Source organism: Apis laboriosa, unplaced genomic scaffold, assembly GCF_014066325.1.
Source record: "Apis laboriosa isolate Shangri-la unplaced genomic scaffold, ASM1406632v1 scaffold26_cov146, whole genome shotgun sequence".
Classification (NCBI taxonomy): domain Eukaryota; kingdom Metazoa; phylum Arthropoda; class Insecta; order Hymenoptera; family Apidae; genus Apis; species Apis laboriosa.
In genome coordinates, this window is record NW_025222592.1 from 851,646 (window position 1) to 923,734 (window position 72,089).

At 19.1% G+C, this 72,089-nt stretch overlaps 3 protein-coding genes across 3 annotated transcripts in view; 1 reads left to right on the plus strand and 2 right to left on the minus strand.

Moving 5' to 3' along the window:
- Positions 1-11,249: 11,249 nt before the first annotated feature.
- LOC122713757 (ABC transporter G family member 20-like) lies at positions 11,250-58,129 on the plus strand. Its single transcript, XM_043934496.1, has 15 exons — positions 11,250-11,747; positions 47,554-47,686; positions 48,803-49,047; positions 50,102-50,279; positions 50,362-50,452; positions 50,980-51,183; positions 52,326-52,411; positions 52,515-52,746; positions 53,740-53,917; positions 54,306-54,421; positions 54,494-54,564; positions 54,641-54,729; positions 55,965-56,141; positions 57,395-57,481; positions 57,918-58,129. The coding sequence occupies exons 2-15, from the start codon at positions 47,571-47,573 to the stop codon at positions 58,127-58,129; spliced, it is 2,082 nt and encodes a 693-aa protein (XP_043790431.1). The 5' UTR covers positions 11,250-11,747; positions 47,554-47,570.
- Positions 58,130-63,076: 4,947 nt separating this feature from the next.
- Positions 63,077-70,095, minus strand: LOC122713758. The gene is made up of 2 exons (XM_043934497.1): positions 69,958-70,095; positions 63,077-63,488 (listed from the first exon to the last, which is right to left on the minus strand). Exon 2 carries the CDS (start codon positions 63,469-63,471, stop codon positions 63,214-63,216), a length of 258 nt encoding a protein of 85 aa, XP_043790432.1. The 5' UTR covers positions 63,472-63,488; positions 69,958-70,095; the 3' UTR covers positions 63,077-63,213.
- Positions 66,136-72,089, minus strand: part of LOC122713756 — a 6,908-nt gene continuing 954 nt past the window's right edge. The window contains exons 2-5 of the mRNA XM_043934495.1: positions 71,925-72,089; positions 71,709-71,810; positions 71,466-71,632; positions 66,136-70,318 (exon numbers count right to left, since the gene is read on the minus strand). The exon at positions 71,925-72,089 is cut by the window's right edge and continues 245 nt beyond it. Of these exons, the coding sequence (XP_043790430.1) occupies positions 67,540-70,318; positions 71,466-71,632; positions 71,709-71,810; positions 71,925-72,089 (3,213 nt within the window). The 3' untranslated portion in view covers positions 66,136-67,539. The remainder of the gene's footprint in view (positions 70,319-71,465; positions 71,633-71,708; positions 71,811-71,924) is intronic.

A 72,089-nucleotide genomic window follows, 5' to 3' on the forward strand; every position in this document is an offset into this window, starting at 1 on the left:
GTATTCGATAGATAGTGTTTAAATAGTGTTTAGATTATTAACTGTTTTAAGAATGCTGTTCAAAATTACAAATAAATTAATAAATACAAAATAGAAGACAGATACAATAGATACTACAGATACACAGAAAATTTCAATAGATAAAAAAAAAAAGATGATTATTGATATTTCAAAATTACTTCTTACTTCTTTTGTTGTTAGATTAAAGTTTTATTTATTTAAATTTTATCGTTATCATCGAATAATGCTTTGCATTAAAAAATTTGCATCTTATATTAGAATATATTATCATTGTCCTGATCATTGTTCCAGAGATATAAAATATAATATTTATATTTTTTTACATTAAAAAAAACAAAACACATTATGATTTTAAAAATGATAAAAGATATGATAAAAGTATATTCAAATATCAGGTATCTAATGTTTTGTCTGTAGTCATGCATCAAGAATTATACTACTATAATAATAACAACAAATAAGTAGTAAGAAAAGAATAGAGATAGGATAACAATTAGACAGTGCCATTTTTAAAAGATGAATGAAACATATAAATAAAAAAACAAAAAGATAAAAAAGCATAAGAATGTAACCATCTTTTTATTTTCTCAGCTATTTTGTCGAAAAATGTATTTCTGATAGTTAAAATCAGATTAGATGTAATAAACTAATCAACTTATGGACTTTCAAGATATAAAATATAATATTTATATTTATATTTTCAAGAATTAAATGACTGCCATATCGATTTAGAAGTTTGATATTAATTTCAATGTCTTGTGTTCATGAATGAAATAATATTTCATTATTAATATAAAGTAGTTATTAAAATATTAGTAAGAACCAAGTGAACTATAAGTACTTATGTGCTATTCATTAAATAATTACTATTCGATGCAGACAAATTATTAAATTATTCAAATTCATATTATTTTTAGATTAATGTTAAAAACAAATAGAAATACAAAAAAATGCAGGTAAAAACATTTATTGCAACTGTTGCAAATTTGTTGCAATTTTGGGCATGTTTTAAATAGAAAATATGTTGAATATTAGCTTAGAATAAGGCCTTTAGGCTTTTATTAGTTATTAACTCGATTTTAGATGGTAATTACCATAGCAAAAAAAATTGTATTATATATTATAATTATGTTTAAAATCTGAATAAGTAACATTTAATATATTAATAACGCCTCTCAACGCAGCATTCAATATATTATTAAAAATTTTTCATTAATATCTTGGAAATTAATAAATTTCTAAAATTAAAATTTTATATTTGGAATTCTTTCCTTCCTTTCCTAAATATCTCGTTAATTCGTATTGTATATATGTCATATTTATCTATATTATTATGAAATATTATAAAATAATTATTTATTATAAAAAATTTATGTTAATTAATCAAAAAAAATTATTATTAAAAAAATTCAAGAAATTTTATTAATCTGGATTTGTCTTTGTCTTTTTCATTGCTAAATAGAAATTTGACTTTTTTTTTGCAAAATAATCTTAAACAATTAATTATGTTAGATTTTTATTATTTTAAGTATCATTTATTTGGTATTATTTATAATCACTATGGTATTTATAATTCTTAGAAAAGAATAAACGCTTAGAATCAAATTCTACATATTGTTGGTAATGATGCAAGTGACATGAAAATGATAATGGGAATCTAGAGTCTTAGGAATTTGGAAACAAAAAAATATATTGTATGGTTGATCTATTCTACATTTAATCTATGCTCGTGATAAAATTTCTTAGAAATGTATAAGAATCGATTCTCTTAATATTATCTCTTAAAAATATTTTTGATATTTAAACATTATCTTTTAAAGTTATTTTTGATATTTAAACATTCAAGAGATAATGTCGGTCTTCAATTCTTATTCTATCTTACTTTTTAAAAAAATATATATGATATACGAGAGATGGCGCTGATAATCAATTCTAATCCTATTTCTATCCTTCTATTGTTCTCCTTATCTATGTTTTATATTTTCGACAATAAAATAGATACTTTAGAAATCTTGATTCTAAATTTTTATTTCTGTCCTCCTTATAATATTGCTTTTCTTTTTTAATCATATATTTATGCATTTATTCTCATCGATTAGACGAAAGGATCGATTAACTTTTGAGTAATTTTATTATCTTTTTTGCTTAATCTATTAATTAGAAATTTTAATAGATTCTATCGATCGATATTCATCTCGTAACTTACACAAAATATTTTAATTTATAAAATTTATATTTTAATTTAATTTAAATTAAAATGTTTAATTTAATCACTTGGAAGATCTCGCTTATTTTTGATAAAAAATTACTTAAAAATGTGTTAGGAATAATTATAAGGGATATAATTTAATACGATTGATTCTTTCGTAATGCATAGAAAACATATAAAGATCATCAATGCTTTTTTAAATGAAATTATATTTTTTATTTTTTAATATTATTTTTATTATTCGATTCAGTTGAACACTTCCTATAAAAGAATAGTATTTTAGCCGAAAAGTTTAAAAAATATTATATAATATAGTTGTTCTTGATAATTTATTTTGATAATTTATTAAATATTATAAAAAATTAAAGAAATTGTTCAAAATATTCACCATTAATTTGGGCACATTTCGAAAATCGCTTAATCATTAAATTTATAACACCGCAGAATATAACAATTGTATACGCACTGCAATAATTTCTTTTTTCACATTTTGCATTATCGTTTTGATTTGTAAGACTTTACATCTCAAAACATGACATCATGCATAATTGCACGATCATGACAAGCTGCAATAATTTATTTTTTCATATTTTGCATTCTTATGCAATCTTGTGTTGCATTTTAGTTTTTAATGTCAACACTTTTTTGTTTCTGTTATTTGTTGTGATTTAAAAATAAATATCAACCTTAATAAAAAATTATACGAATTGCAAATTTGTGATCAAAATACAATTATGTAATAGTACAAAAAAAGATTGATATTATAAAATATAATACTGTGTCGTAAAAATGCAATAAAAGAAACGTTTATATATATATTATTCTGAAAGATTTTCAAATAAAAATTAATTATTTTAACTGAAATTTAAAAAAGCAGAAAGTTTCAAATCGAAAAACTATTTGAATTTCATTTAGGATTCAAAATGTTAATTAATTACAACATAATTCAAAAAAATTTTTTAATTTGTGATGCAATAAATAAATCATTAATCATTAAAATTATGCAATATTTCCTCACATTAATAATGAATAATGAATAACATAACAATTTTAGAAGATGAACAAAATTTTGATCTGTTTCAAAAAAGCAACAATAAATATATATATTATTCAACAAATCTCTTCAGAATTAAAAAAATGAACAAAGTAATAAAAATAATTTGTAGAAAAATATTCGGTAAAAAAGAAATTTTTTTTTAAAATTCGAATTATAATGATTAAAGAAATAATCATTAAATTATTCTTTTTTGAAAGTATTCAAATTATTTTTGAAATATTTTTTAATATTATTAAAATATTATCAAAATTACAAGATATTCAAGATGATTAAATTAGATAAGATCTTACATGTCTATTTTATATTTATTATTTTATATATTATATATATTACATTTTATATATTATATATATTATATTTTATATATTATATATATTATATTTATTATATATTATATATATATTATATATTATATATTATATATTATTATTTATTATATATTATATATATTATATTTTATATATACTATTAATTTTATATATATATGACACTTTTGGTCGATTTTAGAAAATCGAATATCGAATGAAAATAAAATTTTAATAAAATTTATTTTTTTATATACAAAAATTGGTATATAAAAAGATTAATTGAGATTTATTTATTAAATTATAAGCAATTTAAATTTGCATTAGACGAAGTGAGATAGAACGAGAAGTAGGAAAAAATTTATTGTTTAAAATTTTGTTCTCTTATTAATTAAAATTTTGGAATTTATCACTTTCATGTATAATATAATTAATAATTCAATATAATTCAATATAATTAACAAAAATTGTACACTCTTCTATATCAAATTTTATAAAAATTTTATCCAATATTTCACTGTATATTCAATTATAATCTTTAATTGATTTATCTATTATTCTTATTTTTTGAAATAATTTTTATTTTCTAAAATGCTTTTATTAGTTTCTAGTATTCTGTTAAAGTGCATCCAATAAAGTTTATTTTGCTTGATTTAAAATTTATTAAATGGAAACAATATAACGTAATCATATAATTTATAATACATTTGAAAATTTACAATAATCTATTTAATTTGTATGTAATGTACATACTACTAATATACTTATTAATGTACTTAATTAATATAAATTTAATCATTTAAGTTTTAATATAGATAAAAATATTAAAACATAAATTATAAATAAATTTCAAATTATGTAAAAGAAAATTCAAAACTGTAAAGTTTTCTATATATTTCTATATATTTCTTTTCTATATATATTTTAATGTTTCTGTTTTTTATTGTAGCATGGAATATGAAATATTTTCCTTAAAAAAATTATTTTTAATTTCTATTTATATTTTTTTAATATGACTTGTGTATGATATTATAAATATAATAAATTTACAACAATTTATAAATATAATAAATTTACAACAATAGATATATTTGAATACTCAATTCTTTGCTTCTGTTTTTTTTTTAAAGAGAAGAACTTTTTTAAAGAGTAGAACTTATGTAAATATTATTATTAATTTTATCATCAATTTAAATTAATATAAGAATTATTTACAATNAATATTATAAATACGGTATTATTGTAATTATATATAATGTGTATTATAATATATAAGTATAAAAATTTCCGTATTATAAAATTCAAAAAATTATATTATTGTATTATTTAATTTTTCTATTTTTTATTATATTGTACATTATTATAATTGTTATTATTATAATTTTATTTGTGTATTGTGTATTATAATTGCAATAATTGTAATAATAGAATATTAATATATTTATAGAACATTATTGGAAAATTTAGTCTAGAAACCAAAACAAATTTTCTAAATAACTATTTCCGGATAAAGTTTCACAAGTTTCGACAAAGATGATTGATCGAAGGGTCAAGGTTGTTTATATATATTTATATATATATATATTTAGTTTTCAAGATATTAATGAAAAATTTTCAGTATTATATAGTGTATTTTGTCCATATAGATTTTCACTTTAAAAGTCTCATTTAAGGAAGTATGTAAAACTTTTAATTACTTTTATGAAAAATTAAATATTAGTAGCTATTTCATAGAGATTTATAATTTAATCCAATACTCATTACAAAATCGCTTTTACTAGAAACATGTCCAAAATAACATTCATAACTAATTGTTGTAAACGGCTATATTCGTATGCCAAATATTTTTATTTAAATTGGTTCTTTTTTATTATTTATGATATCTAATATCATTTAATATTTGATAATATATTTAATTTCTTAAAAAGATCAGATTTTTGGTGAATTATAGGATAGGATATCCTACTGATATGAAGCTGACGTAGCTATCGATTATTCGATATTCGAATTATTATTATAATGAAAATTGTTGCATTAATATTTAATTATTAATAGCAGTATTTAATATGTTAACATAAAAATTTTAATATAATTTGTATATATAACTTTTAATATATATCAAAAATTTTGTATTAAAATAAATTTTGTATTAAAATATTTAATATATTATAATACGATAATGATCAAAGTTAGTTTTAATTTCTTTAAAGGATTAATTCTAGAAGTTAAAATTAAAAAATTAATATATAAATGTATATAAAAAATGTATATATATAAAAAGTTAATATACAATTATTTATAAGAAATTGAATTTTATATTAAAACAGAAATGAAATTATTTTATCTCTGTTATACTGAGATTGTACTCTATTTTTTTTATAGTTCTATCTAATACAAATTTAAACTGCTTATAATTTACTAAATGAATCTTTTTACTATATTTATTTTGATCTCAGAATAAAGTTTCGAAAAGTATTATATGAATATAACCTAGAGATTGATTTGAATGTGCGTTGAAATTACATATATACATGTATACACATATATTTCACATATTTCATGTACTTCACTAATTTTGATTAATTAATTATTATTTTAAATATACATCAATATAATATACATTGTTTTTGAATTTATTAATATTTTAATTTATTTTCTTATAAACTTCGAAATTTATGACATAATTTTTAAATTAACAATAATGTTTTAAAAATTATATAAAAAAATGCACTAATGCATTAATGCAATAATGATTTTCTGAAGTATGTATGAAATACATATTTTATATAAATATAAATATTTTTTATATGATTACATTTATATTTTATATTTGCAAATAGGTAACTATTTCCTTATATATAAGTATAATATATTATTATAAAGATTTTAAGCCTCAGTCAAGGTCATACGGTATAACGCTCATTCGTTGCTATTGTTTCATATATCTTTTGAAATTATGCGCTATAATCTAAGCATTTTATATTTATTTTTACTATTGTTACTCATCGTATTTATGTCACAAATATTATTAACATACAAAAGACTTAATATAGTATTTGTTAAAAACTAAACTACTGATTTATATAGTATTTTTAAAAACTGTAAATATATAAATATATAAATAATAAAAATAAATATAAATAACTTTTGTAGTACAAGATTTAAAGTGTATTTATTTATGCACAATATGCATAGTTTTGGAATTGAGTGATTATTTTTTCATTTAATGCTTTAATTTACAATATAATATAAATTACAATTTATATTTAATACATATAAATATATTTATGATAATAAAAAATATTACAGTTTAAATTTCTTAGTATAAATTCGTTTTATTAGTAATTTTTCCTTGTTTTTTAAATATATACTATTATTTATAAACAGTTTTATGTATTGTTTTACAATAAAAATAATTTAATCCGAAAATCTTGATTTTATTGAAAACATATACATATAGGTATACTATATGTATATATATAGAACATTATAAATGATATATATAACAATTTCTTTTTCAAAGGAAAATCTTTCAATTTTCAAATTTTCTTTATTTTTTAATTTTTTTAATATAATTTCATCTAATATAATAATTTTTTACAAAGATTAATAGGACAATAAAACTTTAACAATAGTAATAAGATATTAAAATATGAATATTTTATAAAAACTTTTTTTTATTTTGTATTTATAACTTATTATAAATTTATATTAAAAAAAAAAACAAAAAAATATTTAATGATTTAACTTAATGATTTTATCTTCTTCTAAAATGATATTTTGTCAATAAAAGATTGCTCTATACACACTATATTTTTACATATTTAATGTTATATATAAAACAAAATTATTACTGATTTTTAATTTTAATTTATTATATAATTTGAATTACAAATAGTTATCTAAATTTGTATAAAATACAATATTTCTGTTTTATCTATTAATATATGTTTATTTATTAATTATTTCCATAAATATTAGAAAAAAATGTTTGAAACTTGAATGCAAATATAAGATGTATAGTCGAAATTAATATCGAGAAACGTATAATAACTTACATAGTGATCTTGTTATTTGACTTTGAAATAATCTATGATTCTATGAAAATCAGAATTATATTTTTAGATAGAAGCTTGTATTTTTTGCATATTTATTGCATATTTATTTTATATATATATATATATATTTTTTTTTCATAAGTCGTTGAGATATTTTATGTGATAATAAAAAATATTGATCTTGATTCATTGGATTTATTGGAAATCAATTATAGAGATATGATTAAATTAACAATATGATTATGAGATATGCATGAGATAACAAGATTAGGTTAACATAAGATTATCGATAATTATTAATAATATTAATGATAGTCAAAATAATTATTGATATTCAATATAATGATATATCATTAAGATATCAATAACTTATCGATAATTATAATAAATTATAAATAATTATAATTAATACGTTTATTTTTCCTTAGTCTTTTCTGTTAATATATATGTACATCAATGTGTTATTACAATTTTTGGTAATTTTGTTACATTTAATAATATAAAAATAAACGCATTAAAGCGAAAATAAGAAAGAATGAAAAACTTATTTATTTTTATATATATATAATATACTATATACAGATAATATATTTACATATATTTATTATAATTTTGTTTTATTTGCTTATTTCGAAAGTATCTCTCTTGTCAGGCTTTAAAAAAATTGAAGACTGTTTTATTTTAATTTTTAATTTCATTCTTAGATAATCTTATTTTTATTGTCTATACAATCTAATTTATATATTTAAAATGATGTAAAAGAATTTGCAATGTAAACCATACATTATAAAAATTGCTACTCAATTATTGTAATTTTATTCAAGGATTAGTTTATATTTTATTTTTGTATTTCGCAGATTTTTTGGCTTAAGCTATGAGAATTAAAATTGAAACTAATGCTCATTAAAATCGATAAGGAAGTAGATTTTTAACTAGTTCACTCGTTATATATATTTTGAATATTAAATGATTTACAAATTTATAGATATTTTATAGAAACAATAGTATTTCTATTAAAAATATCTATAAAAGATATTATTTCTCTTTATAAGAATCATTTTTAAATTTTAATCTAATATCACATGATCGCTTTTATTCGAAATATATTCAAAATTATAACAATTGCTATATCTTTATATCAAATGATTTTGTCCTAATTTTTTTCTACTTTTACTTACTACTTACTATTTGATATCGTAATATTTGATAAATCAAATATATATACTTAAAATATATATTAAATAATAAAATAATATATATTAAAAATATATATTAAAATAATGAAACATTCTAAATATGAAGCCAAAGTAGCTAGACATTATTGTTATTAATGCTCGAATATAATAACTACTATTAATAAAAATTATTGCTATAAAAATTATTAATAATATTTGCAATATTATAAGCAATATTCAATATGTTATTAATATTTGTATTCGTAATTTTCGATATATTGTATTGAAAGTTTTTTATTAATATTTCAAAAAGTAATAAATATCTAAAATTAAATTTTCATTCTTTTTCACCATTTTTCCAAATTTCAAATCGATCAGTTTGGATTTTTTCAATTTTCAAAAAACATCAAAATTGATGTTTCTGCGAATTAGTATTGTTTGCTTTCTAAATAATTATCTGTCGTTTATATGTACTGAATCTTAATGACATTTTAACGATATAGATTATCGAATTATCGATACACATTCTGATATAATTTATTAAATAAATTACAAAATAAAATTTTCCTAGATTTTTAAATATAAAGTTTTATATGAAAATAAAAATTAATTATTCGTATATATAAATATTCATATATTCATATATATATATATACAAATTATTATATCATTAAAAATATTGCATGTCATAATTTAAAAAAATTTTATATTTGATTTGAGAGATAGATTTCTCTTGTTTTGCATAACATATACTTGATGTGATGAAAAAAATTTTAATAAATTTCATAGCATAAGTTGTTTTCAAAATTATTTCGAAATTAATTTCGAAGTTCATATTAATTTATATATAAATTTTATAAAATCATTTTATTGAAAATGGAATTCTATACTTCATATTTATATTTATAAAATTTATATTAACTTTATATTTATAAAATATTTTGTCAATATTTTGTCTTATTTGTAATTTCATAATTATAGTTTTAATATTTATGTATGTAATGTATAATATATGTATATATGTAATAATTTTAATATGTAATGTAGTTATTAAAATATAATTTTAATTCTAACCATTATGTTACAATCTTATTCTTCAGAAAATCGGTAATGTTGGAAATGATACAAAAATGATAAAGGATTCTTAGAATCATAAAATTATAAAAGAAAAGTACATTCACATTTATCAAGTATGTTAATGTCTAAGGATTAATAATCTAAAAATTATTTTCATTCTTCTGTATAATATATTTTAATTCTTATTTATTTTTTCTTCCCATGCAAAGTATTAAATTATTTCAAAAACAAAAATTTCGGAAATAATTTTTAAAATATATGTATATTTTAAAAATATATATTAATAAAATATATATATTATTATAAAAATGTATATTTTTAAAATATTTTCAAAATAATTTAGAATTGGGAACATTGAAATTCAAATTCAGATTTGAATGTAAATATAAATTTATACAGCTGTAATTGATAATACAAAAGATGATTTTATAATTCTAACCTTTGTTGTTATAAATCAATTTAAAAAATTTTAGTATAGAAGTATAATATATAAGTATAAAAATATATATATAGTATATAAGTATACTTTTATAGTATAAAAATATAAATAGAATTAATTAATTTTGAATACGAATGAATTCGATAGAAGATTATTCTATATATGAAAATAGGTAAAAAATATAAAATAAAATTTTATTATTTATTCTTGTTTTTGAAAAAATCGAGATTGAATATAATATATGTACAGTCAAGAATCCATATAATAAGTGAATTTTCAAATTCGATTTTTAAATTAATTTTCAAACATATTTTTCATTTTTTGTTTATTTTTATTTTATATAAACTTTTTTTATATAATAAAGACTTTATAATAAAGATATATTTCTTTTATAATAAAGATTTGGAATAAAGATTATCAAATTTTTCATAAACTTTGAAAATAAGAATAAAATATTTTTCCTTTCTCTTAAAATATTTATAATAGATAAATATTTGAAATATTTAAAATCTCTTATATTTGAAATAATCTCAAATATTTGAAATAAATAAAAATTGAAAGGAAGATTTTCATAAAGTAATATGTGAATCTTGATCGATTATTTTTTAATAAATATTATTTAATAAATATGTTACAAAATATAATGTTACAAAATTTTCATTTATATATTCTTCTAAATAGAATAGAATATATTTAGGCTGAAGAAAAATGATGTAAACAAATTTCCTTTTATACTTGTGCTAATCCGAGTATTAACTTTCCAGTTCTGTACTTACAGGCGGCTTACCAATTCATGGACTCCCCCACTCTTCTCGGTAACTCGGATTTGATCTCTTTTCTTAAAGCGTTCAACGGCAGTCAGGTGTTCGACAGTGTGACGATCGGACGTTGGGAAGATTTTATTTCCGTGGAAATGTGTTTTAATATATTGTTAATATTTTTTGATTCTTTAAAAATTTGATAACCATCAATAATTTTGTTCATTTTAAACTATCATTATTATCGTCATCGATTATGTTTCACGAATTATTGATATATATGTTTTAATGCAATTCGCGCGCAAAAAGTTACTCGAGAGAAAAGGTTAGATTCGTGAAGCAAAGAGAAAAGTGTTCGGTGAAGAAATTCGAGAAAGTTGTACTTACAAAGAGAAATATTCGAAAAATAAGAAGCAAAGAAAAATTAATTGTGACTCTAGTGAATCTTATGATCTCTATTGTTGATTAGATATTAGATATTTTTTAATATAATTTTATTCATTATTTTTGTGTTCATAACATTGATATAATATAAACATACCAAAATAATTGATCATTTTTGATTTTTATAACAAATAATAAAACTTTAGTGTATCTAAAATAGAGAATTCAATTGTTTACGTTCGAGAATTAATCATCTTTAGTGAGGTAAGTGAATTGAAAATTCAACTTGTTTTTGGAATATCAATAAAATTGTTTTTTTTATAAATAATATGTGCAGAATGAATAGCAAAAATTTTACAATAATTTTTTTTCTTCAAGTTTTTTATTCTTTCGATTCTTATTATAATTTTAATTCTTCTCAATGTTTCAATAAAATACTTAACTTTCATGAAAAATATGAAATAATTAAAAAGTGAAATAATTATGTGACTATTATGGGAACGTTAATTAAATATATTATGCATATCATTATCATCATTTTAAATTACATTATACATTATGTACATATTATCAAAAAATAATTATCATAAAAATAAATATCATTAAATAATTTATTTTCGAGAATCATTTTGTTTGAATCAAGAAGAATAGAATTTTCCAAAGAATAAGTATTTAATATTAGATATTGATAATTTGAACTGGTACATGTTCATTTTTCTTTTAATTTAAGTTATTATGAATATCATAAGTTCATATCATAGATATAAAATACTTAAGAATAAAATAATTCTGATCTCAAAATTCGATTATAAAATATTAATCTAATAATAATGAATACTTATTTTCACATTTTCATAAAATTATTTTAATGGAATGATTTCTGGAATGTATCAAACTTTCACGAATTCAGCATGAATCTTAATAATTCTGTGATTTTAATTATTTTTCATAAGATATAAATTAATTATAATTAATTTATCTTCGAATATTGTGATTTTATCTTTAAAAAAAAGTGAGATGAAGTGCAATCAATTCAAAATAAATGATATAATTAGAACTGATAAGTAGCATTTGATTTAAAATGAAAAAGAAAAGAAAAAGAAAAATAAAAAAGACAAAAAAGGAATTTATTAATTAAAACGGTATTATTTTATTGATTATTATAATTCTAAAAATGAAATTTATTTAATTTTAAGAATTATGTCTTTTACATAAAAATAAATAAATTTTTATATAAATATCTAAAAATGATCTCAGGATTTTTTTTATTAATCTAAAAAATAATTTTACTAATCGATTAATCGTTTTAAAATATTCTTATGAAATAAAAAATATATAATACATTATTTGTAAATAATTTAAATCATTTGTAAAAATTTTTCTTATAATAAATCAATATGAAATTGTTATTATTGTAATTCATTTTGACGATTAACTTATAATAAAATAATATCTTTATAACGTTTATTATAATTTTGTTTTACAATTTTATGTTCCTTTAATAACATAATATTAAGTTTCATCAATAATGGAACCCGTAATCTTTGAAAGAATGCGCGGAAGTGTTACAAAAGAGAGAGGAAACAAGGAAGGAACCAGTTATTTAATTTCGCCATAATTACTAATTCATAATCATTAATTCATAATCAATAATTAATTTATAATCCTTAAAAAAAAATCATAAATTCCAATAAAGATGAAATTTGAATAATGAAAATAGAAAACGGGAGATTAGTTTATTATAGTATGTCCTAACAGATTGGAATATTTTTGAAATAATCTTACATGATATATATTATATAAGGAAAAGAGGAAGAGAACATTTTGTATATTAGTTAATTTACACTTAAGTCGCAATTCATAGTAATCTTTGTTAGAAAGCCGCAGTTTTGTCATCATTTTAACACCTTATATTAAAATAAACATTATTACATATTACATATATACATATATATTTTTAAAATATACATTATCAATTTTTATTTAAATCTTTCAATTAGTTCAATTTTCAATTAGATTAATAAATTTTATATGTCTTTTTTTTACAAGATATCAAATAGAAATCTATAGTTCATTATACTCGATATTTTTATTAATAAATAAATAATTTTTTTTTCGATTTTCTGATAATCTTTGTAAAATATCACTTTTTTAATATTTCATATTCTATGTTGTTCTCTTTATGAAGAATTCATGATAGCTTCAATAGAGCAGAAAAGAGAAAAATCAAAATAAAATATAGTGATATAATAATTTTTTTAAAAAATCGTAAAATTATAAACAATAATTGAATTAATTTTATTTTTCTAGTATTGCAATCTAAGAACAAAAATGATTTTTTTTTTTTTTGAGAAAAAAGATTTATAAAAGTAAGTAAAGTATAAAAATAAGATTTATAAAAAATATTATTCAACGAATTCGATTAATTAAAGATGATTAACTAATATAATTAACTAATAATTAATAAAATTAATTAACTAATTGAAATCAGGAAATAAGAAACGTATGCATTAAAATTAAAATTAAAAAAAAATTATTCAATTATCAAAATATTATTTATTTATAAAATAAAAATATATCAAAAATTATTTTTTAAATATATGACATTTCATTATTTTAATTTTATTTTGTTTTTTTTTAATAATAGCTTAAGCTTTTATTAATTAACGAAGGAAATAAAATTTATATCATAAAAGAAATTAAATTTTTTAATTAATTTCAATCTTTCAATATTATAATATAATAATCAATAATTTCTTATTAGCAAAAGAAAAAAAAATCTTTAAAAATATTAAAAGAAATAACGAAGAAAATAGTTGATTTATATATTTTATGATTGAGAAAGATAAGAGGAAAATATTATTGCAACTACCATGAAATATAAAGAGAAATTGATGATTTGATTAAAAAAAAAAAAAAATCGCGAGAAAGAGAAACCATGATTTTTTGCTTTTGCATATAGAATTGCTTTATCGAAATATTAAAAATAGAGATAATTATTAGTTTCAATATTAAATTGAACTTTCTTATAGTTAATATCTTCGATCGATTTTAATATCGAAATATTAAAAATAGAAATAATTATTAATTTCAATATTAAATTGAACTTTTTTATAGTTAATATCTTATAGTTAAAATTATATATTTTTTTTAAAGTTATTTTATTCAGAATTATTATTAAAAATTAAAGAAAACTAAAAGCAAAAGTAGAGTTTCTTTATTAATTTTTAATTTTTTAATATTATAAATTAATAAATTAAATTAATATTCATAATCAATATTTATAAATAATAATTTTTTTTCTTTTTAATATAATTTAATATAATATAACAGATTGATAAAATGACTCTAAATTTTATACGTTTTGTGAAATTTTATTTTTTGAAAAAATTTTTTTTAGATTCTTATTCAATTTTATTTAACTTATTAAAATTAATGAGTTTCAGATAATAATAGCAGTATATTTTTATTAAAAATTTTATTATATACAAAAATAATGATTATTTTATTATATACTGCAATATAATAATTAATCACAATTATTTTTATTTTATTGGTTAATTATTAATTGTATAAAATATTGTAATTAACAATTAATCTAGGTTCAATCTATTTTTGGAACTATGCTTATATATATCATATATAAAATATATGAAGATTTATGTTTATCATTGAATTTACAAGATTCTAAAATTTTGTTCGTTTGAGATAGAATGCAGATCTTGGTCATCTTATAAAAATTGTCCCATTGACCATTATTTTAATACGTTATTTATTATTTATTATACTTATTTATTTATTATAATATTATAAATTTAAATACTTTACTTTATTATAAACTTAAATATTATTTATTAAATATTTTACTTTATTATAAACTTGAATATTATTTATTATTTATTATATTATTTATTTATTATTTATTATTTTGGTGATTCTATCCCTTCCAACAGTTCCAAGTAGTCGTTATAGAAAGAAAAGATTATCCCTAATAACCATCATTGTCCCAAGTCCAAATTTACCGTTGTCGTACGTCATTTATTGCATTGTTCTAGTGATGTAGGTACTTATTCTGTCATCGCCTCCAAAAATGTTATATATTCTGCTGAATTATCTAGAATCTGTTCAATTTGCTTTTCGTTACAGGTCATTTTACAAGTCAGGTTTAAAAGCATAAAGTAAATCATTGACCAGGAAGTGATCAAGAAATTAGATCATTAGAGTCGAATAATAAGAAATTAATGATTAGAGGGAAGGAATTAATGATTGCTTCTCTTTGTATTAAGACAGTATATAGTTTCTTATATATTAATATCACGTCCTCGATACGTTCCCGAACTCGCTTCAAATATAATTTTAACGCTTTAAACCCTGTAAGTGGAGTGCACGAAGAAAGATCATATGTATTTCTTTGTGCGTGAAATTTGTACTGTCTTTGAATTTTTTCATTTTTTATACGAAATATTAGTTCTTTTTTTTTTTCAATAATTTGAAGAATTTGTAAGAATTAGTTCTGCTAAATTAAGTTCCGTTACTTAGGTTACTAGTGTGGCATTGTTTTCCTGCAATAAATTAAAAATTTCAAGATCAAAGTATGTTCGTAATTATTCCTCACGTAGTTATTCCTCAGGTAGTTTATACCGCAGGTAGCAGAGGATTACAAAAGCAACGGTCTATTGTTTGTGTCCCTATTTAGGCCTTATTCGAAAGCTCTTCTTAAAGAAATCTTTAAGTAAAATTTATGGAGAAAATTACCACTTGAAATCCGTGTAATTTAAGTTCTAAATATATTCATCTTGAAAAATCTATATATGCACGCAAATAAATATTGAGTGCAATACATTGTAATTTAATATTTCATTGTATCATATGCATAGAGATAAAGTACGATAATCCATAAAATATCCATAAAATTTAATAATAATTTCATTTTATTATCAATATTGAAAGTTGTGATTATATTATCTTTCCTCAGAAGATTTTCTTGTTCGTTGTATAAAATTCTGCAATCACAATGTTGCCATTGATCTAATTTTCATAGACTTCGAGGAATCACATCATTTGGATTTCGATAGAAAAAGTTATGATTTCTTTTATTTTTTATTCATTGTTTTTTCTATGCAATGATAATTTTCCATTGTGATAGTAATACTCTTTTGTTTAAATCCTTTGAGTTATTTATTGATTTATTAAGTAAAATTTTTTTGATAAAACATTCATGTTTGTTACATGTTAGTATTTTACAAAATGTTTCTTAGTTGAGTCCAATTTATTCAATCTAAATCTTCGATTATTCGAATTATGAGATCATCCGTTTATCATTAATACGTTACAATATGAATGTATTTTTGCTTGTATGGTAGAGTGTTAAATTTACTTATAACAATCATTTCACTTCGATTTTTTATAAAATTATTAGAACTCAATGTGTGCCTATTGATAGAATCCAAATCTAACAATGCCCCGCACTCATGTTTGAATTCGTGTTGATTTCTTATGATTGTTGTAAAATTATTGTTCTACTTGACATAAATAAAAAAATGTGAAAAATATAATAGGGCCGTAGATTTTCTCTATTGCATATCGTTCATTCCCTTGTGTATTATTGTCAAAGGCCAAGTTACAATGATTGTTACGGGTTCATTTCATCTGTTGTTATACAAAAGTATACAATATTGTGTTTCTTGTCGCAAGTTCTGCAAAAATCACGTATACATTCTTTGTTTTGATGCTTATTAGGCAATTAAAATACGCGTTTAGAAGTTTAAAATCAGTACATTTTGAAAGACTGTGCGATTTATTGCATAAAACGCAGGAAATTTGTAGAATTGCAATACATGCTATTACCTGTCCTATTTACGTTCGAATATTTGCATTTACGAGTTTGGAAATGATTTTTCTACAGTTATCGTTTCTAAATATCTACGCCGAGTTTAAAAATTTTGTTAAATCCAATAATTTAACTTCTTTAATAATACTTGATTGAATCCAACATGATGGTTTAGTAACCTCTATCCATAAGTCTCTATCTATAGAACGATTCTTTATTCAATAGATAAGTCCCAAAGTATTTGCATATAATTTTCACTAATTTTTTGTCCTTGAATTTGTTTTTAAGTGCCATTCATATAACCGCGTAATTATTCTTAACGCCGAGAGATTGTATAATTCTCGCTGCAATACCTTTGACAGAAGAGTTCAAGTAATGGATTTTTTCAATGTTTGTCACTACGTTATTGTTGTATATTAATAATTCGAATGTGTTTCTGTACTTAATTTGATGATTATAATTTCTGTTGAATGTCGGTAATTCTGTTAATAATTTGATTTTAAAATATGTCTCAATATTACTACTTGATGCCGTAAATACAATCCAGCAGGTTTGTATATTCCTGCAGGTTATCAATTAAATCATTATCATTGGGCTATAAATCCTTGGCAACATGAGTTTTCAAATTCATTTCGTGTTGCGGCACGAGTTTCTTCTAATTCCGTACTTTCTCTCTATGGCCTTTTGAATCGTATTAAAGATGAAGATTAGAATTATTTTATTTAATCGAAACGCAAAGACATCCAAAGTTCAATCATATATTTCGAAATAAGATTTGAAGCGAATCAATGTAGATTTGTATTCTCTAATGAGAGATTTCAATGCCGTATCCATATTGTCTTAGAAAAAAGGACTTACGGAAAAGTAGGTTGAAATAATCAAAGTGATGTCAGCTAGTGTGTCCTTTAAATATTGTTGTAAAGATGTTCGTTGATTTGGAATTCAGCAAAAGGCAAGCATCCTTGAAGATCGATTGCCTGCCAGGATTTCGAGCAAGATGATATACTTGACTATGTAGTCTGTTTTGATGTTTTTAAAGTTCTTGTGTTGCACTAAGATTTCATGGTACAAATTTTACATTTTACATCTTTTAAATTTTTAGTAATATTCGAATCTGGCTCGAAGGATCAAAATGTTAGTTTCAACTCGTTCTTGGAGCTATGATATATATTAAAAAAATTAATTTATTGTAAAGTTCGCTGTTAACAAAATTCTATTCTAAAACGATCAAGAGCAAAGTTCATATGTTAATAAGGGTTTATGTTTATCACTGAATTTACAAGATTTTATTCGTTCGAAAAAGTTCATGAGTTCGGGAGATTCTAAATTTCGAAGGTTTAAGAAGTTTTGAAGTTACAAAAATTCTTAGAAAGATTTTAAAAAGGTTCTATCAAAACGATTGTATCTTTTAAAACCTCTTCCATGCTCACCTCGCGATATTACACATTTTCAATGGGGCACACAAGCGGTCAACCGTGGATGAGCTGATTGAGCGACACTCCCAACCTAAGGAAAATTTCTAGAATTAGATTGAGGCTACGTCACCTACATCACTCTAATGTTGTTCGCAGAAAACTAATCCGCGAGTTTTTTATAATTTTTTTTTGTTGTTGAGATTTGTTGGAAAATATCTCAAATTCCAAGACCATGCCTAAGTGTTTCAATATATATAATTTTAAAGATCTTCTAAATTCTTCTCTTAAAAATGACATTGTCTTCGTAACATCGCTTTGTACTTTTTATTCAATATCTTGATATAATCAATATATGTTTTATAACAAATTTATAAGAATAGAAATCATTTCTTAAGCAATTTTTCAAATAATTTTCCATTTTTTTTCTTTAAAAATTTTAGAAATAAAACTTTAATCTATAAACAATAGTTAATATAAATAATCAAATAATATATAAATAATATAAACAATATTATATAAAAATAATAATAATAACATGATATAATAATAATCAAATAATATATAAATAATATATACAATAATATATAAAAATAATAGATAATAATAACATCATGTAATAATAATATATATATTATGTATTAAATAAATACAGCAAACATAAATATAGTCAAAATACAGGTATTAATATATTTATATATATATATATTATATATTATATATTATATATATATATAAATATAAAAATATTTAATATAATAAATAAATTATACTATTAAAATAATTTTAAATTATAATAAACTTATTAATAAATATGTATAAAATGCCAAAAATATTTTACTAATAAGAAATAAAGTAAAATAGTAAAAATAAAATATTAAAATAATAAAAATAAAATGTTTTAAAATTTGAATATATGAAATATGGTAGATAAGTTTACAAAATATCTATTTCTATCAAAATTTTATTATTTAATATAAATTTTACAATATAAAATTACATTTATATATATCAATTATTAATATATTAACACTTTCAAAGATAAAAATTAAAAATATCAAATTAATATCTATTTAATATCAAATAATTATAATACTATATCTATAAACTAATAATAAATCTATTCATAGAAAAATTAATATATTAAGTGATAAATAAATTATTATTATCAACATTATAATAAAATTAATAATTATTTCATTATATATAATTAAATATTTATATTTCATCAATATCGCATAAAAACGAAAGCATAACTAATCACAAAAACCATATTAATTCTGGTACGAGACAATGATCTAACTTTATGTTGTACACATTAATAATATATACAACATTATAATACCACGTGTGAAGAATCAATTTCATATATCAACGCTCAATTTACATATCGCACAAGGACATTTACTTCCATTATATGATGAAAATTACGTAAAAATTAACCAAAACATGATCGAAAATAATTGAAAAAAATAATACATGACCAATCTGTACGTAAAAAGAGAGATGTTGTCATCCTTTCAAAGTGAATTTCTCCATGGCGAATATTTACTTTCTACACTCGCTTATTTTTGTTCCCTGTTACCCATGTAAGTTTTCCTCGTGGCGTTTTATTTCCTGAAAATAAGAATAATAAGAATAATAGTCGATGTAGATTGTTGAACAATATAAATTATATTTTTTTATATATAAGATATTAAAAATACTTGCAATAATAAATAACTTACATATATTAATATATATGATCTTAAGAATAAGAAAAAAAAATTAAAATTGGCATTCGTTATATTACATATTACATATACAGTGTAAATTTAATGCTATTTTTGAATTATTGTAAAAATAATATTTAAAAATAATAATATTATAAATAGTATTTAATATTATTTAATACTATTATTATAAAGATTTGATATGCAATGTTTACATTATAAAACTGTTATATCAAAAAAATATTCTTTAATTTTTATTTCTATAAAATAAAACAAAGATTTAAAAAAAAATTTATTTAAGATTTTTTAACATATTTTATTTCATTAATATAAAAACAGTTAACATTCATTTTAATAAAAGTAAAATAAATTGATTTTATTATAAATTTATTTTTGTTGTTTTTTATAATACAAATTCATCAATTATTTTCAATAAATTTAAATTTCCAATTATTTTTTTCTATAGATAATAATACAAAATTACTTAATTTTTTCTGCATATTGACTATCTAAAATAATTTTTAATCGATTTTAATTTAAAAAAATTTCTTTCTTTTAATTCCATAACATAAGATAAAAAAACAATTTTTAAAGCTATATAAAAATTAGGAAATAAAGACATTAATTTATTATTAATGATATAATCTAAAATAATTAAAAATTTCTTTGATGGGAAATATTTTTCTGAAACTTGATATTTTATTAAATAGTTCAAGTTTTTTTTATTTTTAAAATATCTATCTTATAAAAAGAATATAAATTAAATATTTTATACATGTATATATTTATTTAATAAAATAAATTTTTTTCCACAGAAATTTTTATTCTCTTTATAATGGAAAAATAAAAATTAATTTTTAAATTTTATACAGACACATCATTTGATTTATAAAAAAAATGACAAAATATCTTTTTTATATCTTTTTTTTATATTTTTTTTTTATTCAGGTTTTTAATAGCAATAGTTTTACTATATAATATTCATTAAAACTAATATAATTTTCTCATTTAAAAATTTTTTTAAATTATCCATATGCTTTAATATATTCTGATACTTTGCTAACAATATCTATTTTTGACATTAATTAATTCTAAAATTTTGCTAATGTCCATTTTTTAAATTATATCTTGCTGATTGATCAATGAACATAAAATTTTAATTTTTTAGATAAGAAATTTATTATGTTTTATATATTTAAATCTTTTTTTAGATTATTACTTAAATAATCTTAGTTTAGATTATTACTTAAATAAATAAAGTATTATAAATTTATTTAATATTTTATTGTAAAAATCTTATAACATTGATAAAATTGATAAAACGTTGATAAAATTTGACTATGTTAATCTATTGTTAATTTAAATATTTCAAAATTAAATTTTTAATATTTTTTTTAATATAACCCATATATGAAAAAACAGAGAAAAAATTAAATCATTCTTGAAGAACATTCAATGATTGTCATTATCGAAGTAGATTTAAACTATATGCATATATTAGAAATGTTATTATGAGATTAACATTTAAAATTCTTTTTTTCTATATACTTACTCCTTATATCAATTTCGTTGTTATTGCTTTACAAATATTTTATATTAAGTTTTATAAAATTAAAGTTTAATTTATTAATTAATAAAATAAATAATATATTTAATGTTGCATCAAAAATCCCCGATTTTTGATGGATATTAATTTTCGATAAGTATAAAAAAAAAATCATAAAATGGCAAAAAATTCAATGAAATTTAAAATTTAAAATGATTGTGCATATTGATGTTTATATTTAATTTAATTTAAATAATTGTACTGAACATATATACAAAAAGAAAGCCGAAAAACTAATTTTTCCTTTTTCTTACAAAAGTTCATAACGTACTGCTAACTAATATATTAACTGCCATAGAATAAAAAACCCTTATGACGCATAAATTATGACGCATAATATGTTGCAATTGAATGTTAAGTAAATCTTTGTAGTATATTAATTATTAAAGAAAAGCTTTCTATTTTTATATATATTTATTTTTTGTTTAATTCATTTGTATAAAATCATATTTTTTAATATATACTCAAGTATATACTTTTTAATACCAAATAGACTAATATCAATTTTATATATAAATTTATAAATATTATAAAAAAAATAGATATAGTATTTAAATTTTCAATTTTGTGTACATTCACATATTGTGAATAATACATATTGTGAAATTTAAAAAAAATATTATTAAAAAATTATATAAATATTATAATTAATAAAAGAATATGAAAAATACAAATATAAATATGAAAAAAAATATAAAAACTTTTATTCGATATTTTCATTTCGATTTTTTATATAACTGATCAAGCAAAATATGATCATTTATAACATCGCACGAATATTCTATATACAAATCCAATTATGATTAATTATGATTAATAAATTAAATATCACATATTCTGGACTGGATATAAAAATATTTTATTTTTATATACGAGTAATATTAGAAATCATGTATAAAATTAATGATTGAAATTTATTTGTCTAAAAAATTGATAGTCACAATATACCTATTATATATCATTTATATATTAATAAAAATTTTATATATGTATAAGATTTACTTTTGGCTTTGATCATTTAGATACAAAAGTTATACTCTGTTATACTCTTCTAGAAATGGCATTGGTATAGATCAATATTTGATACAATTAATGATTGTAAGAGATATATAATCATACTAATATTATATAATTGATGGAATTATGCTATAATTTTACGTTATTTTAAGATCTGATATAAGTTATTTTAACATATTAATAACAATTTAAAACCATTAAAATATTAAAAATAAATATAAATATATATGATGAAAAATTATTTCTTTTTTCAGATAGATTAATTTATATTTATATAACATTTTCAAAATAATTTGTACATAACTTATACTACCATGATTCTTCCATCGTTGCAATTGCAATATTTTTAATTTTTATTAATTGCAATATTTCGATTATTGATTGCAATTAACAATTTTTATTCAATTAATTTGGAATCGTGATTAATGATTAGAATAGAAAACTTTATGGTAACATTATAAATATAAAAAAATAATAAATTTTTTTTCTATTACTATGAAAATAGTTATTTAGTGATGATTATAAAATAATATAATGATTTGTAAAAATGTGAACGATTTGATGATTAATATGTCAATTGAATTTGAAAAAAATTTTAAATTTGATAAAATGTATTATATCGAATTATAATCAACTGTTTAATATTATCTATGCAGTATATATTTTTTGTATGTAAATTATAATTTATATTTTAAAAAATTGATTTTGAGTCATATTTTATTCATATAATTATTCATATTTTCATTCATATTCATATTTTTCAAACAGCATTTTATTTTATAAGATTTATGATTATCACTATTCTAATTATTTTATTTTACTTATTTACTATACTTCTATTTACGCAACTTTTTCATTTAGTGTTAAAATTTACATCTATAATCTACTATTTCAAATTTACTTGAAATTTAAATGAAAAAAATGTTTTCCACATGAAAACATTAAAATTCACCTTGAAAAATCTTTATTTGTCTTTTTATAAATTTATTTTGTAGTAAAAATATTTTGATGTAAAAAAAATTTAAACATTTTCAGAAATTTATTTTTGAATTCTTTTTCAAATGTAAATTTTTATAAAATAATAATTATATTTTTATGATGTATTTAAAAAATTTGTTGCAATATTCTACTTCATCTTTTACTTTTCAATAGATGAATCGTTTTCAAATCACACTTCATCTTCAAATCACATCATCATTTTCAAATAAAATAATGGATAATGAAATTAAAAAACACATTATATACACAGTTTGAATAAATTTGAAAGATTTAAACAAATAAATTCATAATGTTTAATAATAAATTCATTATTTGAAAAATATAAATTAAAATTTATACTTATTAAAAAAATTAATTCATTCAGATAATAAAATGATTTTCTCATTTTTATATTATCATATTTATTTTTAAATTTTTTTTTGCGTTTTTAAATTCATTAATAAATAAATTGTTAAAAATATGAGACATGAAGAATTTTTTGAGATGAAATTTAATATAATTATAAAATACAATTGATGATTATAAATACATTCTATAGAATAATATTATTTTATCTAAAAAAATTTAAGATTTTATACTTTTTTTTGTTTCATATGATGTATATTGTTCCATAATCATGTTATTGTATGAAATGTGTAATGTAAGAAATTCCTATATTACATTATAAACATTTCTTTGAAAAATTTCATCATGAAAAATAATCGAATATGTACATGTATCATTTTCAAAATTATCTAACTCGAATAGCTTATTACATCTTTAAATGATCTTACTTACTTTATAAAAAAAAAAAAATTGAATAATTACATTAAAAATAATTAAAATTCTAATGAAGATGAAATATTTTAAATTCTCTTCATTTTATTTCCATCTGTTTAATATATAATATATATTTGTATATAATATATTATCTTATAATATCTTACAAATTTACATATATTATACATACAAGTTAGAGAAGTTCTTTTACATTGTTGCAGAATAAATTACAGAAACTTGTATTTGAAATAAAAAAAAAAATCATGTTTCTATGCTGTTTCATAATTATTAAAAGATCTCACATAAAAAAATGAATTAAAAAAAATTATAAATTTCTGATTGTATTATAGTTTTTTTAAATTATATTTTTAAAAATTTTTTTTAAATTACGACGTATTATTTTAAATATTATAATAAATTTCTTCTAACTATTATCTATTATTTTTGATTAGATTTTTTTCATTCTTTTTTTTTTAATTTTCTATTTTTTTCATTTTATTAATTATTCAAAATCAGATTAATATTATTTTTAAAATTATTATTTTTAAAAATTCGTTATATATGGAAATGAAAATAAACAATTTTACAGTAATTCTTGGTTAATTATAGAATTGCTATTTTTTAATTAATAATGGATAAATTTTCAAAGTTGATATAGTTTAAAAATAATGTAGATTTTCTATATTCGTCATTAATCCGTTCTCAAGAAACAGATATATCAATTTTTAATATAAAATCAATTTTTTAAATGAAAATCAATTAAAAATTAAATGAAAAAAGGAATAATCGATTTTCAATTTTGAAATATTAAGTAAATAAAATTTTAAATAGAAATTTAAATTTTATTTAAAATTTAAATTAAAATGGTAGAAAGGGAATTATTCAATAAGAAACTTTTAGTAACAAATATTGAATTTATGGACAAAAGTATTATTGAAGTATTTTCTTGTCAAAAAAATATATTGAATATTGAATATTGAATATTGACAAATATAAGGATAGATAAATATAAAATCTGTTTTCTACCATATTGTATTTATATTTTGACTATTTTTGTAAATTTTAATTTAGACAATTTATAATGTGAAGCATTGGATTTTATAATTTTCACATATATATTTATAATTTTGTATTTTTATCTTTTATTCGATTCTTTATCTAAATGATTGCTAGTTAGAAAATTAATTCGATCTAGGAAATATTCCACAAATGAAACAAAATATAAAATTAAAATATCTCAAATAATTTATTTTATTTTTTAACACTGAATTAACGATTATGGATTCAATGAATTTGATTAAAAATTCTAAGTCATTTAAATTATTTTTTTAAATAATAAATAAATTTTAATTAATATTCATAACATTTTAATGCCTTTAATTCTTTTTTTTTTTTATGTGTCTATACTAAATTTTATTCTTATACTGAAAAATTCATAATTCAGTTTCTCATATAATAATATCTTCATAATAGTTTTCTTATAATAATAATCTTCATAATAGTTTCTCATTCTTATATATTGACAAAAAATTAATGTCAATACATTATCATATAAATCTTTTACCGAGGTCTAATATATTCTTTTGTTTTGCTATAAGAAGATGACGTATATTCTTAGATACGAAATAATTCGCAATGAGCTTCCACATATAGGCAATCAAAAATATAGTATAATATACTTATTAAATCAAAATTATTTATATAACTTTAATGTTTATTTAATATTTTATTTATATTAATAAATATAATAAATATAATAAAATAATATTTAATTGGAAAATAAAATAAATTATATATAATTTATAATTAACATATATATAATTTAATTAAATATAATAAAATATAAAATATATATATTTTACAATTAAATAAAATAAATTATATAATAAATAAAATAATATAATATTATTATATAATATAATAAAGTAAATATAAATATTATAAATAATAATTTGATTTTTCAATAATTTGAAATTTTGTTTTATTTAAAACCATATAGCTATGTTAATAACTAAAAAATATGAAAAAAAAATCATACTATTATGAATCAAATGTTCAATTAATGGTCTAAATATAATATTTTTTTTCATTTTAAAAATACATATGAAAAAAACTTTTTAATTAGGAAACAAATTTTATTGTGGTGACATATGCCGGTCAGATTAAGAAAATTAGTTCAAATGTAATATAAAATGAAATTGGCTAATGGTTAAATAAATTTTTATTTAATTTTGAAGTGAATTAAAATTAAACTTAGAATATTAATTAGTAATATATATCAATTAATAAACATTTAAATAAAAATTTATTTAATTTCTGATTTCATAATTTAAATTTAACTAGATTAAATTAATAATGTTTTAATGAACGACCTAATTTAATTTAATCCTAAACTGTTTTTGTTAATAAATTTTTTAATAATACAACTTAAATAATATTTACATAAACTCGATTATATATATATGTAAATTCGATTTTTCTTATAAATTATAACACGCAACATTTTTTCTTATAAATACAGATTTATTTAGCGATGAATAAAATTTATTTTTAATTTTTATCCATTTATTTGAATAGACTTTTGTCGAATCTCATGAGTATAAATATGTATAATTGATATTATAAAAATCGAAAGATTATATTATATAATCTTTATTTATTTTCAATAAAAATAAATTTAAGTTTTCAAATATTTTATTATTAAAAATTTTTATTTATATGTAAATGTCTATTTTATAATGGTAAAATATTTTAAATTTTTATAAAGCATTTTCATAAAAAGAATTTAATATTTATATAAATGTATAAATATATAATATAATGTGCTAATTTATGAAATTAGCTTTTATATTTCATTCAAACAAAATTATTTTAAAATAATTTTTTATTTCAAATACTTGATATAAATAGAATAACAAATAATTTAATATAAAATATTGAATTGAATTAATTAATTAATCATTTTTTTTTGAAAATACGGTAAAATTATAAATATTTTGTATTTTTAACTACTAATATTTTTATATAGTTTTATCATATATGTTCTTAAAAAAGTTTGATGCACTTCAATTTATAATCATAGTTTCTTTTAATAATATATATCTTCAACTTATATGCGTGAGATATTATATGAAATATTATATGAAAATTTATATAGATATTGGCAATATAGAATTGGCAATATTCACATAGAATTATTATATGTACACATAGAAAATATTTGAGATTTTATTTGAAAAAGTATTTGATTAAATAAAAAATATTTTAAATAAATTCTAATCAAAATATATATATGAATCTAGAAAAAAATTATTTGTACATATTCAAATAAATTAACACATTATTTTAAATTACAAATAAAGTAATCTATGATTTCAATGATTAATTTTTAAATAATTTATTTAAATACACAAATCTGATTTTCAAATAAAATTTTCAAAATAAAAAAGATTCAATAAATAAAAATTTGACATATTTAAATACATATATATATATATATTATTAATATTTTTTCAATTATTCAAATTCCAATAAAAGAAAGAAATATTATGTATTTGGCTTTTTTTTTTGCCATTTGAAATAATTTTAATAATTAAAAGAAAAGAAATAATATGAAATGTTTATGATATAATTAGTCCAAATTATAAAAATATTGATATAGTAAAAGTTTGATTTCGCAAATAGTTTAATTTATAAAAAATTTATATATTCATAAAAATTAGAGTAGAAACAAATGAATATTATAGTATTCTTAAGATTTCTCGGTTATAAAGATTCGAATTACTAAGATTTATTTAGAAAAATAACAAAAAAATAGATTGCTGTAGATATATAAATATAATAGAGATATATAATGTAATAATCAAATATAGAGTAAGAGTAAAGAATTTTTAAATTTAAAATAAAAATCAAATGAAATAGGATTAAATATTTTATAGGATAAATATTAAAAAGTTGTAATGATATAAATTATCTAATATAATAATTATTCGTAATATAGTATAGTTTCAGATATAGAATATGTTTTAGGTATATTATCATTTAGATTATATATATAAAAAAAAGAAAAACAATTATAGATTTTATACAGTATATATAATTGGCAATATTCACATAAAAGTAAATAAAAGTATATAAAAAAATATATAAAAAAAAAGAGAATAAGATATTTTTCAATCGTTTAAACATAATGAAAAAGATGGATTTTAGTCAATTTTATGTTAAATTTCCGGTTCTAATAAGCAATTCTAGTAAGTTAATTCTAGCTATTCCTAAATATATATTCATAAGTTTTTAAACGTTGAATTTATTAATTTTTAAACTTATTATAAAGTCAAATTTCAATACTTAAAATTTATCTTTTCCAAGAATTTTTTCCACTTTTTTTTTATCTCTATTGATCATATAATCATATTTTATATCTAGCTATTCAATTGTAATTGTTTAGGTTTGCCGTTAAACAAATTTATGACTAAAATAATGTTATTTTTAGAATTAGATTTTTTTATATTCCTATCTGAGCCAACATTCATAATATATAACTTCATGTTTAACATTCAAATTTCAACAGAATTGAGATAATATTCATTAAGAAATTTTATTTTTCATTTTTTTTTCAGTAATAAATTTTTTACAATTTTTTTAACTAAAAAAATATTTCTTTTTCTTATTCCATCTAGTCCATATCAAATAATTTTGTTTTTCTTTATAAAAGTTAACATGTTGATAAAGAATAATTATTTAAACTATTGTGAAGAATTTAATAGAATGTTTACATCAGTTATTTAATTGTTTAAAAGAGCTCAAAACCATTTTTATCGTGTTTAATTGAATACTATAATTTGTTGAATATGGATTGGAATTTTGCAATTTTATTTTTTTTATAAATTAATAATAATTAAATAAATAAATAAAATAAATATAATAATTAAATAAAATGAATAATAATAATAATCCATTTAGTAATAAATATTAGAATATTAATTAGACTTTAATATTAATTATGTAATGAAAAAATGTTATTCTTGAAATTTTAATTTCAAACTTTTCCAAGACATTATATTACTTAATTATAGATATTTAATAAGGAAAGATCTTCAACGCGTTAATGAAATTTTGAAATTCTGAAGATATATAACATACATACATATGCATGTATATGTATATATATATATATATATATATATATATATATATATATATATATATNTAGGTATATATTAATTTATTAATAAATATTATTATTATATTAAATATTATTAATATATATTAATAATTTTTGTTGCTGTCCAAACTCTAACGGCAAAATTGAACCATGAAAATTCAGTTACTTTTCGATTTTTTTAAAACTTATGAATTATAAGAGATGAAAAAAAGTTTTTAAAAATTCTTTCTTTTAATAAGAACTATTGTTTAGTAAGAAATCTATCAATTATTTATGTAAAAAAGTTAAAAATAAATAATTTATAATTTTTTTTAATTCCTTTTTTTCGTAAAATCTTAATCAATAGTTTCAATAATTATAAAAAGGCATAAAAAAAAATTTTTTTATTTCAAATATAAGTTTCGTTATATTGCTATATTGTATTTTGTTTCTCCATAATGTGAAAAAAGAATATTTGAATCTCTTTGTACAGATTAAAAATTCTAATTCACGTATACAATCACATTTGTTTTGATCATTATTTATATAATCATATTTTCACATCTGAAAAGTTAAAAAAAATACACAAAAAAATATTTAATGAATGATTATATTATTAACAAATATATGTCAAATTCATTAATATATTAAAATATTCATAATCCCGAAGAAAAACTGAGAGAAAAATACAAGAAAAATACAATCATTTAATATATAAAAAAATTTTCATATAAAAAGTTTCATATAAAAAATTATGTATGTTTTTATATTTATTTATATTTATATTTTAAAATATATATATTTATATTTTATATTTTATTTATATAAAAAATTATGTATGTTTTTATATATTTACAAAAGCTTTATATATTTATATTCAGAATATCATTAAATTATAACATGGTTTTTATTTATAATCAATTTTCATCATTGAAATGTTATGATATATTTGTTTATATAAAAATGGATATAAGATATCAGATAATTTTGAAAATCCAATTATTTTTTCATTCCAAAATTTACATCTGTCTCGTTACATATGTTGTATATTAATCCATAATCATGTTATTATATAAATGTGTATATAAATTATAAATATATATTTTATATGAAAAACAAATTTCTATATTACATTATACATTATAAACATTTCTTTGAAAAATTTCATCATGAAAAATAATCGAATATGTACATGTATCATTTTCAAAATTATCTAACTCGAATAGCTTATTACATCTTTAAATGATCTTACTTACTTTATAAAAAAAAAAAATTGAATAATTACATTAAAAATAATTAAAATTCTAATGAAGATGAAATATTTTAAATTCTCTTCATTTTATTTCCATCTGTTTAATATATAATATATATTTGTATATAATATATTATCTTATAATATCTTACAAATTTACATATATTATACATACAAGTTAGAGAAGTTCTTTTACATTGTTGCAGAATAAATTACAGAAACTTGTATTTGAAATAAAAAAAAAAATCATGTTTCTATGCTGTTTCATAATTATTAAAAGATCTCACATAAAAAAATGAATTAAAAAAAATTATAAATTTCTGATTGTATTATAGTTTTTTTAAATTATATTTTTAAAAATTTTTTTTAAATTACGACGTATTATTTTAAATATTATAATAAATTTCTTCTAACTATTATCTATTATTTTTGATTAGATTTTTTTCATTCTTTTTTTTTTAATTTTCTATTTTTTTCATTTTATTAATTATTCAAAATCAGATTAATATTATTTTTAAAATTATTATTTTTAAAAATTCGTTATATATGGAAATGAAAATAAACAATTTTACAGTAATTCTTGGTTAATTATAGAATTGCTATTTTTTAATTAATAATGGATAAATTTTCAAAGTTGATATAGTTTAAAAATAATGTAGATTTTCTATATTCGTCATTAATCCGTTCTCAAGAAACAGATATATCAATTTTTAATATAAAATCAATTTTTTAAATGAAAATCAATTAAAAATTAAATGAAAAAAGGAATAATCGATTTTCAATTTTGAAATATTAAGTAAATAAAATTTTAAATAGAAATTTAAATTTTATTTAAAATTTAAATTAAAATGGTAGAAAGGGAATTATTCAATAAGAAACTTTTAGTAACAAATATTGAATTTATGGACAAAAGTATTATTGAAGTATTTTCTTGTCAAAAAAATATATTGAATATTGAATATTGAATATTGACAAATATAAGGATAGATAAATATAAAATCTGTTTTCTACCATATTGTATTTATATTTTGACTATTTTTGTAAATTTTAATTTAGACAATTTATAATGTGAAGCATTGGATTTTATAATTTTCACATATATATTTATAATTTTGTATTTTTATCTTTTATTCGATTCTTTATCTAAATGATTGCTAGTTAGAAAATTAATTCGATCTAGGAAATATTCCACAAATGAAACAAAATATAAAATTAAAATATCTCAAATAATTTATTTTATTTTTTAACACTGAATTAACGATTATGGATTCAATGAATTTGATTAAAAATTCTAAGTCATTTAAATTATTTTTTTAAATAATAAATAAATTTTAATTAATATTCATAACATTTTAATGCCTTTAATTCTTTTTTTTTTTTTTATGTGTCTATGCTAAATTTTATTCTTATACTGAAAAATTCATAATTCAGTTTCTCATATAATAATATCTTTATAATAGTTTCTCATTCTCATATATTGACAAAAAATTAATATCAATATATTATCATATAAATCTTTTACCGAGGTCTAACATATTCTTTTGTTTTGTATAAGAAGATTATGAACAGTATATTCTTAGATATGAAATAATTCGCAATGAGCTTCCATATATAGGTAATCAAAAATATAGTACAATATATATATTACAATATACAATATATATATACATATATACATCAAAATCATTTACATAACTTTAATATTGTATTTATATTTTTTAATAAATGTAAATATAATAAATATAATAAAATAATATTTAATTGAAAAATAAAATGTAAACATAAATATAATAAAAATATTATAAAAATCATTTATATCATAGGTAATAAATGTATCATATTATATTTATAGATAAATTATTATATAATATTATTAATCGTTTCAGAACATCGAAAACAATGAAATAAATAATATTTTGAAGTATATTAAACAGAAATTTATTCATTTGTTGTAATAAATAAGCTGTATTACCTAGTAAGGAATGAAAATTAATTATAATTGGTAAATGTATATTAACATATACAGATAATAATTCGTTATATAAAAAAGAAAAAATAAAAAAATGTAATATAAATAAAAAGAATGTTTCAATTAAAAGTTGAATGATAGAAAATATGTTTGATATTGTTTCGTGAATACAAAATAGTATGTACACATGTATACAAAAAGATTAACTTTTTAAATGTAATTATATATTTTTTAATATATCAATCCATACGTTTTGACAGTATAAAAAAATATTAATCTTTATATTAATTTAAGGATTATTAGTTTAATAAATTTACAATCTAAATTTTATGAAATTTATTATGTTATTTATATATATATTATGTATGTAGACAAAGAAAGTATGAAAAAGTTTGAAAAGCTATTATTTTTTGTATGAATTAATAATATCATAATATGATTCCCTTGATATCATTTAATTTTCATTTTTTCTGTAAGTAATAATATAACAAAAATTAAAATATCAAAAAAATATCAAAATCAGAAAAAATTTTATATAATAAAATTTATATTTTATTATATTTTATTTATAGAATTTTAAAGAAAATATTTGAAATATATATAAATTATTTAATATTAAAATTATAAGAAAAGTATTCTTATCTATTTCTTATTATTTTGTGTAAAAGATTAATCATTACATAGGGATTAATATTTATATGCGTTATATTTTATAATCAATATAAAAAGCATCTTTTATTATTTTATATTTATTTTATATTAGAAATCATGAAATAAATTCAAAATAATTTTGATTCTGTATTTTGTTTTGTCTATTTCTGAAATAATTGATAGACGAAAATGTGATTAAATATAATATATAAATTGTAATTTATTTAAATACAGATTTTGAAATATAATTCATTAGAAAAGAGGACAAGAATATGCGATTAACACGCAAATTACATGATATTATCATTCATATGAATTTGTTCCAAGTTATTAACATCTTGGATAACTGGATTAATATCTGGATAAATTTTTGATGGACTAAATTGCTATGATATTTTTTTTTATTTACAGGATATCATTTATTTTTAATACTTTTTAAATATATATTCCGCACAAAATATTTTTGCTACCATATTCTTTTAAATTTTACAAAATATCGTTATATTCATATTATCAATAATCATATTATATTCATTATATATATTATATAATATATATTATATATATATATATATACATATATTATATTTATATTTTTTTATTTATATTTATATTTATATTATCGTTATATTCATATTATCAATTAAGTTATTAAGAATAATTTCTATATGTAATCATTATTGTGTTGTGTATATTTACTTTGAATTTTTTAAATATTTTTTAGTAATATAACGAATACTATTCTTATAATATAATTCTTACAAATAAAAATAATCTTGCATAATTACTAACATTAATTTTATAATTTATAAAATATAATTTGTACTTTCGTTAAGCATAATTAAAAATAAGATTTTAATATCTTAAATATGAAATGTCATGATATATAAAATACATGTGTATATAAAATACATATGTTACATTGATTTGATATAATAATATAATTAATTTGATAATTAATGATGAATTTGATAATTGAATACAATATATGCAAAAATAATTTAAAAGTTTTGTTTATAATTCTATGTGATTTAAAAATTACATATTTAATATAATATAATTCTATGTGATTTAAAAATTACATATTTCTTATCTTTATTTATTAAATCTTATCTTTATATTATATTTATATTTTATTATTTTATTATTATAATAATAACAAATAATATATTTCATATAAATATTTGTTTTGAATTTTCAAATTAATGTTAGAAATTGTGATCAATTATAATTTTTATATATAGAAAAACAATTAAAAAATAAAAAATGATAGTTGAAAAAAAGTATTTGGCCAGCAAAAATCCAAGAAAAAGTAACTATTATTTTAAATTAATAAAGAAATAAATATTTTTTTAAAATATTTTTTAAACTATTTATTTTTTAAACTATTTTTTAAACTATATTTTTTAAAAATATTTTATATTTTGTATTGTTTTCATATCTTTGTATAACTTTTATGCATTAAAAAATTGAATTGTATCATTAACTCTATTTCTGATTAAAATTTCTTCTTTCATTGTTCTTTTTTTTTAAATAAAAAACTATTTTTAAATTACTTTTTTGTATTTATTTTATATCAAATTGATTCAATATTTCCGTTTAATATAATATAGATTTCATATCATCCTCTTTTTAATTGAAAACATTTATAATTAGATCAAAAACCAATAGCATTAACTTTGGATCCAAAGAAAACTATCACATTGTAAGCCTAGAAAATATTTATTAGATTCTTTAAAGTAGTACTATGTAGTAGGCAAAATTATATGAAAGAAATTGGTCTTGAGTCTTTAGCAAATACATATAATCATGCTTTCATTCTTTAAAGATTGTTTATCAATTTCAATTCAAATTTGACAATTAATTTTATTAATTGGAATTAATTATAATATCATTCATCGACCTCGAAAAAAATTAGTAAAATTATAAAAACTTAGCAAATTGAATAACCGTTCAGAAATCGACAAATTTGATAGATTCAACAAATTTTGTTTATAAAATCCGAAACACGTATCTAAAAAATATTGTTGATAATTATTTTTAATGAATTTTATATATTGTTGCATTTAGTTACAATTTTTTTTTATTAGAAATAATAGAATATTATTATAATTATATTTTATAAATTAAAGAAAATTACTAATATTATTAATATTAATGGAAAGTTAATAATTTATAATAGATAACACAAGATATTATTATATATATAATTATTATTATATTATAATTTATTAAATGAATATTATAAAAAATTATATAATTCTCTAAATAATAGTATGATTAATTTCATTTATATTTTTTATTTTTTATATTTCGAATTATATACATTTAATAATTATTTACATAGATAGTTATAAATCAAGATCAATAAATAATTTTATTTTAAAGGATCATCATTGGTTTTTGATATATTTAAAAGTACTTTTAAACTTAAATTATATATTACATTTTTAAGGTTTGATGTTTGAGATTTCAGATATGTGAATATTTATAAAAGTCACTTTATATCACGTGAATGTATGATCAACAAATAAAATAAAAAATTATACATTTTTTTAAGGAAATAAATTGAAACATAACATAAAATCCAGAATGAAGGCAAAGTTCATGAGAATTATATGTATCGATATCACGTGTAAGCAAGACCAGTTCCACGCATACAAACATTTAAGCGATAAAAATAATATATAGGGTGTTCTAAGTTTTTTTAATCAAACTTTATCAATATACATATTTATAAATAAAGAAAAGAATATTATATACATATCATTTGAAATTTTATTAAATATTTTTTATAAAATAATAACTTAATAATAATAATAATAGTAATAAAATAATAATTTAGATAATTTTTTATAACTATCATTAGTCTCAATGATTTTTTAACTTATATATTTTTATCTATAAGAAATATTTGTATCTGTATGAAACAAAAAATAAGTATAAAGTATAAATCAATAATTATTGACTTATTGACTTATATATCAAGTAAATCAAAAAAAAACTTCACAGAAATCTTCATTTTTATAAATATGTAATTGTATGTATGTCTCCATTTTATAAATTTTTGAAGTCAAAAGTTTCTTCTGTATTATTAATTTAAAAAATTTATTTTTATGCGATAAATTATATTTTTCTTGATTTTTATTATAATTATATATATTATAATTATATATGTATGTAATTTATATACATTGTTATAATCATATGATATGATTATATGCTATAATGCTGATTCATGTATAATTTTATTTACACGTAAATCGTTTGATCTTGGATAACTACAGAATATTATACGGAATCTCATATATTTATGAGATTTAGAAAATCGATTTCAAAAATAGATACAGAAAAAGTTGATATATAAAAATGTCAGTTAAAGCTTATTTATTTAATTTATAACAATTTAAGCAATCATTTATCCAATCGAAATTTGCGTTAAATTAGAATAGATGAAAAAAGAGTAAGATAGCATATGATTAAGATAGAGCTGTTTCCTTTTATCTATTTGCTTTATCTTGCTTCATTTAATTTTCGCAAAATCGCAAATTTCAATTGATTATAATTTAATAAATGTCTCAATCAACATTTTTATATATAAATTTTTTTATTTTTATTTCTAGAATCGATATTTTAATCCCACGAATATAAGTCAATAAGTTAATAATAGTAATTGTCATATTATGATGTTTTTATATTGAAATCGACAAATTTTGCTAATATTTGAGAAATTATTCTGAGCCAAGAATGTTGTGTTGCTACCATGTTAATTCATTCTATGGAAGGTGAAATAATATAAATTATAAATAAACAAATTTATTAAATCAATAAAATAAAATCAAGGTTAGAGAAAACTTGATATAATTTGATATAAAAATAATAGAAATTGAAATATTTTTGTAACTAAATATTATTTCAAAATACTATTTCTTAATATTTAAATCAAGAGGAAATTTTATTTATTATTTATATTTGGATTTAAAATTAAAAAAAATGAATTAAAAATAAGAGATATCATTTTAAAATAAAAATTAAGAATTATATATTTATTTTGTGTATGTCAAATTTGCGCTTTTTATGTATATAATATAGCTTCAATACATTATATTATTATTAAATTTTAAATTTAAAAACTGTTTGTAATTATTTGAAATATATTTGAAATATTTTTTTATATTTGAAATATTTCAATAAATCAAAATAGTATTTATATAAATTGGTATTAAAATATGTATTATTTCCTATGTTTTTGTGTATATAAATATTATAAATTTCAAAATTAAGTTTATTTGCAAATTCTTGTTAAATTCAAAGAAATAAAAATATTTATTTCTTTTGATTTATTATAAAATCTATTTTCCCTAATTTTATTATTATTTATCATTATAATTTATTAGGAAATTAATAAATTAAATTTTAATAATGATTATTTGGAACTATATTTTATATGAATTGATTAATTGAATGAATTTTACTAAATTGATACAATACATTAATTTACATTAATTTATTTAATATATATTTTCGATTTCATTTCGATCTCATTTTCTTGTACAAAGATATAAAAGAAATTGAAGATATTATGTTTTGATTTATTAGGTTAAAAACTTAAGTATCTTTAATTCAATTAAAAATAAAGATAAATTTAATTTAAAAAAAAAGAAATAAAGAGATAAATATTTTAATGTACTTACTTATTGATTATTATCACTGTAGTATAATCTCAAAAACAAAAAATAAAATTAGAAAATACGTAAAAACACAGTAAACTTGATAATTCACTGGACCATATATATTTTGTTACAAATAATTGATGAACACTTTAATAATAATGTGACAAAAAACAATTACCAATTGATGGCGGTATTTTTTAAATTAGTTATGGAAATGAATATGATATATTCATTTTGTATACGATTTTATATAAATTTTCCTTATTACTCTTGCTGAGACACACTATATACGGATGTTTAACCGTTACAAAAGAACCTTCTAACTCCTCTGCGCACTCAACCTATGATGCACCAACTAGCTCTGCCTGTAAGTGGCCATGAGAAAAAGTATAACTTTGGGTCAATGCTCCTTGACAAAGGTGAACATTCTCGATTGTCTTATAATTAAATTTTTACGATTGCTTAAGACATGAAAAAATATTCTTTATGGATTTTCAATAATTTAAAGGAATTTAATTGTTTTAATATTATTAATGTTTTGTTAATTTTCGATTTTTAAAATTATTGAATAAAATTGAAAAAAATAAAAGTGAAAGTATTAATTTCATATTTTGATGGACTCAAAAAATTTGAAATATATTGTCAAAATTATTATTAAGTAATTTTTTTCCTATACATATATAAAATATTTGATTTTAGTTTTCAAATTTAATGCAAAAGTATATATTTTTTACTAGTTATTGGATTTATTAAAATTATAAAAAAAAACAAAAATATTATATTATTATAAAAAATATTATATTATTATAAAAAAAAAACAAAAATAGAAGTGTTAATTTGATACTTTAATAAATTCATTAAAAAGCTATGACTTTAAAATATGTTGTCAAAATTTTATTAATAATTTTTTTCTATATATGAGATTTTCAAATTATATGCGAAAATATATATATATATTTTTACATCTATTAAATTGAAAATTAAAATAAAATTATTATCAAGATTAAAGTTTAGATAAGATTTAAATTATTGTAAGATTTCGATTAAGCAACTTAATCGAAGGACATAAATTGGAAATAAATTGAGATTTATTGTATAATCAAAGTCCATAAAAAAATAATTAGAAGTATATTTTTCATATAAATATCTTTTACAACTTAATTTTACATTTAAAAAATATTTAAATTTAATTAACTATAATGATTAATAATTATCAGCCTCAAAAAGGCGGATAACTAACAAAAAGGAATCAAAAGGAATAAATTGATAGAAATAAAAATTAAACTAGAAATACTAATAAAAATACTAAACTAGAAGTAGAAATTCGAAAATACAACTTTGTTGATAAAAAGAAAATGTAGAATTATCGAGATTTGATAATCGAGATCTTGAATGATCGAGATATGAATAATCGTGAAATTGAATCAATTAAAATCTTATTGCATTCATTGAATGAAAAGATATCATGTGGTATAAATCTAGATGTTAAAATCTCTTTGTTAAAACATTTTGTGATTGATCATATTTTCTTTTCTTGTAATATAGCAGAGCGTAAAAATATGATATATAGAAGTTTCGATATAACGATGGTGTAATAATGATTTTTTTAATTTGAGTATTAAAAAACCATTATAATAAATATAGCATTGTATTTTAAACTTTTACATTGTATTTTGGTGGTTTAATCAACATTATTTTAAGTTTAAATGTAATATTTAAATTTTTTTAAAAATATATATTTCTCATATATGTATATGTGCAGGAAATAAAATAAAACATTTTTTAGCATAAAATAAAATAGGAAAAAATGGAAATATTTTTTTTAATAAATTTTTATTTTTTTCATAAAATTATTATCATAAAATCAAATTAAATAGTAATAAAATAATTAGATAGTAATATGTTCAATCATAGAAATTATACCAAAGAAAGAAGATTATTTATGTATTTGTGACTATTCATAAAAAAATTTTCTTATTTATATATGAATTTTTTCAATTAATATTTTTTGCATTTTTAATTATTTGTACTATTCATGTTTATAACTATTTTATATAAATTAATAATTTCCTCTTTACTTTGCAATTTTAAATAATTTTAAATGAATGTTGTTCTTTTTTTATTATATCATTTTGGCATTTCAAATTTTCTTTTGGAAAATTGTACTTTTATTTGTTAATTATTTGTGAATTTGTAATTACTTTTTTAAATTTTAACTTTTTTAAAGTTAAATTTAATAGTTAAAACTTCATTTCTACTCAAAATAAATTTTTTCTATCAAATAATATCTTGTAATTAATATCAAATAATTTTTTTTATCAAATGTAATGCATGTTTCATTTTCTTTTATTCAAAATAACGTTTTTAATAATATATATATAGATTTCTTAGTGAGAACAAGTTTATTAAATTTTCTAATTCTAAAGAAGATATTTTCATTTTTATCACTAGATATATACAAATAATAAATAAATAACTAAATAAATAAAAATAAATATATATAATTATATATAATTTGATAAATATTTGGAAATAGAACATGATAATGAATAATTGAAAAATATTTGAAAAATTACAAATATCAGTATAATATGAAAGGTTTTATGATAGCTATATTATAATAGAGAATATAAATTAAAAATCTATGAATAGATTCAAATCCGGAAAAAAAATCAAATAACATTAGTTATACTTTTAAAACTTTCACAGTACGAGGATAGTTCTTATAATTTTATTGAGTTTCTATTGAGTATAATAATATACATAAATTACAGGAAACTGGGATTAATTTACGCCTATAAGAGCATAAAAAGACTGGGCTATGTATAATCAGCAATAACAGATACGTATAATCTCTTATTATCATCTTAACTTTATCTGAAACGTATTTTTCCATTTTTTAATTGATCAATTAAAAAAAAAGTAAATGACACTATTAAAATTAGTGATTGTTGTAGTAAAATAATTAATTTTTGTAAAAAGATTTTGCTAGACAAGATTTTAAATTTTATCAATATATAATATCATTTTTATTGATAGTAAAAAATAAAAAAGAGAATTGAAAAAGATTAATACAATGCGAATTATTTCAGTTATTGGCAAATTATAACATAATTATTAAAAAAATTATAGAAATAAATAATAATTTTGACTTGTAGAGAATAAAATAGTTTGAATTCAATATAATTGCAATAATATAAAATAATATACTTAAATATTTGAAAAATTATTTATTAGCAAAAGTTAAAGTAAATTTAAATTTTTATTTTAATATCAACAACATTGATACTATTGCAAAATATTTTGTAATATATTAGTAATTAATTTGCGATATTTTTTGTATTTTATTTTATTTACATAATTTTATTTCATTTTATAAAAGAATATTTTGAAAAAATAATATCAAAAATATATAATTGTAGTTTTTTAAAATATATTTAAGTTTTATTTAATTTTTAAATTTTTTATATTATTAATGCTTCTATGATTAATCCCGTAAATCTTTCGGAGTCGGCCTGATTTAGCACATGGAATGCCAACTAATTTTTCTAATAATTAGCTCGAAGAGCCACTTCAAATTGAAAAAATAAAAACGATAAAAAATTTACTAAAGAAATTTATTTAATGAAATATTACTAGTGGCAAGATTTATGCTAATTATGTGGAATAAATGTTTTTCTATACTAAATGTTTCTAAGCCTTATCTAAGATGATTACGAGAATCTACTAATTTTAATTTTGGAACATATATTAGATTTATATGTTCTAATGACTACGTTCAATTAAAACGAAACTATCAAGTTTTTTTCCTTCTCTTCGAATTTGCAAAAAGTCAAAAATGAGTCCGAGAGAGTGAAGTCAATTCTCTAAAAGATAAGCTCAATATATGAAGTTAGCCAGGGTTTCCCACAGGAGAAGTTCGAGTATTTGGAACTTTTTGGGCAATAGTTTCATAGTGACATATTGGTGATTTATAAATTAGAAAACTTGGGAAACTTCCAATTTTCTAAATGTTTGAAGACAAATCTGCAAACTAATAAATTCGAAGAGTTCTCTCTGATAATCACATCACAAAGCTTAATATATATCAGCTATATATATCTATATGTTAATTATTCTAATATATATCTATCTAATATATATCTATATGTTAGAATCTCAATAAATTTCAATAAATGCAATACATTTCAATAAATGTTTTCCTGTAAATATTAAAACGAATTTTTTTATTGTTTTACAAATTTCAAAAAATATTCAAAATCATTTAAATTCATAGAAAATTATTAAGTTGTGTACTCAGAAAATAAAATATTATAAATATCAAATTTATTATATTTTTCTTTTATAATCTAATTTCTTATTCAGATTTTTCTGTTTTTCTTTTTTTTAATATATATATACTACACATCTAACTTGATGAGTTGACATTTTAAACAGAACTTGTCTAGTTATTTCGAGCCAGTCACCTTTTACTAGTTTATGATTTCCACTTGCAGTACTTTTTACTATGAATAATGTAGGCATCTCTGACATTTATTGATGAGTAAAAAATTTAGAAACCATTTTCACAAATTATTGCAAAGAATAAATTGCGATAATATTTGAAAAATTTACATATTTTTGCAAATTGTTTCCGCAAGAAATGTCGCAAGTTATTTACAAATATATAGACCTATCTTTAGAAATAAATCAATAAATCAAAATGAATAATTATAAAAGAATATAATAAAATTATATTCTTTTCGAATAATATTAATAAGTTTCATTTTGATTTAATAAAATTTTACAAATATCAAATATCAAAATACTAACAATAATATCAAAATAATAATAGTAATAATATATATATTACTATTAATGTAACAATAAATTTAATAAAAATTTTTATTAAATATTTCGAAAATTAAAATCGAGCGGCGCGATAGTAACGTCTATGAAAAAATTTAATTAAAATAATGACCTTGACATATTTGAAATTATATATAAGATATTTAATAATTAGTGGTATAATCGGAATTTTATATAAAAAAATAAGTTAAAAATATAAATACAATTTTTTTGTATGAAGCTTTATTTTTGACAAAAATTGCTTTAAATAATCGTCAGATATTTGATTATATCTTGATCTAATGTTATTCTTTCGATTTAGATTTATATTTATTAAGTAATCAAAAATACAGTAATAAAATAGAGTATTAATTATTAAAGAGATTGTTGAAAGTATTGGTCATTTTATCTCTTTTCGAAATAAATTTCTGTAAATATTTTAAATTATAAATATAAAAAATATAAAAAATTATAAATATAAAAAATTTCTGTAAACGTTTTTTGCTTAATTGATTGAATACGAAATTAATTCTTTTTTTTTGTAGAAACTTGTAATTTTTCGAATAAACAATTTAATATAATGATATAAATAAAAGTTGAATAATATGAATTTTTTAACATTATTTTTTTTTTCGATATTATAAATTATTAATTTTTATATGAATTGTATATGAATATAATATGAATTGTTTATATATATATATTATTGAAATCAGTTAGAGCATTCTTAATATTCTCTTAATTTTATAGAATAATAATTTTTTCAATTTTTTAATTTGTAAACTATGAACAATTGATGATAATGAATTGGAATGGAAATTTTTTTTATTCTGTTTTATTCTTGAAAATTTTACCATTATTTTATATTATATAAAAAATTAAAAATTCAAATAAAACTCAAAATAGAAATAGTTTTAAAATATCTTAACTTTGAAAAACAAAACAGAACCGAATAAAACAGATAGTTTTAATATTAGATATTTCTTATTTAAGAAAATTTTATATTGAAAGTGAAAAGATTTAATGAAAGTTTGATGTCATTAACATATTGTGTGTAAGATTACGATTTCTATTCTTCATCTACTATCTCATATACATTATATAATAAAAATAAGATATTTTTTTTATATTTATTGTTTGAAATTCTCTAAAATGCTTCATTTATTTATATTAAAAGAAATTATTGAAACAAAATTTTATATAATTTTTATCGTAAGTACAATCTAAATTAAAAAAATAAATGAAATTTTTAGTTACGAGATCTTTGCGTAAAGGAATTCATCAGTTAAATTCATTAGTTAAATTCATAAAAAAGATTTTTGTGATAAAAAAAAATGAATCGTATAGAAGTCAATTAATAATCAGATTTATTAAGATATGTAAATCATTTCATATTTTAAATTTTAAAATATTAATCACATAATTTATTATTAAAATTGAAAAATTAGATTTTTTGTAAAAATTGGATTTTTTAGTTCTTAATATATCAAAATGAACTAGTTTGATCATAAAAATATCATTTATGAAAATAAGTATTTTTATTAAAATGATAGATTAATTTACTTATAATAACTTATATCTAATAATTTATTTATTTATTATAATATTATATTATGAAATATAAAATATATTATATTAATAATATAAATAATTCTATTTCAGCTTATAATATAAATTTATAAAAATTAATATAAATTTATAAAAATTTAAATTTACTGTTTATAAACTTAATAAATAAATTTCAATTGATATTTCTATATTAAATTTTATATTTATTTTTGTTTCTAAAATTAATTCTCTAAAGATGTTTTACGATTAATATTCTGTATATTTAATATTTATGATAATAATATATTTATTAACATATTTTTTATATCTAAGATATATTATTATAGATATTAAATATTATATAATAAATTTTAAAATCATTTCAAAATCATAATTCATTATTGAACTCGTCGTGGTGTTAAAATGCATAAAAAAATAGATGTTTATATATAAAAAAAAATGATGACCCTGAAATGAAAGCAATGAAAACTTAAAATGAATTTTTTTTATTATTATTAAATGTGTTGAAATCATGTACATTTATTTCTATTAAAATTATATAAAAATATTTTTTTACAATTCAAATTATTTTTAGTCATATTATATTTATTTGCAATAATAATGAAACTAATTGATATGTTTAATTTAAATGAGATATTATAATATACATCCTATAGATATATTTAATATATTCTATAATAATATATTCATAACATGTATTTAATAATGTTTATTTATTAATAATATATAATAATATATTATTATATTTATTTTTATATATCAGTTATTATGTATTATATAATGATATATTTATATAATAATATATCTATTTTTGATTAAGAAAAATAATGATAAAATTGAAAATTTTTAAATGCAATATTAATTATCAATTAATAAAATCTTTTAATCTTTGAATTTTTTAATTTGACAAAAATTTTGTCCTTGTTATAAACTTGTTATTGTTGTGTTTTTATCTTCTTTTTTTTTTTCATTCTATAATATTTAAAAAAAGTAAAAGAAAAATAAAGAAAAATTAAAATACAATGTATATAAATGTACATATTCACAAAATAGACTCAGTATCTAAATAATTAGCTTGCTTATAAAAATAATTATGAAATAAAATTCTAAGTATAAATACATATATTCTTTTTAGATGCATATATTTATACATAAATAAAATATTTTGTACAAAGTTCCGCATGCTTATATATTATTAAATCATCATTCAAAATAGATATAATATAATTGAATAATAATTCTATAATATAATAATTTTTCTTGCATTTTTTCATTTTATTCATTAAAAATAATAATTTTGAAATACATAATATTACATAATATTAATTAATTAATTAATAATTAATTTTTTTAATTAGTATAAATAGTATTAGTAATTTAATGAATAACTTTATCAATTTTTTAACTAATACTTTTTGTGCATATATAATAATACTTGATATAGTATTTTATATAATACTTTATACTTATAATATTAATATTATAATAATATATTATTAATATATTATTAATATTAGTAATAATATTAAATTATTATATATAATAATATATTATATTATTAGTATTATTAATATTAATACTTTATTTTTTATAATATTTTAATTTTTTATTATAGTAATAGTTCTACGTAAAAAAAAACATGATAATTCAATATATTATAAATACTAATTAAAAATAAAAAAGAATATTGAAATCCGGAAAAAAGTAATTACAATAAAAAGTATATTATGTAAAAAAAAATATATCATCCAATAGATTTTTTGTGAATTATATTTAATGAATAGACAATGAGTGAATACAATTTTTAGAAACTTTAAATTGTTTTTAACCTTGATAATTTTTTGTTAAAAAAAATTATATAAAAATATTTTTTTACAATTCAAATTATTTTTAGTCATATTATATTTATTATATATAGTCTAAAATATAAAAAAATATTATTTCACAACAATATCATCTTATTCTATTATTTAATAAGTCTCACAACAAAAATTAAATGAGATACTTTATCTATGAAAACTTGTTAGAATTCTCATAAATGAATTAAAATTAAATATTTTAGTCATGGAAAAATAATAAAAGAAATAAAAGGATGAATTTTTGTTATTATATCAATAAAACATATGGAAATAATAGATTGCAAATTGAAAGTTCCTAAAATATCAATAATATAATAAAAATATATATATATATTATAATAACACTATTCAATAAAAATCAAATATAAAATGATTTAAATAAATCCAAAGATACCAAAATGATTAATTATTTTTAAATTTTGAAGTAGTTTAATTTATTAACTTATATTATTAAAATATATTATAAATATTTAAAATCGATTTTCTTTTCGATATATTCAAATAAAGAAAAATTTTTACCAACAATGTTTTTGTAAATATTTTTCGTTGATTATCAGATTTACGATGGATAAAATTTATATATTTATAATAATATATATTAATATTATATAAAATATATATATTTTTTTATAAACATTTAACGGGATTAAAATAATTCATGACTTATTTAGGAATCAAATTAATCAGTTTCTAATTTTGTCGCCAAAATATGATCAATTTAATCATTAATTACAATGAAGTTAATAAGTTTGATTTTTATGTGATTCTAATGTTATATAATTTTTTTTGCAGATTGTGTTCAATTGTATATGGTGAAAAGCAAAATGGTGCAATATGCGATAATTGTAAAAAATGCTAGAAAAGCATATGGAGAGAAGGCAGTTATTTTAAACAACTTGAATCTTTCTGTTCCTTCGAACACAATGTAAGTAAAAATATAATAAATATAAAATAAAAGTTAAAAACTAATAAAATGAAATTTTATTTATTAATAACTTATTATTATTAATTAATGTATTATTATTAAATTTTATATATATAATATTATATAATTTTATATATATATATAATATTAAATTCAGTTAATGAATTAATTTTCAAAAACTTGTTTCGAATAAATTTATATAAATAAAATTACTATAACTTGTTAATAATATCTTTTTATTTTTTTCTTTACAATTTTATAAATAAAATATTATATTTATAAATTGTATTGTCATTTGTAAAATTTATTTAAAATGATTTATTTGATTTATTTGATTATTATCAAACTTATCATTGTTATATAAAATTTATTAGTATTAATTATTTGAAATTCATGATTTATTAAAAATAAAATGACTTATTCTGTAAAAAACTTAATTATTAAATATAATTATTATATATGTAGCAATAAATTGAACAATTATTCATTTAAGATTATTGTTACAATTGTAATTATATAAATTTTCAGTCTCAACTTAATTATGAAAATTCTTTTTATAGAATAACTTAATTAATATTAATCAATTAACTTCTATTTTTATAATTTTACATTACATAAGATAATTAAATATATTATGTATAATATAATATAACATATAAAATATATACATAATATATATTATGTATAATATAATATATTTATAAAATTTTCTTTATTTTATCAAATTTGAATTTGAAATCTTTACTATTTTAAAAATTTCAATTATTACAATTTTACATCATATCTTATAAAATTATTTATTTATTAATAATATTTATGAATAAATTAATTTCTATTTTTATAATTTTATATTTAATAATTTAATATTACATTTTATAGATAATTAGATATTTCGTTTATTTTATTATCAAATTTGAATTTGAAACTTATAAGATATTACAAATAATATGTATTCATTTAATTCTATAAAAAAAATCCAAAAGTTGAAGTTTTAATTTCTGAGGAAAAATCACATTTAATTCTTTTATCTTTACTTTTCTCTAACAAAAAATGTTAACCAATCATACCCGAATCGAATTAATTTTAATTATTTTATTGATTCATTATTGTTATTAGATATGGTTTACTAGGCGCCAGTGGTTGTGGCAAAAGTACTCTACTTTCTTGCATAGTTGGCGTCAAAAAATTAGACAGTGGTCAAATTACGGTACTTGGTGGTGAACCTGGAAGTAAAAGTTCCGGAATCCCAGGACCTCGTGTTGGTTATATGCCTCAGGATATTGCATTGGTCGATGAATTTTCTGCAATAAATTCCTTTCATTTTTTTGGAAGAATCAATGGCCTAGGAAGTGAAGAAATTGGTAATTTAAGAATTTTAAATAATTTTTTTTTAAAGTTTTAAAGTTTTGTTAAAAATTAAATTTAACAAGTATAGAAATACAGTTGATCGCATTAATATTCGGATGTTGTTTTACTTCATTTACAAAATTTATCATATAAAGCATTCCTGAATTGTAAAACTAAAGTTCATAAAATATATAATTATTCCAAAAAATAAGTTATGAAAAAAATCATAAACGAATATTTTTTTGTTATTTAAATTCAGAATAATATAAAAAAAATATAAAGAAAATTTTTTGAAAATCATATGATTAAAAATTATCTATTTTTAAACATATTTATTATAAAATAATATTATAAATGATTACAAGTGAAAGATATTTTTTTTTATTAACGAATTGTAATTTGGTAATAAAAATTATCGATAAAAAAGATTTATTTCAGTTACTTAATTAAAAAAAAATTTTCTTTTAGATATCTCGACTATACTTAATCTCTAACTAACTTGCACTATACTATTGCATTTTATTTTTTAAATGCAATATAATTTTTTGGGATTTTTCTATATAATTGTTCTATATATAAAATAATATCAATAAATAAAATAATAATCGTAAAAAAAATAAAAAAAATTATTTTCGAAATATGATATCTTCAAATCAATATAAAACATTTGCATCATAAAATAATTAAAATAAAAAAATAAAATAAATAAAATAAAATAATTAAAATAGTAAATATTGAATATTTGTAATAATAAGTAATAGTATAATTTATAATTATTTTAATAATTTATAAATTATAAATTGATATAAATTATATTTGGAAAAATCATATATTTTTATATTTATATTTTTCTATTATAATTGATCAAAAAAAAAATAGAAAAATAATAATGAATAATATTTTAATAAAATTTTCAAAAAAAAAAAATAATCTTCAATAACTTAATACAACAATTAAAAATGATTAATTGATAAATTTAGTCTTCATAAAATTACATAGAATTTCTAAGAACAAATTTTTTTAATTTAATTTGTTTATCAAATTTATTCATAGAAAAATTATTTTCAGAAAATAGATTTTTGGAATTGAAGGATTTACTTCAGTTACCACCAAGGGATCGTTTAATAAAACAGATGAGTGGTGGTCAACAAAGAAGGGTATCGCTTGGCGTAGCTCTGCTTCACAAGCCAGAATTATTAATACTTGATGAGCCCACTGTAGGTTTAGATCCACTTCTATGTGAAAAGCAAGTATATTTTTGTTTGTTTATACTTTTTATATGTTATAATGTTAATTGCAATTGATGTAAATAAAGATTCTTTGCACAGTATCTGGAATCATTTAGTGGAAATCACGAAAATGGGTACTACTGTGATAATAACTACGCATTATGTCGAAGAAACAAAACAATCAAATACGGTAAATTATAATTTTTTTTTAAGTAATAATTTTCTTATTTATTTTTTTATAAATCTTCTTATTTTAAATTTGTTACTAATTACAATTAAATTATTTTCGAAAAAAAACTTTTTTCGAAAAAAAAAGGTTGCATATTTCAATAGATAGATCATAAATTATTATGATTGGGATGATTCATGTAATATAATTATTTGAATAATAAATAAATTATTTGTTATATGAAAAATTATATGATATAAAAAAATATATGAAAGTCATTTGTTTTTTTATATTTCAATCATAAATTTTTTAATATATTAATCAATATAGATATTTTATTTCTCATAAAAAATTTTCAATTCATTTGATTTAAAAATTATTTATATAATAATAGATAGTTTATTCATTTTTTCAAGTGATCACATTATATGACTCATTCAATATATTAGAGGATTCATAATGTTATATTTCATAATATCATAGAAAACATAAATCGAATTATTATAAAAAAAACAAGCTATATTATTATTATCTATTGTAAATTTTAGATTGGATTACTGAGAGGTGGACAATTGTTAGCTCAATCATCACCGACTGAATTATTGACGCGATTTCAAACCGATTCATTGGAGGAAGCTTTCTTGACTTTGAGCCAACAGCAATCACAAAATCCACATTCAAGTTTCGAGCAATCTACGATACAGCCTATAGAAGAAATGCATGAAGTGATGACCTTTTCGGGAAATCCTGAGGTGAAAAACGAATCTTCAATTTTATTCAAAAATAAAAAATCTGGAAATTAGTAGATAATATTGATAGATTGGAAAGTGGTTGTATCGATATAAATACCAGTAGCAAATTTCGATCCAGTATCGACATGCATCGAAATTTTAGATGTTTTTCGATGCCAACACCTCTTAAGGTGATTATCATTTTTTAATATCAAATCAATACTGTATCGAATCAAAAACTAAATATTACTATTTCATAAAGATAGTGATATTTATTTGATACTTTATGAATGCTTCGATAACTATTTGATATCTTACAAAAATTTCGATGTTTATTCGATACTTTCATTTTTGAATATTATAATCAGGTAATTGTATTGCATCTATCTTGCTTTTTTTAATTGTGTCTATATGTTTACTTTGCCAATTTAGAATTAATATGTAATATTTAGAAATGAAAATTAAAATATTAAAATCTTCATAAAATATTAAACATATATCGATATTTTCGTAATGTATCAAATGATTTTTGATTCAATGCAGTATTAGCTTCATATTTAAAAATATAAGTCAAGTTAATTATTTCCATATTTTTTCTCTTAATGATATTAAAAATATTAATGTTAAGTAATAATTAATTCATTTATTAGAGCTTATAAGCTTGATCGTTAAAAAAATAATCAGCTTAGAATAAAATTTATATATATATTACTTTTTTTAAGTCTTGCTTAGATCATAAATAAAGTATATCATAAATTAAAGATGTATTAAATTATGTATATATTTATTCATATAATAAAATATACATAATATATAATTTATTATATAAAAAAAATAACAAATGATAAAAAAAATAATAAGTAAAAAAAAATATAAAAAATTAATAAATGTAAATTAGTAAATAATATATAAATTAGGAAAGTTAATATTATATAATAGAAAGTTAATGTATATATATATATATATATATATATATATATAACAAAAAAAAATTCCTTAAAATATTGAATGTCAGATGACTTCTTGTGTGTTTTGCGTATAGCAAGTTTAATGCCTGTTAATTTAATATCACGATATTCAGTATGTTAAGATCTGATAAATATCGACTTACAAATCATCTTTAATAATAATAATAATAATAAAATTTTTTATTATTATTTCAGTTTAAACGAATTTTAAAAAGCAGTTGGCAATCAAGGATGTACGCTTTACTACTTAAGAATATATTTCAATTTATACGTAATCCAGGGTAATTATGATACTTGATTATAAAGAAATATTTGAAAAATATTAAATTGAATTAGAAAAACATTAATTTGATTTCCTTTTTTCTTTATCTTTTTTATTTTTAGAGGAATCTTATTTGCGTTATTATTACCAATGATACAAATAATAACATTTTTCAATGGAATTGGTGGAGATCCGAAAGATTTAAAGATATTTATCATAAATGAAGAAGCAGGAAATTGTGATGGTGGAAGAATTCTAGGAAATATTATGTACGATGATTATGAAAAAAATTGCTATTTTACTGATATTAGCTGTAGATTTATAAAAGGAATAAATAATACTGTTTTAGAGAAGGTATGCAAATATTATTTTGTGGTTTAAAAAATCGATTAATAATCAATTATATTTAGTTAATATTTTTATAATACAAATCTTCTTTGCTTAATATAAATTTTTCGTACTTTCTTTTTTGATACATATTAATAATACTAAATTATAAAATAAAATTGCAAATTTTAATCTTTTTTAAAATTTTATATTTTTATATAAATTAGATAATCAGATAATTAATCTTTGCACTCGAAAAAAATAATTTATGTTTTCAACAAACATGATGAATATCTTTTAAAATATAAAAATAGAAATGAATTCTATTATGTAGAAATGCAAATATTTTATTAAATTAAAATCACGTTGTAGCTATGACAAGTTTTTTAAAACTTTTCTATAACGAAAAAAACAAATATTACAATTCTATAAAAACATATATTTTGAAATATATAGACTATTATTGAAATTTTCGATAATTCTTAATTTTTATAATTTTTCTATAAAATGTAAACTCTATACATTTCACTTAGAATTTTAAGTAATCAAGAAATAATTGCAATATATTTTTCAATTTTGCCACTGAATTTTTTTTGCAATTTTATTTATTTTTTTCCGAATACAGAATTGATTGATAAACGATCACTTTTCAAATGCAAAAAATTAATTCTAATAATTTATAATATGTATTTTATAAGAATTTTAATTTTCGTTTTTTCGTATTTAAAAATTAAAATTCTGATCACTGAAAAGTTATTAAAAATTATTAAATAGATTATATTTATTAATAGATTATTTATATATTAAAAAATAAATATTTTGTAAAAATATAATGGAATATATTATTACAAAATAATTAAAATTGTGTTATTCTTATTTTAAATAATTGATAAATATCTATTTCGATACAGAATTTATAATTCGTGCATATAATATTATTAGTAATACTATTATTTTGAAATAGAATAATTTTGTAGAATAACGATTAATTTTATTATAATAATTATATTTAATTTCTAGATGTTTTACGAAAACTATACACAAGCGGAGTTGGAAATTTCAGATTTTTCAAGCGTCGGAATAATGCATTTCGAAAAGAATTTTTCTCTTGCTTTGGAAGAAAGGATAAAAGATCCTTTAAATATGCCTGATAATTTAATTTCCGTCTCTCAGATTCATGTTGGCCTATATAATCCAAGTATGCTAACAAAAATAAATATATTATTCAGTTTTTAATTTATTTCTTTTAGAATCAAGTAATTATTTTAAATAATATATTTTAATTTTTTTTTAACATATTTTATATTTCACACATTTGATTATTTATTTTCGAAAAAAATTTGTAAAATAAAGTAAAGTCACAGATTTATTATTACTTTTAACGATTTAAAATTGTTTATTCATTGATAACAATTCATAAATTGAATAATTTTAATCATTTAAAAATTGATTGAATTTATTAGCGATAAAAGATTCATGTTTATTGGTAATAGTTATGAAAAATTAAGGATATTATACATAATTTAAATATTAATTGAAATTTTTTTTTAATTTTTAATTTTTTTTAATTTTTTTTAATTTTTTAGATAGACAAATTAATTTATTTGCACAACGAAAACTATACGATGATTTTCTCACAGAGTACCAGAATATATTAAAAGAGTGTGGAATTGAAAAGAAATATGGCAAAGCACCTATTAAGGTATATATATTTAATGAAATTCTTTTTAAAAAATTTCAAATGTATAATATTAATGTATATTATATTTTACAGTTTGAAAATCCTGTTTATGGTACGCTGGAACCACATTATGAACTTTTTGTTTTTCCAACTTATATACTAATGTGAGTTTCATTATAAAAATCAGAATTTTTTTATTAATTAACTTTTTATCCATATAAACGAATTTTATGTCTTTAGAATGTTACACATTGTGGCAACAGCCTATTCTTCAACTATAATTATAAGTGATCGTCATTCTGGCGTTTGGAATAGAATCTTAGTACAAGGTAAGTTTTTATTATAATGATATTTGGAAAAAAAATATTCACAACAATAAATTATTTAAAATCAATTTAAATATTAAGTTTTATAAACACATTTTAATCAACGTTTTATATAGTTTTTCATCTGAACATATTAATTATATGCAATTAATGAGTGTAATTTTGAGTAACACTTTATATACATGATATCTCATAATGAATTATCATTTTAAATGATTATATCATCATATCATTTAAATTATTATCTTTTTTTTATTATATATTTAAATTAACGATATTTTAACGGTTACATGTTATACTTATTTTCATTATTATATAAAAATTATATTTATGTTCATTATATGATTTATAATTTATAAATAAATATAGTTTTAATATGATAATTTAATTTAATACGTACAGATGTTAAATAATAATTCGTATAAGCAATTTAGAAAAACAAACTTGCTTAAAACGATTTTTAAATAAAATAATATTAATTATTTTTTTTTATATGTATTTTTTCGTTAATAATCTTGAAATATAGAATTGATTAAAATTTTATATTAAAAAATAAATTTAAGAAAAAATTGCTAATTTTGTTGTTTATAATTATTTTTAATTATATAAACAATTGATAAATGTTATACAGACGATAGTCTTTATAAAAGTAAATAATTTTTATCTGAGAAAACGTTTTCTGTATTTCGCATAATTTGTGATTTATACGAAAAATCGAAATCGAATTTTCAAAAGTTTATTTGATTTTAAAATAATTTTGGGCAGCAAAAAAAAATTATCATATAATATTTATATGAGCACTATATCTAATATTTGTTTTATGTTTTTTTTTCACGAAAAAGTATAAATAATATTTTCAATTTTATAATTTTTTAAATTTGAATCTTTCCTTATAAAATATAAAACATAATTTTTTTCGTTTTTTTTGACTTGAAAAATAATCATTTTGCTATTATTATTTATATATATTATTAACTTATAATATTGATATTATTATATTTATATTTTATATATAAATATAAAATAGCATATATATAGATGTATTTATATTTTATTTACGATGTATAAATTATATTGTTTAATTAATCATTAAATGACCATTCAATCTTATAGGAGTAAATTAATAAAAAGTCTCCTATATGATAATATAGAATAATTTATGTTTTATATATTTATATATATTTTAATATTATTTTAATATATTTTAAATAATTAATCTATATATTAATATTAAACAGGTGTTAAAACGGCAGAGGTTCTCTTTACCCATATGATATGGCAATGTTTTATAATTATACTTCAAGTCACATTCATGTTATTACTCACTTTTTTGGAATACGATACACATTGCGAAGGATCAATAATTGTCGTTATTTTCATGACTCTATTCGCAGGAATTGCTGGAATGGCAGCTGGTAAGTGCTTGAAACTATTAAAACTATTATAAACTATTAAAACTATTAATTAAAACTATTATAAAAGACAAATATATTTTTAAGAGATTCATAATCAAAATTAGAGAAAGTTTTTAATATATTTTTTACATAAAAATATAAATAGTACATAATAAGAGAATTGTCTAGAAACAAGTAGAAGTTATCAATAGCGTGCGAATTATAATATTTTTTTTTGCTGAAAGTCACATTATTGAAACCATTAAATTTTATTGATACTTATTGTTTATTAAACATTTTAGTAATTAATTTTAGTAATTAAATAATTCAATATATTTTAAGATGAAATAATCGAATAACCATGCTTTTAAGGACTTCAAATCTCATAAGATATAAAATTAAATATTTAAAAAAAAATTAAATATTTATAAATTAATTAGATTTGAAATAGTACGAATTTTGATATTTAGAATTTATCCCATTATGACATATTTCGATTAATTTTTTACCTGCTTCCATAATTGATTCAATCCATAATTCAAGAGTTCTATGAATTAATATTCTACAAATGATAATTTTTTTTTAATCTCTTTTTGAATCAATAACTTTAATGAACAATGAAATAGATAATTGTTATCATTTTTGCCTGATTTCTAAAAATATCTAATATTTGTTTTTTTTTTTTTCACGAAAAAGTATGAATAATAAAATTTTAATATCTTTTTGCAAAAAATATAACTTAAAAGACAAAATAAAACAAATATCTTTTTTAATTAAAACGAATATCAAGAGACACGATGCATTTTTCTAGAAAAATCTTTCAAGATTACATATAATAATAAATAATAATAAATAATTACATATAATAAATAATATAATAATAAATAATGAATATTAAGTATTGATATAATTTAAATTAATATTATTATGATATAAATATATATATATGTACATCTAAAAGATAATTGAAAATATTCTAGTATTTTTATCTAGTATTTTTTGATTTTGTAAAAATAGAGATGTAAGTTCATTAATCATTTTTGTTTAAATTATATTTTAAGAAATGTATCTTTTTCATTTAGAATGAATTAGTTTTTATATATTTTTTTTTTTGAAAGAGAATTTTCATTGAAATTTATTGATTATTTATATTTTTTATGTTTTATTTAAGTATTCAAAATCCTTATACATATAATCATAAATTTTTATGATAATATGTTTTTCGTTAATTTTCAATTATAATGTTATCTTATAATAAAAAAAATTGTTTTTAGGTTTCTTTATATCAGTGGTAACTAATAATCAATCTTTGGCCTGCTACATGTCAGTAGGGACAACTTATCCATTAACACTCCTTAGTGGTGAGTTATTAAACATAATTTAATTATATTTATTATATTTATATTTATATAATTATATGTATATATTACATATAATTATATATTTATATATTAATAATTATTTATGTAAAAAAATTATATTTAGAAAATTATATATAAAAAATTACATATAATTTTATTATATTGTATTAATTTAAATTAAAACATATATATATTAAAATAAAACACGTATATTTATTTAAATAATTTAATTTTTAATTATAATTTGTATTTTTGTATTATATAATTTTTAATATTTATTTTGTATATGTTTAATATTTTATTAAATTCTTGTTAAATTAATTTTTATAAAACGAAAAACTTGGAATATATACAAAAAAAAAAGAATAAGAAAAAATTAGATTTGAATGAAAAAAATATACATAATACTTATTCAGAAATTCTTGATATTTTTTAGGACTAATATGGCCGATTGAAGCAATGCCAATAGGTCTTCGGTGGTTTGGATTAAGTATGCCTGTGACAATGCCAGGAATATCATTAAGGAAAGTTATGCAAAAAGGAATTTCTATTGATAAACCAGAAATATTCACAGGATTTTTTGTGATTATTGGATGGATTTTGGGTCTTTTAACGTTTTCCTTATTTTTATTAAAAAAAAAGATGTAAGATAATAAATATAAAATGATTTATGTAAAAAAAAAAACATTCAAACATAAGAGAAAACATAAGATAATTTAATTTATGTATAATGTAAAAATATCTTTTTTACGATCATTACATAATTAGTTTATATAATCTAAATCCATTTGCTTAGAGTTAATATTAATTCATTAGAAGGAAAATTGTATATATTTTAAAAAATTTTTTTTTTTTAAATTTCGATGATTTGTATAATTAATAAGAAAATACGATGTAATTTAAACAAATAGTAACATTAGAAGTATTAATTTAAATTTAAATTTATAAAAAAAGAGAACGTGTTCAGATGTTACCGTTTTATGATAAATTAAGATAGTTAAATAAAAAATTATAGTTATTGATTTAATAAAAGAAATATTTCAAATAAGATATATTAAAGAAAATTTACCTTAATTTTATTCTTCGTTAAAATTTCTTGTTTCTATAGTTCTGGGATCACGTCAAAATAATCCAAATCAAGGTTTAATCTAAAAAGGTATTGATTAGAGAGAATTAATTGTAAAATAATAAATTGTAAATAATAGATAAAGATGAAGCAATTTTGGCATCAATAAAATATAATTTTTTGTTTTTGATTTATTGATCTCCTTTTACATGTTTATTTATCTTTCACAGATATATGTGTTATAACAATCACTATTATCGGAGATTAACATAATATACAAACATATACAACGTGCGAACTATGCGTGTGAATTTTTTATATTTTTTTATTTTTATTTGTTTTTTTTTTTTAAGTTGCTCTTAAGCTGGAGTATATTTATTGATAATATTATTGGGTTACGTCACATCGACCATCGATAATGGAATGTTTTTTACAAAATAAAAGATTAAAATGGTAAAATATTCATTTAAAAGAAATATTCATTTGAAGAAACAAATATCGTCATTTTAATATTGATAATAATAATAATTTTATCAATAAAATTTGCCATGTAATTGATTCAATAATCTTTTAAAATAAATATATTATTAATGATGACTTAGAATTGCTTGGCATTTAGATGAGAGATCGCCAAATAAATTACGCAATCACACAATTATAATAAAATTTAATATCAAAAATAATATTATTCGCTTGATTATTTGATGGAAGATTTTTTTGGCGATTACTTATTATATTATTATTATATTATTATTAAACAAAGAATTATAACACTTGATTTTTGCACTCCAATAAATTTATCTTGTTTTAAATAATCAACAAATAATGAGATATATAAGTATATATAAAACATAAGTATTTAAATCCACAGAATCTTTTTAATATTAGGATTACTAAATCTTTGAAAATAAATTTCTGAGATTTTTTGTTTTTGAAAAAATATAAATATTTTTAACGAAATTAATTCTAAAAATTATTATAATATAGCTGCTCATAAAATATTCTGTTGATTTATTATTATTGAAAATTATTATTAATTATAAGTTATCAACCATATGAAAAAATGATTGAATAAAACAAATAAAAAAGATTGAAAATATGGAATTCTATATTTAAGAACTATTATTTATTTTTTAATTTTAATTTGTGTAATTATGTGATATATATATATATTAAGAGATATATTTTCTACTGGTAAATTAAATCAATACGGATCAATATTTCTACTGATAAATGAGAAAACGAAATAAATATTTTGTTTTATATATGAAGTATTAATATGAAATTATTTCTTTGGAAAATTGATTCTAGAGATCAATATAAACACAAAAATTAATATATCAAAATGAAGCTTATTTATTAAGTTTACATTAAATGAAGAAAGATGAAGACAGAATGAAGTGAATAGTTCAATAAGTAAGTTTCAGTATTTTTATATATCAACTTTTACTTGTTTTGAAATCGAGATCCCTAAAATCATTGGATATTTATGAAAATTATTTATGAAAATTAATATGACTCATGATATATATTAATAAAATTCGTTCTAATCCGGAAATCGCATCGAACAATTTTGTTAAATTTGCAGTCAATAAACTAACAGATGAATTTCAATTATTCTTTAAAAACTCATTAGATATTTTTTATAAAAGATGAAGTCTTTTTAACTTTTAATTATATTTTGCAAACTTCTAATAAGTTCATTAATATTTTCGAATTTTTTTTTCAATTATTTTTTAATAATAATTATTCGAAAAAAAAATTTTTTTTAAATTTTAAATTTCAAATATTATTTCATATTCATGTTAAAAATAATTATTATGTTAATAATAAACATTTAAAAATAAGATAACATATATAAATCCATTAGAGTGTAAAGTTCAGTGTTATAAGTTAATAAATTAACACATTAGCGACCAATAATGAAAAATTCATAAAAGTTTTGTAATTGAAATAAAAATAGAAATATAAAGTAACCGTGAATTAAATATCATATTTAATTATAATTAATGATAAATAATATAAATTATTATTTTTAGTTTTATTTTTATTTATTTTTAGTTTTAGTCATGGAAGAATATATGTATCACTTAAATATTACATTAAGGTCGTTAATGTATTAAATAATGCTAGAAGAAAAAATTGAAATTCAACTATTTAGATACTCATAATCTTTACAAAGAATCTTCTCGACTGTAATTAAAAAAGAAAATTTTTTTTTTTAAAAATATAATGATGATTCAAACACGTCGAATTTCTTTCGCGTTTATTCAATTTCTAACATTCTTTCTTTTTCATTCATTCTTTCATTCTTTCGTTCTTGCTAACGTATATAAAATATGTATTGATTATTTTAATTTTTTTTTATAAATCCGTTCTTATATCCAAGGGATGCTAAATCGAAATTTTTTGCTGCTCACAAAAATCGCACATATTTTACAATAGTAATAAAATACAATAGTAAAATTTTTCTGATAAAATTGTTTTCTATTTAACAAAACATACGAATAAATCTTATATATAATTCGATTTTTTTTTCGAATTACTTTAGAAATCACAATTAACATTTATTATATTTAATTAATATTTTACAAAATAAAAGTAAAAGGTAAAAGTTTTAAATTTCATACATAAAATATGAAGCAACGTCCTCATTGAACCAAAAAGTTTTTTCAATTTATTAGATGTTTTTTTGTAACATATAACAACATCAAGCAAAAAAAATTTTATCTTTATTGCTGTAATGAGGATGCAGCTTTATATATCATAATTACTATTTGATTATATATAATTTTGACTGCATGTTTTATTGCGTGTCCGCATGACCATTGATTTCATTTCGAAACAACATTCGTAAATTGTCCGAAATAAGTACCAAAGCAGAAATTATTTTTAATTAATGCATCATTGAATACAGAAGAAGACAATAGGCAACATCTATTGCAATTAAAAATAACAAGCAGAGATTGCTGCAAATATTGCGACATAACTACAATTATAAACACATAATTTATACGATTTATTATTTATTATGAGAAAATAACAATATATTGTGAAAAAAAAAAATAATAATAATATATAATCTTTTTTTTAAATAAATGAAGTTAATAATTTAATATATGTTTCTTTATTTTATAATAATAATTCAATAAATGTAATTAATAGAAACAATTTTATGATTATTTGTTTTTATTTTTTCTTTTTAAGCTTTGTTTAAATCTTTATAAAAAATGAAAATAATGATCTTATTACATTGATAACGTGCCAGATATTAAATAGCATTTCTTTCTTTTTTTTTTTTTTAATATTTAAATACATGCCTTTTAACAAGCTTTTATGTGCTCGTGTATTCACAAATTCATACAATGATAGAATTTGAAATATTTTGTGAATTTTTAATGATAAAAAAAATGATGTCATTTATAAATTTATTTATTAATATAAATTGTAAAAAATTTTTTAATTAATTTTTTATATAAGTTTTATATAAAATTTAATAATTTTCTTTGCAGATAATTTCTTTTGAAACAATTGTGAGATATAATATAATTATCAAATTTGACACCATTTTTTTAACATTAATGGTGCAAAAAAATGTATCAAATTCTAACGTTAAAAAATATGATCTGAATACGAAAAAAAAGAATCAAAAAATTGCAAAATTTTTCCAATTAGCAAGCAGTGCTGGGGATAATAGTATTCGAAAACTGAGTTTTAATTTTTTCAATTAATTTAATTGTACAAACCAACAATAAATTCTATATAAATCAATAATAGGATGTATATAAATCAATAGGATGTAATTATAATTAAATTATTTGCTTAACATTAAATCATTGATAATAAGAATTAATAAAAAGATATTATCTTGATATCTTTCGATCAAGATAAAATAAATATTAATAAGATATATACATATATATTTTTTCTTTTCATTTTTTTTTGTTTAAAAAAAAAATAGTTCCATTTTTTCAAGTTTAAAAATATTATCTATGCTATACTTTTACTTCAAAAAAGCAATTCCAATTCACAAATATTCTTTAAAGCTTTTGAATCTTATATTAATCTAGATACGATAAATCTTCAATTTTTATAATTTTAATATTGAAAAGATAAAAATTTTAAAAATTCTTTTTCCTATATAACCACTATAATTTGTACTTTTAATCTAAAAGAATTTCTGTTTCTAAAAGATACTAAAAAGTAAATAAACAAATAAAACATATATCTTTATAAAATATTTCATACTTTTAAATAATACTTATACTTTTAAAATATTACATACTTTTTCTCTATAAAATACGTTAATAAAAATATTAAATTTGTTTGCATATAACTTATAATGTTAATAATTAATATTAATCAAAAATTAATAAAACACTATTCAAAACGATATTTTTAAATAATTTAAATAAAAAAATCAATAAATTGATAAATTCATAAAAATTCCATTAAAATTTATCTTATAAATTTTTAAACTAATTTTTTAATTAATAACAAAAAAGAAAATAAATTTTTTATTAATAATTGTTTTACGATTAAAAAAAAATATTATTAATAAATTTATTTTCTCTATTCTAACAAATTTCAGTAAAAATTTAAATTGTGATTCGAGATATGGAAAAGATTTATCAAATTTCCCCAGCACTGCACAGAAACGAAAATTCTAATCGCGATTAATCGCGCAACTAATAGGAATATTTTCGCGTATACTAAAGCTCTGAATATTCTCGTAGGCGTGTAAACTCTTGTTGTTGTTGATGTAGTTGTCGATGTTGTTGCTGTTAGCCGTGCTACTAACGCCATTACTATCGCGATTGTTAGTAGCAGTATTAGAACATTTAGCAGTAAGGCAGGGGCCGCATCGGATTGGCATGGGTCGAGCAGCAACAAGACAGTCAATTATCTGTCTTACAGTAGGCATGCAGGTTTTGCTGTACCCTGGAAAACACATATCACATGCTCCATCAGAACCGAACCATACATCAACTTCTATCACGCCATCAGGAAGGAGGGATTTCGATTATCTCGTTTTCTTTTCATAATAATATTTTCTCGCATGGCGATGAATATTTCTTGAATTCAAAAATTGAGAAAGAGATATCATTGAATAATATATCATAAAAACGAATATGAATATTTTGTTAACATATAGAACTCGAACATAATTTCGTTATAAAAGATCTAAAAACAGATTAGATTTAAGAAATCTAAAACAGAAAAATGGCGAATCTATACGAGATTATTCATACAGATGAAAATGAAATATTTTGATTTAAATAATTGATTAGTTTGTTTATTACAATAGTTTATCTTCAAATTCAGTAAGACAACGATAAATTGATTTTTTGTCAATTCATTTTATCTTAAAAAAATTTTGAAATTTCTATCTTTTTAAAACTTGATAGGTTTGTAAATTATGCATGGATTCTTTTTTTATTTTCTTATTTAGAGTGGAAACAACTTTTTTTTTATATCTTCTATATCTTATATCTTTTATAGTTTCTAATATATTTCTATTCTATTTTCTTGCAAATTTTTAAATAAATCAAAATTTTCAACAAATTTTATAAAATATAAAAATGATATCGATTATATTTATATTTTTTTATTAGAATTAATTAAAATTGAAATTACAAGTCTTGTATTTTTTTAAACTATTCATCTCTTTTTAAATTAAACCTATATTATCAACATTATAAAAAAATTTGAAAAATTTATTTTTAAATATTTTCTTATAAAAATTCTGATATAATTATTTTAAATTTAAATTAAAAAATATTATTAAAATATTAATATCTTTGATAGATATATATAATAAACTAACAATATTTTAAAAAATTTATAATACTCACAATTATAATCAAAGTCTATACATTCTTTTTCTTTCTTGAGACATTGTTCTCTTTCTTCAATTTTTAAGAAAATTTAAAAAAACATTTTGAAAATACATTGATTTTTATTTAATTTTAATTTTTTATGACGATTGCATGATAGAAGTAGTGATGGCCAAACACATTTCACATATCACGAAATAATCGAAAAATACAAACAACAAAGAAAAGAACGATATAGGGATAGAAAAAAGAAGCGAATTGGTCCAAAATGATACAAGGACAGCCTAAGGCTGTTTTAGTCGCACTCAGGAAGCACTTTTTTTCGTGAATTAACCCTTTGCGGTCGAAGGCCGGTATATTTCCAGGTAGTCGTTTTATATTCAATCCCATGTCAATGAGAATTTTTTATAACAAAAATAAATAGACATATATATTTTCTCTATAATAAAAATACATCAATCGAATTGCAAAACATTCGCGCTCTCTCTTTTTTTTTTTTTTGATTTTTTATGTTTATTCGATCATGTGATACTCTTATAGAAAAAGTGGCGTCCCCAAAGGGTTAAACCATCAATACTGTCAGCTTGAACATATTTCTCGCCACCTTCGTCTATCTACGTTATAAATAATAAGAACGAACAACAATTTGCTCGAGAGGAAATGAAAATAGTGTAGAAAAAATTAAGCTTGCGTACCAAACTAATAAAAAAATAGGGCTGAAAAGAAAAATGTGTTAAAAAAAAAAGACATCCTTTTCAATTAAGAAAAAAATTAAAGAAACAAAAATAAAAAAAACAAAATTAAAAAAAACTAATCATTTTTCGCAAAATCATTCGCAAACACGATGCTCTTCAACAATAGCTTGTCGAATAGACGCGATTATTGACAGAACAATGGAAATTAGGCACTATGAAAACATAGATATATATCTAAGAAGCTCAACAATTATACCAAACAACTAGAGATGTGCAAAATTGCCTCGGATCAATTTATGGGCTCGGATCAAATGGAAGTTTGAATAAAATTAAATGAGATCTCAATACTTTATCTTGTATTGTTCAAAAATTTTAAAAATTTCTAAAACATGAGCAATAGTTTAGATCTGCTCGAAATAATAATCGAAATGATTAGCTAAAGTTAAAATTCTTGAATAATACGAAAGTATTGCAAATCCGATCTTACTCGAATTTCCCCAATCCGAGTCGAAGTTCGGATTCTCGAATTACAAATTTGCACATTTTTATAAGCAACAATTCATTTCCATTGCACCTAAACATATTTACAATCGAGTCTATTGATAAATCTAAGTAAATATTTTATAATAAAAGTATTCTAAAAAAATATCAATATAAATTAATTATAAAAAAAGATATTTTTTAATATAATTCATGAGTATATTAATTCGTTCGAGGAACGATTTCATCACAGTTAGATGCAGTGGAGTATCGCTGATATTTGAATAAAATATTTGCAAAAAAGATAATAATTATAATCCCTGGATTTATTTCTCAAAGTGAGATTTATGATAAAGAGAGAGAGAGAAATGCATGATATTTAGATATAAAGTTACCAAAAAAAAAAAAAAAAAAAAAAAAAAAAAAAAAAAAAAAAAAAAAAAAAAAAAAAAAAAAAAAAAAANAAAAAGAAAAAGAAAGAAACTGATTCAAAATAAAAGAATAAACTTATAAGATATTTATAGAAATCTCCCGAGACAAAGAAAACATTATTTCATTATTATTATAATAACGGATATAGATGCATGATAATGAATAGAATAGATGAATAGAATCAAGAAACATTTTTCGTATCTCTCTCTCTTCTTGATTTCTCTTTATATTGTTTTTTTAAGAAAATACATATTAACGATTTAAAAACTATCATACAAAGATATGACGTTCGAGAGATAGTAAAAAACGCACGATATCTACAAAGATATAAAAAAACAATTGGCACATTTTCAATATAAATTTGTTTGGCAAATGTGTGTATGTATGTGTAAATCAATTAATTATATCAATACTCATCGCGCAGAAAGACAGTCTGTAATTGAATTAACGAATAATATTTCACATTTAAAATGAAAGCGCACGATCTTTTTTATCTTTCTAATCCTTTTTTTTTCTTTGTAATGAAGGATAAAATGAGATCAGCGGATTCCATTAGAAACATCAATTAATCACGTTCTTCGCGATCGATGTATCGCAGCCCATCCTAACATATATCATTCTTACATATTTTGTATAGAATATTTTATAATTAATTAAAATCATTTTCTTTTTATTTTTTTTAATATAATATTGACGAGTTAATTATAGGATTGTCTTGATAATTCGCTGTTCTCGAATCTTCGTGCATTATCCAGATTTCTCTTCGAATTTCTATAATTTTATTTTATATATGTTATAATTCTATTTTATATATGTTTTTGAGCTTCTTTTTAATTCTTCATCCTGTAAATTTACTTCAAATGCATATTATAATAATACACTTTGCGATTTATTTAATTTGTTTAATTATATACGACAGTTCTTAACGTAATTAGTTCGTTAACGTAATAATAATATATAATATTATATTTTTTTTTCTGGTTGTATTTCTTAAAGAAATATTTCCAAGGCTTGTATATTCTCATATGCATATCATTTTAGAATTCTTTTTTTTTCTTCACGGAGAACAATGTGCGATCCAATGATGTCATGCCAAGATTTTTCTCTATTTTTCTTTTTATATAATATTTCTGAAGAAGAAATTTTGTTGAAGAATCTCTTCGCATGAACATCATTGTTATTAATTAAATAGAATTTGTAAGTAGGATTAAATTGTAACATTTTTGGCATTTCTCTTTCTTTCGGAAAAGAATTTGTTTTCCGAGTTATAAATATATGTATATATATATAATATATATATTTTTTATTTTCTATATTGATACGTATATTCATTAACTAGATCTCTATTATAATATGAAAAATCTTGTATCTGTCGAAGTTATATCGATCAGAATTATCACAAGAGTGTCGATAAGTCTGCATCCTAGAATTTGCAGTTGGCCTAACGAGAATTCGAACTAATTTTTGTGTTTTATATATAATATATATTTGGTAACTTTTTTGTAACTAATATGAGCGATTTTTTTCAAACAGATTATATTTTTTTCATTACAGAGCAGTTTCCTTCTCACTGATTATCTTAATGCCATGTTTGGTCAGAATCATCTTTACAGTTTCGTTGTCTCTGACCTTTGGCTTCTCCATCCAATTTAGATCATTTTGCGCATCATCCTCCCTTCCTAGGTTCTCCACTAGGGAATCTAAGTTATCTGTGGATGAATCCATGTATCGAACATTGTCTGCTGATCTCTGCAGTGATTTACATCTTCTAGAATTTCTGGAAATACGTATATTATCTGCAGATCCAATCAGCTTGTTATTCTTAGGCCTAAAAACTTTATCATTGTTTTTGGAAGACGCTTTTGCTAATTGAAGATTATCCACTGACGAATAACGTCTCTTGTCCTGAGTAACATTAACTGGATCTTCAATTGGTTTTTTTCTGAATAAGGATCCTTTACGATTCATGCGTCTGGAGCCACTGGTCAGAATAGCCAGCTCATCCTTAGGAATAAAATATTTGTCTCGTGACTTTTTCTTGATAACGGCCGAATCTGAAATATTAAAAGACTTGGATAATTGTTTTTCATCAATTTGGTGAACTAATGATTCTGATCCACTTTGAAAACCACAATTCTCGATCTCGAAACTATCTTCATCCAATGATGGATCAATTGCAATACTATCACCGATTCTGGAGCTATCTTTTGGAAGACTTCTCGAGGAAGATTCAAATGCCCGACCTTGAATCAAATCTCTTGGTTCTCTGGTTATAGAATAAGATCTTGATTCCTGATCGGGGTTAAACGTGGCACAGATTTCATTGCAGATCTCGCATACTTCACACAGTTGGTCACAATCAGTTGTCGAGGAAACGAGTTTTCGATCTATAGTATCAGTAGATTCTTGCAAATTCCAAGAACTACAAATATCGCATTCTGTCGAATCCTCGTCAGCGATGGAGCTACAATTAGAACGTAGAATCACTTCTTCTGTTCCAATGACATCCTCCGTTCTTAGAGATAACTCGTTTACATAGCAACAAACAGAGCAAAATTCATCCGTTTGCATGTCTAATTCGTTTGCTGTAATTAACTGAGAAGTGCTATCAGCTTTCGATGGATCTTCATAACATATCTCTTGCATTTTCTTAATAGACTCGTAACTCTTTGATTTTTTCGAAAACATTTCCTCAGTTTTCGATTTTCTCCGAGGAATTGTTCTAGAATCGTTTGTAGTGATCACCGAATCCAAACTTCCTTTCAAAGGCACATCGTATTGTTTTGATTTTTTATTTTTTTCGTCGCTGATCACTGTGGACTCGTAAATTCTCGAATTGCTAGCCGTCTTCTGACCATTTAAACGAGATTTTCCTTCTTTTTTAGGACTTCTTGATTTCGACGATGATTTTGATACAGTTTTGTAAAATGTTTCTTCTGATTGTGTGCCTGATTCGGTATTCTTCTTTTCCTCTTTTTCGTTCTCTTTTATCCATTTCTCATCACTTTCATTGGTATATACTCGTATTTGACCGTTCTTTGTTTTCCTAGGACTTTTGCAAGCATTTACCACAGACTTTACATACTTACCATCTATTTCTAAGCTTACATCTCGTTTCAAGGATTTTCCATCTAGTGAGTCATCAGAATTTTCTTTCGTCATTTCCGTTCCATCATCGATTATTTCTTGTATTTTTACGGTGCTTTCATCACTCATTGAAGATGGAACAGGTGATTGTACCAATAGACTTAGTTTGTCGATACTTCCATCTGATTCACCTTTGTATATCGTGATCTCGCCTTTACTCTGTACACCACTTTCTTCGACAATCAATGTCGTTCCTTCTTTATCGAAAGCATTATGTATCATTGCACTAACCACTACTAATACTTGCGTATTTGAGCATCGAATACCATCGCTAGGAAAACCGTCTTGATCATAAACTTCATCGCTGTTCTTTCGATCAGCTTGTTGGCTTTTGTATTGTAGATTTTCCTGCTGATTCTCAAAAAAGTTATGCTTGCTTAACCGAGAATCTTCATCTACATCTTGGACTTCGTCTTCAACTGCATCGTCTAAACCGTACCATGTCAACCTGTAATCTTCTTTATCCACGCTGAAATCAGATAAGGCGCATTCGTGGCGTCCTCCACCATTTTTTATAGCAGATATCTTTGTAGACGAAACAGTTGAAGACGAAATCAAAGATTTAACATTGCGATTCTTGCCACTATTATCTCCTAATCCTACATCGATAATATCGTATTGGACTCGAGCTCTGTCAATCATTTGTAAAGATTTATCCGTACTATCTTTAGCCTCGATAGATGATCTCGCATTAATTTTAACAAAATTCTCGCATTTCGACGAAGTGGCGACACATGAGGACACTTCTTCCAGCTGACTCGATCGGGGCTGTACCCTCACCACCTTCCTGATCTTTCTATCATCGTCAACGAAACCTACCTCGTCGAGGATCTGCGACTCGCCGGTTTCGGTGGCGATGATCTGTTTCGCGAGACCTGGATACGCGGCCTTCGCGGTTGTTATATGTTTGGCGTTACCATTTTCGGCGACGAGAGCGCTAATAAATTTCTCGCGCGCCTCCTCGAGGCCGCTGACGTGACGTGAGGTGACACAAGCCACATTCGTTGCGTTCTGCATATTCTTACGCAGAACAGTGTCAGGCACATCGATGGATATAATTTCAATCGGACTCGGGGATTCCATGGTAACGTCGCTAGGCGACGGCGTGAGAAAGGTGCTTTGATACTTGGAATCAATGGTCAAGTAATTATTCGCATTGGGCGAGGTCAGTTCCAACTTACTTCAGTATCCAAGTAGATTGGCAGCGTGAAAAACAAGACACTATTTTTTATATGGTCTTCATTATTTTGATACTCGGTAGAAGTCCGATTCAGGACAAAAAATGTTTTATCTAATTTATTCTAACTTTAAAAAAAAATTATATTGAATGATTATAAGAAATTTCTTTCTCTTATTTTTTTATTAGAAAAGTATTGTTTAAATAATAAAGGGAACTAAAAAAAAAAAAGGAAAATTATCTTTATCATGAATCGGTACTTTTACTATGATTGACAAATTAAATATATTTAATTAGAGAAATCAATATATATAATGTAAGGAATATAAAAAAAAAAAATGCAGTTGCTAAGATTTATTTGTAATTACAGTATTAAAAAATAGATCGTTAAAATTTGATTTATATACAAATGAAAAATTCTTAGACTAGACTAACATATTGCTTTGTAATATTTGATGATCATATAATAATGAGTGACCCTTTTAACACTCAATAAATAATTTTTATAAAATAATATTATAATATAGATATATAGATATTTTCTAAGATAAGTAATTCAAAAAATCATTAAATATATAATAAAATATAATAAATTTCAAAAATTGAAAAATATTCATTAACAAGATTTATAATACATAATATATAATATAATATAATTTCATAAAAATAATTATATTATTTCGTTCATTTTCATTTTATAATTAAATATGTTTTTTATAAAATAAATCTATTATATCTATTTTTATAATATAATTTATAGTATTTGTAATATATTTAAAGAATTAATTTATAATAATAAACAGTTTCTTATTTTCATTCTTTCATACAATATTTTAAATTTCATATTTTTAAAATAAATTTAATATTTTAATTATTATATTCTTACAATTAGTGCAATATTATTGAGTATTAAGAGAGTTAAATTTTAATCATAAATATATACTCATATTACTTTGTATCAATTTTTAAGTTAACTAATTCCATACACTCTAAACTCACCAACTATGTGGAATATGAATGCTATAAAAATATAGGCTTTTCATACAAAATACATAAAAATAAATTTTTATTTAAATCTATTGGAAGATATGCTATTAAATTAGCACTAATTATATGATCTATCATTTCAGTTAAATTATGTTAGACTCACATTGTTGATGCTGTTGTCTTTGCATCATAAATTCCTTGTTTATAGACATAATCAATCACAGCATCTTGTAAGAGATATCTGACGCTTTCACCTCGCTTTAATGCTCTTCTTATTTTACTTGAACTGACTTCATTTGGAATCCATTCAGTTACTATGTGTATATTGTGCTATATGGAAGTTAATTATTAGAATATAATCACATTACATAAGAGATATATAATCAATATTGATAAGATCATTTACCATATGTTTAGAAAGAATGTCTGAATCATATATAAATTTATTTGGATTAGAACCTTCTCTAGTAATAACTACAAGACCATGTTCTCCAACAATAGCATCAATCTATAAAAAAAATATAAATATTTCTTTTAATTATTAAAATATTATTAATATTATTAATATTATTATAGCATTATTAAATATTATTAATAGCATTATAAAAGAATATCAATTTACATCTTCTTCCATCCAAAGATCATAAATTCCAAAACTTTCTAATAAATCAGCACCACATAATAGTTTAATTTGAATTGGTGTACAATCAGAACTATTTTTTATATTTTCTGGAATCCATTCCAGATCTTCAATTGGAATATTATGTTTAATATTGTTTGAATCAAA

What these genes read in the sequence shown, in the direction of transcription:
- LOC122713757 (XM_043934496.1), top strand. Translation starts at nt 47,571, where the DNA reads ATGGTGAAAAGCAAAATGGTGCAATATGCGATAATTGTAAAAAATGCT. An exon ending in TCTGTTCCTTCGAACACAAT is followed by an intron (nt 47,687 to 48,802) that starts GTAAGTAAAAAT and finishes TATTGTTATTAG; the next exon opens with ATATGGTTTACTAGGCGCCA. An exon ending in ATGGCAAAGCACCTATTAAG is followed by an intron (nt 54,422 to 54,493) that starts GTATATATATTT and finishes TATATTTTACAG; the next exon opens with TTTGAAAATCCTGTTTATGG.
- LOC122713758 (XM_043934497.1), bottom strand. Translation starts at nt 63,471, where the DNA reads ATGCCTACTGTAAGACAGATAATTGACTGTCTTGTTGCTGCTCGACCC.